Genomic DNA, 68956 nt, shown 5'->3' with positions numbered 1-68956 from the left:
GTACTGGTAAGTCACCGCCGGTATGTTAGTCGTTGGTCACCGCATATGATTTTCGGGGAATTGTTCTGCGTGTCCATATATTTGAGCATTGCTCTCTTGTTTATTTGTAGCATGTTATTTTTGAGGTGGGGCGCGAGACTTGACAGTTCCTGAAAAGGGTGCTCGCCTTAAAAAGTTAGAGAACCACTGCTTTTGAGCGATTCGGCTGGGAATATTATTAGAACAACAGGATTGTAGAAGTGACTTTCGTCTATGTGCGTCAGTGATTAATTGCCACAAAATAAATCTGCAACGAGACGAGCTTGATTCCGTTCAATAAGTTATATCGACGAAATATTTTTATTCATAGTATGATTTGATATCGGTTGCGTCTTCCTCTGCCAACCACGTTTGTAAACGCATTGCGCAACAGCTTGAAAGGACGTTTATGGGCAAGTCATTGATATTTGTGACGTTGAATAAGTGAATACCCACCTTGATGGATTAAAACAGCTCGGAAAAAATTTATCTTTTTCAATTGCTCGAATGCTTTTGTTCCTTGTTCGTTAATCTTTTCAGTTTGTTCATTTATAGCAAGTTCCAACTCATTTATTTCTTTTCCTAGAAAAAAAAAAAATTAAATTCAAGGGCACTGTTTCTCAAACTTTTGTTGCCCCGAAACACCTACGCTTTTTATCTCGCCCCGCGGAACATCAAGAAATTAGGAGGTAAAATTGATAACAAAAATTGCGTAATGAATTAACTTTTTGCATCAACTTGCACAACCGGCTTATCACGACATCTTTTGAGGCTTACAGTTTTAAGCTAACAATCTATTGGGAAGGAGTGTTTCCAAAAAATTTAGCTTATGGTAATATTAAAAAGTTTGATGTAAACTTGACAATTAAAAAATTACGCCGGCGGTTATCGATATTGCACGGTTCACAAAAACGCCATGTTATCCAGACTGACTCTAGGCCCGCCCGCCTGTTTGTCGCCTGTTGGGAGACAAATTTAAAACCCAGAAGCGCCGAAGTTCTGCCGAGATCGCCATGGCGACCAATCTAGTCGCAATTTCGATCCCCGTCCCGCAGAACACTCCGAACAAGCTCGCGGAACAGCAGTGTTCCGCGGAACACTCTTCAAAACACACTGCACTCTGGGTAGGGTGTAATAAATCGGGTAGGTAATGCCAGATCGCAAAGGTTCCGGTCGTTCCAAATATTAGTATCAGCTTGTTACATGTTGTAAGATATCAGTGGATGCTTTTATAGCGATCTTTTCCGGAGCGAAAGGAGGCAAGATATAAGAAAAACCGATAATCGACAATTGATGATATGAAACTTGACTTACTAAACTTGAAGACCAATCCCAAAGTCAATCCAACAAGAACCAAGAAAACCGCAAATGTTGCGAGTATGGGCTTCTTATGAGCAGTTACTGTTGAAGACAGGGAATAAGTAAAGAAAAACAAAATATTAGTCAAAACATTTCCATTTGAATTCCAATTGAATTTCAACTTGAAATATTATTTATTATCATCAATTATCGTTTAAACTATGAAATTACCACTCCGGGCAATGAAATGAAAATGTGACTCCTATCAAAAAAGTGAAACTCCGGCCCGGAACCGACAGCCCTGGTTGTAATTCAAAACGGAGCTCAAAGTATTAGAAATAAGAAAGTTTCCTTTTACCTTTTATCGAATTGCAACATTTTCCGTCTCCGTCTGAAGAACCTGCGCAAACAAAAATAGCGTTTAAAAGCGTCGAATCGTTCAAAGAGACAAAATATAAATAATGATTTTTAGCTACCAATTATGGTGATTTACTGAGCTAAAAAAATTAGGTACTCCCGTACTGTGTGTACCAGGTTAGGGTTAGGCCAGAATTTTATTCCGATTTTCCTTATTTTAGTTCTATTACGAGTTCGGGGACAGTCTGTGTTAGCTAAGTGAATACACCCCCTGTCCATATGATCCAGTCCCTTCACACAACTTGGTGTGAAGTAGACGAACAAAATTAGTTATATCCATATTGACACATACACTTCTGGAGCGCCATGAATTATTCCTATATATTCATTAACTAAGTGCCATAATTACACTATTTCATTAAAACGACGTGCTTTCGGTGCTCCCGTAGTATGTGAACCAAGATGGCGAACACCGGAACTTAGTATGTGTACCAGGTTAGGGTTAGGTCATAATTTTATTCCAATTTTCCTTATTTTAGTTCTATTACGAGTTCGGAGACTAGCCAAGTGACTTCCGTAGTATTTGTACCTGAAATTATGGCTTAACCCTAACCTGGTACACATACTACGTTCCGGTGTCCGCCATCTTGGTTCACATACTAGGGGAGTACCGAAATTTCTGTAGCATTTCCAACATGTCTGGAAATTGTTTGAAAAGAGAGGTCTGTAATCGGGTGGGTATGTTACTACAAATGATTGCTTTATATGTATTATGTTTTACCTTTCACTTTTTCATTTTTTTCCAATTTGATTTTCGATGGCCGACTGCCTATTTTATCGAAGGTCTTTACTCCAGGTTCTTTGTTTTTGTTATCTTTAAAAAATATACAAAAATCGTGACGAAGTGAGCTTAAATTGTATTGCAAATATTTATATTAATATAGGATTTGCTTGTCTATCTGATGGGAAAAGAAAACCGGTAAGACGACTCAATCATATGGAAGATCACTGCCTATAGTCCAATCGTCAGTCAGTGGCGTATCTACGTAAAATGGCACCCATAGAAAAATTTGAAATTGCGTCCCACTTTGATCGTTGGGTGACAATTTATAATGAATGTTATTGAAATGAGGTATTTGTACGTTATTATTGCTGTAAAAATGTGGGTTTAAGTTACTTCCAATTGGAAAATATTTTATTGAAACATTTTTGGATTAAAACTTTGCGCCCTTGTCCAAACAGCGCCCATGGCTTGAACCGCACCCTAGATGCGCCACTGCTGCCTGTTTACGCCGGGTATATGAATAATTAACCAGTTATTTGTTTCATGTGTACGAAGACTTGACACTTTTACTCACACACGTTTCCGTATTAGACTTGCAAAAATTGGTTGGAAGTGGCCACCAGTGTGTACAGAGCCGTCACACTTTTATGTATCACATTTTTATATATTTTAATCTGTAAAATTTCCTCTTACTCTACATCAAAAAACTGACTCAACTAGAAGCCTATCAAGTCTGATTGGAAAATGAATTTGGCAGTAATTTCAGACAAAAAGTTATATATATTCAACCACTAAACTTAATCGTTCAGTTTAGTGGTTCCGAACCGGGATCCTGGGAAATCTAGGGAATATAGAAAAGTCCTGGAGAGTTCATGATATTTGACTATTTGGTCTTGCGTATCTTATGTATATGCAAAGAGTTCTGGGCAGGCAAGATCTTGGATCACCCTCCAAAAGCAGTTTCGATGCGCAGCTGTCATGAACATTTGAATTAGAGACCCCTTCCTGGTACATCAGCGCACCGCGGCCAACAACAACATTTCTGAAAGTCATTTTAAAAAAGGGCGCATGGATATTTTAATACAAATGATTGCTATAAATGTATTACGTTTTACCTTTCACTTTTCAGATCTTTTCCAATTTAATTTTCGATGGCCGACTTCCTATTTTATCAAAGGTCTTTGTTCCGGGTTCTTCTTTTCTGTCATCTTTGAAATAAAAATATCGAGAGGAAGTGAGCTTATATTGTATTGAGATTTTTATAATGGGATTGGATTTTCTTGTTTATCTGGGAGGAAACGAAAGTCGGTGAGAAGTCTCAATCATAAGATCACTGTCTATTGTCCAATTTCCAGTCAGTGTTTTATCTACGTGAAATGGCATTCATGGAAAAATTTAAAAATATTACGTTTAAAATTCCCCGCCCGTTTGGCGCCCTAAATACTAAAACAATGAATGAGATAAATGGACACCGACGTAAATAAAGCTTCATTAAAACCTGTTTCACTTTTAACCTGTACCTCATTAACTCATGTAATGATTTGATGAAAGACATTTGAGGTAAATAGAAAAAAATTGTAATGTTATGGATACTGTACGACAAAGAAAAATTTGAGCAAATCGCGCGTAGTTTGTTCTTTAAATTCAGCGAAAGAATATTTGTTGTTTTCGATCGCCTTGCTTCTAACATCTAATACTTATCGCAAGTAGAATAGTTGCACAGGGAGCCCTTTAAATCATTCGATGCATTCCATGTTCAACAACAATTCAACTTTCCTTCATATGACGCATACGAAGTATGATTTCGCTCCAAAAAACGCGCTATTGAAACAAAACCGACCGCAATATTTCGAGTTAGACATAAGCTACACAATTCATACAACCCCGAGTGGGGCGCTGGACACTCCAGAAGTATATATGTGTACCAATATGGATGTAACTAATTTTGTTCGCCTACTTTACATTGAGTTGTGTAAAGGGACTGAAACCTATGGGAAGGGGGTATATTCACTTGGCTAAAACAGACAGTCCCGAACTCATAATAAAACTAGAATAAGGAAAATCGAAATAAAAATTATGGCCTAATTCTAACCTGGTACACACACTGCGGGAATACCCACGTCACGGCTATAAATATGTTTAAAAAATAATACTTTACCAAATGCTATTTTGTGATATATATATATATACAAAGACTTAACTCCAATACAAACTATGTGAAATGTAAAAAATGGAATAAAATATTTTTTCAAATATGGTCCATATCACTCAAAAGTTCAACTACTTTATTGTTCGTTGTATGGATTTCTCGGAATGAGAAAAATTGGGTGCTCTCGAAGTATGTGAACCAAGATGGCGGACACCGGAACGTGTAGGTGTACCAGGTTAGGGTTAGGTCATAATTTTATTCCAATTTTCCTTATTTTAGTTCTATTACGAGTTCGGGGACTAGCCAAGTGACTCCCGTAGTATTTGTACCTAAAATTATGGCCCAACCCTGACCTGGTACACATACTACGTTCCGGTTTCCGCCATATTGGTTCATATACTTCGGGAGTACCAAAGAATGGTATAAAATTAAACACAGCAATCTGATCTGAAAATGACGGAGTCAAATATTTGGGCAAACAAAGATAGGTATTACTTTTATTTATGCTCGAATCTCCAGCTTCTGTGTTGACATCGGATTTATCTGCTAAAATACAGAATATAATTTAATATTTCCAATGAATGAAATAATAGGACGGGCATGGAGCTGTAAATACCATTGGCGGTTTGTTATTCAAAATCGTAGCCAGTTCATTTTTTTAGGGGCAATTTTTTTTTTTGTAAATTGATGAATACGACGCAAACTCGCGCCTTTGCTCCGAACAAGGCTAGATAAAAGCAGTCAGTTGTTGTAGTATTACTAGTATTTTTTAGGTTTGCATTATTATTACTATAAAACTTATTATAAACTATACACATTATAAACTACTTAAACAAAAACGGGAGTGCGACTAACAAAGGATGTATTAAAGATTGAATAAACAAGGTAGTTTTTGTGCATAGTGGGGGAAGAATGTAGGGTTAAAGAGGAATTAATGAGATAGGTTGGGATTAATGGATTACGGTTATTTCAAACAAGCGATGACATGGGCGAACTACGGCCCGCGGACTAAATCCGGCCCGCTGGGTACCCCGCCTGATGCTGCCACAACTAAAAGCAAATTTTGATGTTTTAGCTAAAAAAAATGCTCAAGGAATTTGCTGAGATTGCGATTAAATTTAGTTTTGGCACAAGGCTTATTGCTTTCCGCATTTACTTTTGTAACACTGTAAATATTTTTCATAAAATGTAACTTTTTACGTCACACTTACGTGGCTCACCAGGTTATATTTTTGGCCCCTGGTAAACAACCTTGCCCATCCCTGTTAACTAACGTATAGTTAAATATTGGTGACTGATTGTACAGGGCCTTGATAGGATTGTGAATAAGTATCGTAGTTTGTTTTGAACCTTACTTAGAACCTTGTAATAATGCCTTACTTAAATCAGATACATTGTAACATTCCACCATATTTTAACATTTTATTTAAAAAAAGCATCTAATATTACTTTTATTTGTTTCAAAATCTTCTTCTTTATTTGATGATGCTGATAAGTGACTCATTGTTTTATGTTAGTTTCTACAAAACAATACATAGAGAATAAAATTATGGATCAGTAATAGTTTACTGCAAAGTATATATATAATACAGAAAAATGATTGAGAAATACATTGAACTGATTTTAACTATTATTTTACTTGTTTAGTTTGCTTGTGAAGGGGAAATGTATATTCAGTTTTGCGCCTAGCATTGTGGCCACCTCCAACTGCTCTGAGACCCCTTGTCTTACAATGATGACTTAAACTGCGATTATCAATTTATCAACTGTCATAATAATTAACTCGAGACGTTGTAACTAGTGCTTCTAATAGATGATTCGTAAACTCAAATGTTTTTCGTTTTTACATTTTTTCCGTGTCATCTACTGTTTTTTATATGGAGCTTTTTCACACCCTTCGCAGTTCCGCATAAATAGATATTTATAATTCTCAATTGAGAGTCACATAAGATTATTACGCAGCAGAATGAATCGTCGAATTTTACATTTTAAAAAAATAAAAATAGCATCCAAGAGACGATTTGAAAAACACGAAATATTAGACTTATACATAAAAGACACTTTCCTTTCCAACTACTGAACTGAATTGTTATAGTTATGGATATATAATGTATTTTTTTTACAATGAAAACAAAATTTCAAGCAGAACTATAGTTCCGCTTGAGTCTTTTAAAAGACTCCTTTCTTTCTAACTACTAAAGTAGATTGTTACAGTATATGAATATAGAATAAGACAAATATGTTTTGTTGCAATAATAACAAAATTTCAAACAGATCAAGAGTTGTACTTGTGTCTAATATATTTTAAAGAAACAAACCAGATCGCAACTCCACTATATACACGGCCAACCAACTCTGCTGATTGAATAATATTTTTGTCCAAGATTTTTGTCCCATAAAAAAACAAGCACGCCCTCTGACATAAATATTATGGAAGTTTCTCAAATCTTTCAATTCGCTTGTTTATAAATTCCAGTGAAACGAATGCAATGCGCATTGAAATGCTCGTTAATTGAGGTAATATTGTCCAGGTCACAGATTACCGACATTTTGAGCCAGTGAACTGGAATAATTGTCGGAAATATTCGTAAACTGGCGATCTGGAACGAATGTTTTTGTTGACATGGATTTTTGCAAGTCACGTTGTGCCAATCGCTATCCATGACGTATTCGTCGGAATGATAATATGAGCACAGTTGAGCGCTGCAGAGATTGTAGTAGCTTTTTGGACACGTAGTGGACATAACGATCGTTTCAATATTATGTTGTTCTTGTTCTTGTTGTTTGACACAGAATAACACACCTAGTGGAAATATTAAAAAAACGCTTTTCTCTTCGAATACTGGACCAATTGCTTTAAAATTTTCAGTGGTTGGAGATAAAAAATTTTCCCAGAAGGCTATCACTTTTATTCATTTTAAATATTTCTGTTAGCTCTGTGAGATTTGTTTTTGTTTGCTATGACGTCATTAAACGTTCTGCGGACATCGGACGCCATTTTGTGTCCTACTGTACTGCTTCGCTTGGTGTGAATATATTTGTAGACTGTGATCTGACGGTAAACCGTAATGTACTGCGAACAGACGTGTCCATATATTTGGGCGTAGCTCTCTTGTCCGACGGTACGGTAAACCGTAATGTACTGCGAACAGACGTGTCCGTATATTTGGGCGTAGCTCTCTTGTCCTTTAATATACTTTGAAAATACAGTCGATGGCTGGTTAAATTACTTACTTACTTACTTACGGAATTTGATAAAAATTGTAACACCACAATATATTGTTCGAAAAATCAGTTACTCATTTGAATTAACTTTCGTGATTGATAAATCTGTGTTGTGGTTTCGTGCTAACTCAAGTGTTGGGTGTAATCTTTAAACCCCGCGTCTCGACTCAATTCGAGTCACGATCCATTCAAGTCAGGTCCCAGCAAATTTCAAATTCGAGTCTTAAGTCCCCGAGTCCCACGTCAGGCACAATACAATGAGGTGGTCGCATATTCTGTGATTTCCATATACAGCGTTGAAACTGGCGCATCTGAAAGCGGTGAGAAGTGTTTAAAATGCCTGAATATGTGGATCGTCGTGTAAGATGACCAGGCAATTAAAGCGTAAGACTCAGCCGTGTTGTCACCGTATACGTTACACATATCGGATGCAATTCCCATGTCCAGCACACGGTACTCATGTAGTATGTGTACCAGGTTGGGGTAAGGCCGTATTTTTATTTCGATTTTCCTTATTTTAGTTCTATTACGAGTTCGAGGATTGTCTGTGTTAGCCAACTAAATAGTGCCCATAGGTTTCAGTCCCTTTACACAACTTGATGTAAAGTAGGCGAACAAAATTAGTTACATCCATATTGGTACACATACTTCTGGAGCGTCCAGCACCCCACTCGGGGTTGTATGAATTGTGTAGCTTATGTCAAACTCGAAATATTGCGTTCGGTTTTGTTTCAATAGCGCCTTTTTCGGAGCGAAATCATACTTCGTATGCGTCATATGAAGGAAAGTTGAATTGTTGTTGAACATGGAATGCATCAAATAATTTAAAGGGCTCTCTGTGCAACTATCCTACTTGCGATAAGTATCAGATGTTAGAAGCAAGGCGATCGAAAACAACAAATATTTTTTCGCTGAATTTAAAGAACAATCTACGGGTGATTTGCTCAAATTGTTCTTTGTCGTACAGTGTCCATAAAATTACAATTTTTTTCTATTTACCTCAAATGTCTTTCATCAAATCATTACATGAGGTAATGAGGTACAGGTTAAAAGTGAAACAGGTTTTAATGGAGCTTTATTTACGTCGGTGTCCATTTATCTCATTCGTTGTTTTAGAGGAACAAGCTCGCAGATGTTTTTACTATAAATTTTCGATCTATTTTGGGATGTTTTGTACAAAGTCTCCGCCTAATGCAAAAATGTGCGATTTGAGAAAAACACCCGCCACGTTTTTGAATAATATTCTTAATTATCCAGTTGGGGTTAAAGTTGGAGTTGGAGATGATTTAAAAATATAAATATCCAGTGCAATCTACATTCATACCCCAAATCCAATCTGAATAAATACTAATTTTCTTGTTTTGCGCGTTGGCCGGAGTTGTTGTTTGGCGGGGGCTTGTAAAAATGATTCCTATTTTGAAGTTCGTTTAGTAGAGAGAACGGTGGAGGAATTACTTCCTTTTCATTGTTCTCGGGGGGAAATACAGAAATATTATTTTGTAGTTGGTGTAGTTTTAACTATCATTGTTGAGTTGTTTTGTATTATCGCAATCAGGGACAGATTTTCCATTATGCAAGGTAGGCTGAAGCTTTGGGGCTTCATTATCTTGTGGCGGTTGGTGGTTAGTCGTGACGCGACGAAAGACTAGGCTTACGTACCGGTAGTGTGAAAGATTAGATACTCGTACTGCTTCGTTTTGGTTTTCGTGTCCATATATTTGAACATTACTCTCTTGTATTTCAGACCAAATAACTTCTGCAGAAATATATATGTTTTAAAGTGATAAACAACGAACGAAAGACGGAAACCATGACCCCGGAGAGAATTGGCAGTAAATCACCGAAAGTCAAATTAGAGAAAATTAAAAAAATAAAAAGTAAGCTAAGCGAATGTATTTATTTATATTATAATAGTTAGGCCGAGTATAGAATCTGAATTTCTTCCCCTTTGGGAATAAAGTTTTGAATTTTCATCATATTCCCTCATAACGGCTTCCTCCACCATCAAGTCCATGCATCTGAAAACGAATCACTGGCTGAATAATCCCACACCCGACGTGGACAGGTAAACGGACGAGAGGCCGTGGTTCGACATATGATTTGTCCGCCTTATCGTCTTCCCCTTCCCTCCGAGATAAATATTAGCACTGTCCTATCCCAACCGCGTGACATGCAATTTTAAAGTGTTTCACAACCTTTTCAGCGCAATGAACCCTTTCGTCCACTCGCCTGAAAATTGTAGCCCAGTCAACAAAACTAGTCCATACTGGATATCGTTTGAACAAGGGCGCCAAAAAAGCGGGGATTTTCAAAATTTCCATGAACGCCATTTTACGTAGATAAACCACTGACTGGAAATTGGACAATAGACAGTGATCTTATGATTGAGTCGTCTCACCGACTTTTGTTTCCTTCCAGATAAACAAGAAAATCCAATCCCATTATAAAAATCTCAATACAATATAAGCTCACTTCCTCTCGATATTTTTATTTCAAAGATGACAGGAAAGAAGAATCCGAAACAAAGACTTTTGATAAAATAGGAAGTCGGCCATCGAAAATTGAATTGGAAAAGATCGGAAAAGTGAAAGGTAGAACGTAATACATTTATAGCAACCATTTGTATTAAAATAGCCATGCGCCCCTTTTTAAGATGACTTTCAGAAATGTTGTTGTTGGCCGCGGTGCGCTGATGTACCAGGAAGGGGTCTCTAATTCAAATGTTCATGACAGCTGCGCATCGAAACTGCTTTTGGAGGGTGATCCAAGATCTTGCCTGCCCAGAACTCTTTGCATATATATAAGATACGCAAGGCCAAATAGTCAAATATCATGAACTCTCCAGGACTTTTCCTTATTCCCTAGATTTCCCAGGATCCCGGTTCGGAACCACTAAACTGAACGATTAAGTTTAGTGGTTGAATATATATAACTTTTTGTCTGAAATTACTGCCAAATTCATTTTCCAATCAGACTTGATAGTTGATTCAGTTTTTTGATGTAGAGTAAGACGAAATTTTACAGGATAAAATATTTTCAAATTGGAAATAACTTAAACTCATATTTTTGCAGCAATAATAACGTACAAATACCTCATTTCAACAATATTCATTATAAATTGTCACCCAACGATCATAGTGGGACGCATTTTCAAATTTTTCCATTGGTGCCATTCTACGTAGATACGCCACTGACTGACAATTGGACTATAGGCAGTGATCTTCGATATGATTGAGTCGTCTTACCGTTTTTTTTTCCATCAGATAGTCAAGCAAATCCTATATTAATATAAATATTGTCAATACAATTTAAGCTCACTTCGTCACGATTTTTGTATATTTTTTAAAGCTAACAAAAACAAAGAACCTGGAATAAAGACCTTCGATAAAATAGACAGTCGGCCATCGAAAATCAAATTGGAAAAAAATGAAAAAGTGAATGGTAAAAAAAATTAAATCATTAAATCCGGTGTCCGCCATCTTGGTTCACATACTTCGAGAGCACCCAATTTTTTTTTCATTCCGAGAAATCTATACAACGAACGATAAAGTAGTTGAACTTTTAAGTGATATGGACCATATTTGAGAAAATATTTTATTCCATTTTTTACATTTCACATAGTTTGTATTGGAGTTAAGTCTTTGTATATATATATATATATATATCACAAAATAAAATTTGGTAAAGTATTATTTTTTAAACATTTTTACAGCCGTGACGTGGGTATTCCCGCAGTGTGGCCATAATTTTATTCCGATTTTCCTTATTCTAGTTTTATTACGAGTTCGGGACTGTCTGTTTTATCCAAGTGAATATACCCCGTTCCCATAGGTTTCAGTCCCTTTACACAACTTGCTGTAAATAGGCGAACAAAATTAGTTACCTCCATATTGGTACACACACTTATGGAGCGTCGTAATGTGAGCGGTATGAAAGATAGTTATGAAAATATTTATTTTTTTTTACAAACTTCTTCATTGTTGTTAAGTCGCTATCTTATTGTGCATCCAAAATGTCACTTTTTATAAAAAAAACATTCAATTTAAAATGAATTAATATATTTTACCTTTTAACATGTTTCACTACCACCAGAGACTGAACACAAAAAACTATTCATCGCGATCATTGCTTCATTTCTGGTTCTCTTCGCAGTTGGATTGGTTTATGGATTACTTCTAAGTGAGTCGTGATTTGTATAATTTTAGCAGTCAACGAATCCTTGGTATATTCTTCTAATTAAAGATTTTTTTATCATGTTGCATTGAACGAATATTCGGTACTCCCGTGGTATATGTACCAGGCCAGGGTTGGGGAAAAATTGTATTCCAATTTTCTTTATTTTGTTCTATTACGAGTTCGGGGATTGTCTGTGTTAGCCAAATAAATATACCCCCTTCCCAAAGGTTTCAGTTCTTTTAAATGTAATGTTTCTAAATTTGTCACCCAAAATCAGTTTTGAGTTCATTCCTTTTCAATAAATTTTTTTACAAATTCACTTCCAACAGTGTCATGCACGAGCGGATATGACACGTTAGGACGATTTTAGAGTGTCGCCATTCGATAACCAGTATCACTTTGGGGATAAATTCGTTATTTCAGGTAAAATTCATTAAAAAGACTGGAAATTGCTAATTTCTCCAAATTCATGAATTGGATCGATATAGTTCCCGTTGTAATTAGACAAACAGATGACAACCAAAAATATAATTGAATCGATGACATATGGTAATTAGTATTCCAAACCCGAATCGATAACCCTAATGGAATCGATATCACCATACGCACATACGTATAAAAAGATTTCAATTGGATATTTGGGGGTAAGGTATTGAAGAAGGAATGTATTGAAAGGTCTTGTATTAGGACTAGGAGTCATGTCGTCTGGATCGGTGTCGTGTCGTCATGTCTTCATCTATTGTCTGCTGGGGGCAAGCGCATACATAACAGAAAATTCGTGCAAGTTAAAAGACAAGAGCCCGTACTCCGATTAAATAGCTACGAAAGATCTCGTACGTCGACTCAAGTTATATTTAGGACCACTATCTTAAATTAATTGGTGACCCCGACCAAAGAATAGCAAATCTTCTGATGTGGATTCGAAATCGCTAAAGGTGACCCAACAAAACAACGACAACAACGTTAAAGATGGTACAGCAATAAAGGTATCACAGCATGAGGGAACAAAGGCACGAAATCGGAAAAAAATCAGACGACGGATAAAGTCCGCACAATGAACGATATGAACTTCTGTTTGAATTCAAAAATAAAAGGTGAAAATTCAACGAACGATAATCTTTTATAAACGTACGAAAGAAGCGCACGCTTTTAGATATTCATAAAGATCACAGCGAAAAATGATCGAGCAAGACAATCGAATAAAAATATTATTCATCAATTTGTTTTACTTTGGTATATATACATAAGATTTTTCTCTTAACTGGGACATTTATCGTACTACTTCCTTTCTCAATGTATAGTTCTTCTTTGGCGATATTAATTCGGATCTTAATTTCTATGAATTGCTTGAAAACAGACTTAGAGTGTTTACTCAAATTGCAAATAATCTTATGGCCAATTGATTATGCAATGAAGGTGAATATTCGATTTCAAATTTCTTCAAATGTCTTCATCGTTTGTTCTCCGTGTCTATCTACATTAAATTACTTCAACAACATGTTCTTTTATGCTACAATTTTTTAATTTGCTAAATCACCCTGGAGTGTGATTTGTTTTATATTTGTGTATGTATAGTCCGTATTTTCAGTATGATGAAGAAATGAATTACTGGTTACCTGACTCCCGTATTTGTACCTGTAATTATGGCCTAACCCCAACCTGACACACATTCTACGTTCCGGGTTCCGCCATCTTGGTTTACATACTTCGGAAGTGGCCTCATTCGATGGGCAAGATCTTCAAACCTTATATATTCAACCTTCCACGACAGCATACTCAGCTCCAACAACTTCCTTAAAAATCTCGCATAAAATATCAATTTAGATAACATATATTAATCATTTCAGTGAATTTTTGTTTAGAAAATGAGAAACAACAGATAGTAGATAAACAAAAAGCAATTATTACCGAACAACAGAAAGAGATCGACGAGCGACATCAAGTGATTGACAAACTTCTTATAATCTCCACAACTGTAAACAGTATGTGCTTGATAGATTCTATTAAATACGTTCTAGGTAGCATCTTTTATTTTTCTTTATAAAGCTTATTTTTTTTATCCTATTAAATTACATATTTATCCCCGGGGAGAAGAAAGCTGACAAGACGGCTTAACCATATGGCGAACCACGGCCTCTCGCCCGGTCACCACCCCATGTCGGGTATGGAATTAGTTAGTTATATTGGGATATAGTTGGAATAATGGACTTGATGGTGGAGGAAGCCGTAACCGACCAGCGGTTACGTGAACCACCCTACGGCGGCGAGGAGTCCAGCAATCTTCTCGTCCATAACCATCCCAGCATGGGATTCGAACCTGCGAACCCACGCGGAGTAATCAGAAGTGCGGTGGCGAGCGTATTCCAAACGCTTAGCACGATGAGCCACACCTTTCGCTTTATACAATGCCATTTTCTATAGCTTCCACCGATGTGCTAATCTTTTTGTAATGAACAGATTCTTCAGGAATTGGCACTGATAAAACAAAACAACAAACCTGGTTAGGATATCGTCACGCTAATAACCGAATTGCGTAAGTCATTTTTAGCAGTTTTGAGAAAAACGTAAAAGACTTACTAATGATATTGTTTTGCCATTGAGAATCAATAATTTGCCATGGTTCAATTTTTTTTATCGTAGCCGGATTTAAGTTAATTTGTATGACGCAGTTAGGTGACGTCATAATGGCGCACTGTGACTTAGGCAGAAATGTGTCTATGCCTTGGGGACATTCGCAATTTTACTATATGCACCAGTCCTGAAAATTAAACATTCCAAAAACGAATGTAATTCTCAGTATCTACAATGTCTAATCCCCAAAATAGCTAATCAGTTTCAATTACATTATTTTTTATGTTTAAAAATATATATTTCATCAATATAACACGTTCTGCACACCCACCGAAATAAGACTAAGATTAAATATAAAGAATAAAACAGCAATGCACCCAATATAAAATCCAACCAAGTTGAATTGGACTCGGACAGTGAATATCACAAGTGCACGCTTTCCTATACTGTAGTTTAAACATAAATTAATACGCGCTAAGCTGGAATCCGAGATGCAAAAACTCGAAAATACTTCGCAGAGGTTATTTTGCTCTTGTGACGTCACAATAGTCCTTCGGTAACGATGATAATTCATTATGACGAAACAATTGCACAAATGTGCATGTCATACTAAATCTTCATTTTTATGGGTTTCGGAATTCTTAAAATAAAATCTGAGTTAACAGACAGGTGCTCAGCATTATATAAATACCTATTTTATAAAAAAAAAACTCAAAATCGCCAAAAATGACTTTCGCAATTCGGTTATTAGTGTGACGATATAATGATAACGATATAAGATCTTACTTGGCAATTACAAATTCCAATCCTGATTCCCACATCGATATATTTAAAACTCTATGTTTGTTTTTTAATATTCAATGAATTTTTATCTCATGATAAGTACGGCTCGCATTCTGGCTTTTGCACAGTTTGAATAGTAAATATGCGCATAAATATATAATACAATAATATAGCCATCAGTAGAGGTTACGCGAAACTAACTCCCAATCCTTCCTCTATGCCTTTGCGCTAGGGGATTCGTATGCGTACAATGCAAGGATACTGTAGCGGGAATAAACATGTGCGATAGTCAAGCGCAATTAAACGGTTAATAGTTACCGATATTATAACTGTTTTCTTACAATATTGTGGACCAGAGCGCCTTCGGAGCACCTGACATTTTCGTGAAACATGCGCGCCCGCACGGGTAATACTCCGTCTTCAAACGCACCGCCGATCACGCGCCACGGTTTTTCACAACTAATTCCTTTTTGTACAATTTAATATGGTTTTCTCATTATCAAAATCTTTCAATAGTGTTATTGTTGGCATTTGCGAGTAAAGTGAAAGAGGCAAACTGCATTTCATTACAACAATTAATTACTATCGATTAAAATTTAACTATAGATCTAAGGTTGTTATAAACAATTTTCACCGCTGGACGTATCTATTCACGTTATGGATTTCGAGCAAGGCCCAGCATAATTTGCGGGCAAAGATCAAAGCGTTTACTATGTCGAAACGCCTATTCGACTTTTCAGACCACAGAAACTATCTAAAAGGGATACCCCCCACCCCTTCTGAATTTTTTTGAAAACTGAAAAAGTCGCCAATAACGCGTGCAATTGCCCTTTGCTAAAATCGCTGATTGTTTTCATCATTGTGACTTATTATTTAGGTCGTAAACGCCTTTACGTTGGCGTTTATCCTCTCTAAATCATAAATTTGTGACACAATGACTATGATAATTGATTTATTTTCGTACAAGCACAGACTTATGAACCTGGCGAGAATTCTAATAAGTATCCATAAGTTGAAAAGCGGCAATGTAAAATACTAAAAATAAAACTGTGAAATTGTTGAGGCCCGCGACAGTCTGAAAACGCTTTTCTAGGCATCGAAAATCGCAAAATTTCGTGTGCCTACCGCACAAATTATGTTTGCTTGACCTTTAAAATTTTTGTCACTGAAATCGAAACATGGTCAATTGCGAGCGGGATTTGCCTTTTATCGATTACTTCCAAATTGACGTCGAAAAGTTTCGTGGTAACATTAAACAAAGCTGAGAACGCGAATTTTTCCCGGTTTGTGATGATATATAAGATAATTAAAGTATATTCGATCAACTTTTGTATTTATTTATGTATTTTTATTGTACTGAAATAACTTTTACTACGTAAGAATTGACAGAAAATTACGGATTTTTCAAAAGGTTTTATTTTCAAAAATAATCGGAGTGACAACATTGCGATTGAGCGGAGCCAGTGTTACAAGTACATCTCAAATTTATCGAATACGCAAAATAGCAAAAATACGGTTCAAAACAATATATAAACGGGCTGTTTACCACACATTTTTATGTCCGCGGATTGCCATGGTGTTTTAGAGTGGCTCTTGTTTTGTCGACTCAACCGCGGTTTAAATTGAAGACAATTAAATTAATAAATCAAGACATTTTGAATATGCCCGTATCGGTCTTTGATTGATTACTTTGCACAAGTGAAAAATCATTTTTTGTTGAAAAAGTGGGCTCTTTTAACAAGTGGCGTAATCGCGGCCACTGTTCCGCGAGGCTGTGAATTTGTATTTTTGATTTACTAGTATACTTTATAATTATTTTCATTGTATGAAGTAAAATTGTACTATATGGGATTTTATATCAGATATCGAGATTTTTGTAACGGCGATAACGAGTTCAGAAGATTGCAAAAATACGTATCAAAATTAAATACATCAGGCAGCTTATCTCATATTTTTATGTCCACATATCGCCGTGGTACTTTCGTTTAGTAACATTTTTATTTTGAGGTAAGAAGTCGCAGCCGCGAGTTACGTTGCACACAATTAAATTAATATATAAGGACATTTTAGAACCCTGCAAAGTCATTGCGTGAAACCTGAATGTTATTTCGAGTTCAAATGATGATTCAATAAATCGGCAATAATGGCCATTCTACTAATCAAATGATAATTCCTTGGTAAAATTTAGGAAAAAAATTCGCACAATAGCTTGTTACCTTGTTTTGCATTTCTAATTTTACGAAACGGCCGTTAGTGCGATTTATGCAGAACTAGGAATTGAAACAATAACCTAATAGGACTCCTCAAATTTGTGATTTTCTGTTTGTTAGCAAGAGCCGTGGGCTAATTCTCGCGGAATTCAAGAAATTGGTTCAGTGGCGCGCAAGTTCCGTTTCTAAGCGAAGCATCTTAGGTACTCGATATATGAGTAGCAAAATGACATTCTAATACTTAGAGAATGACATCGACAGGTTATGGTTACGTGACGATACACGACGCGGTGTTTTTTGGTAGGCGATCCAAGTTCGCCCCCCCCCCCCAAATTTGGAAAGTGTCCACCCCTGCTCCAGAAGTATGTGCACCAAGATGGCGGACACCGGAACGTCGTATGTGTACCGGCTTAGGATTAGGTCATAATTTTATTTTAATTTTCCCAGTTTTATTACGAGTTCGGTGACTAGCCAAGTGACTCCCGTAGTATTCGTACCTAAAACTATGGCCTAACCCTAACCTGGTACACATACGACGTTCCGGTGTTCGCCATTTTGGTGCACATACTTCTGGAGTACCAATATTTGTAATAATACAGAAAACATAGAGAAAGTAGTTCTCCCTACAACAATTGAATTCCCCACTTGTTGGGAGACCTTACAGGTTCAAATATTCATATATATATATATATATATATACCAGATTTACCAGATTTATTCCTCTCTATATATATATATATATACAGAGGAATAAATCCCACCCGTAATTCATTCAGATTTCTACATTTCTGAAAGCGGTGATGTATTCTGGTACGGGAGATATACCAATGGATTTTATATGGATTATTTGCATTCTGTTAAATTCTGTGAGATTAGCAATTCAACTATAGCACAGATAAAAAACAAGGAAGAGTACGACGGGATTGTAAACATGATAAGACCTACAACCGCCGAACTCGTGGCCGCTTGGACTGGAATTATTTTCGACCCGGTGGTAAGTTATACACATTCTGGACAACCCGCCAGCCCCAATTTGAAATGTAAAAAAACGCATTTCAGCAGAGCGCATTTCAAAAAGCGCTTCCTAGACCCTCAAGACCCCCAGCCTGACCCGATAGCTGATAGATCTAACTTGGCCAACAGAAATTTCAGAAATCAACCTTACCCCCTCCTCACCCTTTGAATCTTGCATAGATTCTGTAATCACGATTTTGTAATCGATTCCTCCACCCCTTCTAGCAACGCACTAGGTTTATAAATTTTGGCGTCGCAGGTTAGAGATAAAGGTTTGAAACCCCGTGTCACCGCCTTAAGGCTGATATAATAAGTATATTTGGCCGAACCGAAAATTCGAAATTGGAAACATAGGGTAGCTCCGTTGGTATTAGTGAGTGCCTTTACTAAATACCACGGAATAAACAGTATATATTCGTTTTCTGAACGGGTTGACTCGGCGCTCCCGTAGTATGTGCACCAAGATGGATGACGGACACTGGAACGTAGTATGTGTGCCAGGTTAGGGTTAGGCCATATTCATATACAGGGTCATACATGTGCATGAACTTGTCCGGGTTCATGAAAAAAATATTTAATTCATCACATTTCTTCAGAAAGGTGAAGTATCTACGGAAGATTCTTTCATTCAATGGGAAGATTCGTCCCAACTCCTTACAGGATATTGGCATCGGCGCTTTGTAAATGTTTATCTGACAGTGTTTGCCGATTCGAATGATATCGGAGGAATGTCAAACACGTATCCCAATGATCTACTCAGCTTTGCTATATGTCAATGGTAATGACAATTTCGACCATATTGTTTACAATTATATATCGGTGACCGTACATTTGAACCCATGCGTATATCCACGGGTTCAATCTATATGCGGGTGCTAAAACCCATGGGTTAGGGTTAGTATGGGTTTAACTATCCGTGAAACAAAAAAAATTCCATAGGTGCAATAGCATACAGGTGCAATTGTCATGGGTTCATGGGAACGTGGGTTCAAATGTAATGGAACCTAATATATCTTATGAGAATTATTTAATAGGCTGTAGGATGGATGGCTCAACTAGCCTTCTGAGATTTTGTTGTCAACAAGTTGCTTTTTGGACACAAATTGTAAATATGAATTGCTAAATTGTTTTTATTACGAACAATTCTTCTTTCTACTAATGGCCCAAATAATTTTAAATCTCATTTTTAAAAGATGATTGAAGCCTCGAAACAGATCTAACCATTCCTGCTGCCCAGGGCGAGTTTCTAATGATGTCCCTTATAGTATACCCAACTACAAAAATCATTCAAGGAATTTACAAATTAAATGTGTCGTTATACATGAGAATAAATAAATTGAAGGTCAAGTAAAGGTGAAAATATTTGTATTATTATTATTTAAAGTGACTTCAAACCATCAAACTAGACAACAAACTCATTTCTACAACTTGTTGCCCCCTCCAGACACGCCCCTGGCAATAACTCGAATTTGCTCCAAGTCTTATGTTACCCGATATTTATCCGAAAATTTTGTCGTTTTATTTTTCAATTCACGTAAACGCTTCTATGTCTTATGTTATAATTGTTCATTTACAAGAAATAAATATGATAAAAATTGCAAAAATTTGTTTTTCTTTGTGTTCGAAAATTGTTCGAGTTCGGAAGTATTGATATCTATAAACAGAAGGAACTCTACGCCGCTTGCTGAGGAGCCCTATAGTGAGGAGTCCAGCAATCCACCCGCACTTAATTATCCCTCATCGGATTCGAACCTGCGAATCCACGCAGGGTAATCAAAGGTGCGCCGAGATTTCGAATTTTGGCGACGGGAGGTCTCCCATTTAATTACCTCCGTAACATATTTGCCACCAATCAACAATTGAAAAAGATGTCTCACATACAAATCAACAAGAAAGGACGTTCGAAATTACATAATCCGCCATCGAATTGGGGAAACTGCCCCGCGAAGCCAAATAGTCGAGCAATCTTCTCTTACACAGAAAAGCTTGGATTTCAATTGTTGTGTTATTACTGATTGGTATAATGAATTCGTATTTTAGATAAACTGGGGAAGTTGATACTCCGTGGATACATATCATGCATTGGTGTTTTAAATTTCATTCGAACTTCTAAAAAGTTGCCTGAACTTTCGCCCTACGTTTTGCATTGTGTTTTGTAGGATCATAGGGTAGGATCATTTATATCGGGGTGGAGGCAGTGGTGGATTTCAAATTTTTTGTCAGCCGGTTCCATCACACAAATGTCATATTTTTCAGGCGGTTCTGTTACAAAATATCATGTAATGCTAACTGGTTCGCTGATCTCATAAAATTTCGTGAGACGGTTCTATTCCACGTATTCCTAATGCTGAGCACAGGGCGGTAACCGCCAAACCAGCGCTTCTCAACCGGTGGTCCGCGGCACACTGGTGGGCCGCCAAGCATCACATGGCGGGCCGCCAACTCGTTGCCATATTATTCGTATTTTCCTATAAATTTTGTGTTGGAATTGAAATTATTTCGACTTTTTAATAGGGTATCAATACCTTCTATTCAATACCCAATTTTCATTAAAAGGAAGACTACAGATACTCGCGACCCCACAACCAGAAACTTTCAGCAACCTTAAAAATTGTATTGTAATCAGAATTGTAAATCTGATTATCTCAATGGGAACAAGAGAGTTATGCTCAAATATATGGACACGTAAAGTCACATAATTTTGATGACGTCATAGCGAAAAAAAAAGTAATAGCCTTCTGGAGAAAATTTTTATCTTTAACCACTGAAAATTTCAAAGCAATTGGTCCAGTATTCGAAGAGAAAAGCGATTCCTCCAAAACGTGTTGAGGGAGTCAAATAATAACAATAACAACAAAATTTTGAAACGATCGCGGCAGATTATTATTTCGAAAGGAAAACAGCGGAGCATGAAAGTTAAATCGGGAATAAACATGTAGCCTACGGGATAACATCTTATTAGATGTCGTTTTTATGCCAGTATTTGTTGTAGTTTTGCGTTTGACTGCTTAGAACGCTTCAAAGTTATTTATGGAACGTTCAGCAAGGATAATATTGCAATACGGAAATGTTCACTTTCATGTGGAGGCAATGTGGATAAATACACTCGTATGTTTTAGAGGCGTGCGCGAACTAACAAAGCGCTTTCGTAAATGATCAAAACCTAAAGTGTGATTACTTGGCCAAAACACCTTCTGGCATGCTTGAAATCAATGCCTAAATAAGAAGCCTCGCAAGAGAATGGTGGCAATGGCCACCACGCAGCCGTGCAAAGGTGTCGCAACCATATGCGCGCACGCTCGCACAGAAGATAAGGAACAATCAAAGTGACGATTCTGTTTTATCGTCATTACAATACGTGAAAAAATGCAAAATATCGTTTGAAGATATATTTGGCTGACGGCGAATAGAAAATTTGCCGAAAATACATTCGATTACTTCGAATTTACTTTGATTTTGGAATATATTCAAAAATTCGATTGGTTTTGGACAACCCTGCCTCGACTTATTTTAGCCTCCGAAAAAAAAAACTTAATAAAGGTGGGCCGCGAAGTAAAACTCTTTGTGAAAGTGGGCCGCTATATGAAAAAGGTTGAGAAGCCCTACGCCAAACCGTTTTCTATCCTTTCCGCGCGACATTTCGATAAGCTCGAGTAATCGCTTGACGTCATAATGAGTTTCCTATAAACAGCTGTTTTCACGATTTCGCAAGATTAGTTTCGGCGTGCGTTCGTGTCGTGCTGTTAACTTCGTGTATGCTATAAACTTGGGCGGGATATGTATAGAAGATGGGTTATACTTTCAGAAAGGTCCAATTTGTTTCGAGTTTGTGTTAACAGAGAGTAGAATATGTTGTCTAAATGTTCAGTAACATGTATCGCCATACGTAATATCATATTATTGTTCAAAAGTCGGGAAGAGAACCCACAACCAAAAAACAGTCGTCGTACTTTCGTAATACTATTATAATATCAGATTATTAAAAAATATCGAGTAATAAAGTACCGTAATTTGGTATAGACAGAAGGGAGTGATACAGCCATATGGTGATCAAGTCAACTCCCATCTTATTCCTATTATGTTTAAGATACACGATTTCAGATGGCTATATATTAAAATCGGAAAATACAGAGATAAAACATTCTAAATGTTACAATTATTTTCACAAAATGTAAGATAATAATTGGAAAGGGGGTTACTACTCAAGTAATGTCATCTAATGTACCGGTATGTAGATGGTCAGAATTTAGGCATCAGAAGTACATTCTGCAGTCTGTCATACTTTTAAAAATGTCTTGTTACATAAAAAAAAGTCATGAATTACTTTATAAACTCAGACCCTTATCAAACAGTCAAAAGAATATAAAGATATTTGAAAAGTGAAAAATAATCGTCTAGAACTGTGAAATCATTCGATAAAAATGCCTTCTGAAGCCGCCAAACGCCGAGCTGCAAAAAAGAAAGAAGCTTCAAAGAAGAAGCCAGTCAAAAAAACTCAAAATGAAAATGGCAATGGAGATGTGAATGGTTTGTATCAAATTAATGTAATATTCATCTTATTCTAAATACTGAATATACAATAGTCTGAATGTTAACATTATTCCAGAGTAGTTTTAGAACAGCTTTATTTCAGTAATAATTTTCATTAATGAAACATTCATATATATTCCGACGAAGGCGACAAATTAGATGGCTTAATCTTGTAATCATAATGGTGAACAAGGGCCACCAGTTCATGTTGGTTATTGGAATAGTGAACAAGTTATTTGTTTCAGATGCCTGGACTTGATGTTGGACAGGTAGAGGAATCATTAACTTACCAGTTGTTAGTTACTTGAGCCACCTTGTGGTTAAGAGGTGTCCATCAGTCCCGCTTGAAATTTGAATCTTTGCAATCATGCAGGGTAATGAGGTAGGAACAGTCATCCAAGACGCGCAGACGATCATCCAAAATCGAGCAAGATATTTCTCTCGTCGCAACGACCCTGATGTGAGAGAGATCGCTGTCGATAGTCAGTTCTTTATCATTCGCACAGATGCCGTTGACAAGCTCTATGACGTAGTAGTAACGTATTTTTTGGATGGCAAAGTCAGGCGGGGGTTAGAATAGACATGTGACAACTTTATTTTTCTACACCCACTAATAGTGCGTTAGGTACGAAACAGCTACAAAACCCAATCAATCTTACGTCATGATTCATGCTTTTATTCTATTTTTTCTAGGATTAAACACAGAAGTTGAAAACCTGTCCTTGAGTTCACGTTCTTGTACTGGTGTTCTTGCCTCCCATCCTCTTGCTACTGATTTGCATATCCATAATTATTCCTGTACTTTCCATGGCCAGGTAATTTCAATTACTCTTCATTGAATCTTTATTTAACTTTGGTTAAATTGTGTGAAAATTCAGTTTGTAAAGCTGTGTGCGAAAGGATAGAATAGGTGTTCGATTAGTTTTTCTTTTTTACAAGGTACTTTGGGAAGACACAAATTTGGAATTGAATTCCGGGAACAGATATGGATTAATCGGCCTTAATGGATGTGGTAAGATATTTTTTTATGTAGTATGGACTTAACTTCTAGATCAGTCTGAAATTTTAAATAATATTTATTATGTTTGTTCATCTCAATTTAATTTAAATGTTTTGTTCTATTCATTTCTATATGGAATATCCTAATTGATTGTTTATTATATGATTTTTTAATCACTTTTTTTGATGTGAACAATGCTGTGTACAAACGCCAGTTAAGTAGAGTTCCTATACTGTACTACTATTTTTACAAGAGCTGGGATCTTTCCATTTTGGCGCTGACTATCCAATTCATTACATGTTTAAATATTGCATATTTTTAATGTTTGAGCTTATTTAAATATTAAAATTGCCCCTTTTTTCCAAAATTTCAAGGAAAAACCACTTTACTACGAAGTCTTGGACATAGAGATGTTCCCATTCCTGATCATATTGATGTTTTTATTCTTGATCGTGAGATGGAAGCGAGCGATAAAACTCCTCTCCAAACTGTCATGGAAGTTGATAAAGAAAGAACGCGGTTGGAAAAAGAAGCTGAAAGATTGAGTCATGAAGATCGTACGTTAAATTTTCCATTGAATTTTTAATTATGAGAATTTTTCCCCAAAGCAATTGTTGCGTTCGCTGCAGAAGTATGCGTACCAATATGGAGGTATATAATTTTGTTCGCCTACCTTACATCAAGTTGTGTGAAGTAACTGAAGCCTATGGGCAGGGGGATATTCACTTGGCTAATACAACATACTCCGAGCTCACAATAGAACTAAAATAAGGATAATCAGAATAAAATTATGGCCTAAACCTAACCTGGCACACACACTACGTACCCAGAGCTACTAAAACCATATTGCGATGCTTTATATGCCATTGAATGTCTCAGTCATGAAGATCATGAGTATGTGTTGTTGAATTTTTAATTATGATAATTTGCCTTCAAAGCGAAGTTTTGCACACTTACTTAGAAGTGAAAGAAACTCACCTCTGAGTTCTAAAACCTTGTGTGATGAATTGCACGCTATAAAACCATTATCTTAGTCATGAAGATCGTGAGTAAGGGAGGGTTTCATGTTTATATTCATAAGAAGTTTCTCTCAAAACTTAAATGTAAAAGTGACTCGCCTGTGAGCAAAGTCATTACTAGAGCTACTGAAACCCTATAGCATCCTTGTGATGCATTACCTGCTATTAAATATCTCAACTATAAAGATTCGGGAGTGTGTGTTGTGGAATTTTTATTTATGAGAATCTTCCGCTTGGAGCAAGGTGTTGCGCGATCAATCAGAAATATTTTAGACTCATCTCTTGAGTAAATTATTTGAGATTACTTACTTAAATTAACTTGAGTTTGTTGCTTTGTCCCACAGTCCACAATGTTATAAAATTCACTTAGAATGCAAATTCTTATCTGGTATATCAAGAATCCAGTTAATTTTCTGGGAAATTTATAGTCATCACAGACGGTAGAACTTTTCTAAATTTACGAGTACAAAAACATCTGTGACTGTGATATCCTCTCAATCTTTAACATTTTAAATCTTTCTAGTGAAAATAAGGTACTCACGTAGTATGTGTACCAGTTTAGGGTTTCGCCATAATAATCACATTTTCTTTATTTTAGTTCTAATATAAGTTCAGGGACTGTTTATGTTAGCCAAGTGAATTTAGCCTTATTTTAGTAAAATTATCAACACTAATGAATGTTAAAATTAATTCTCAGCGGAAAGTGATCATTTGTTTCAAATTTATGAACGTTTGGATGAACTGGGTGTCGATTTAGCTCAAGTTCGTGCAGCAAGAATTTTACACGGACTTGGATTCACCGCAGCTATGCAGCAAAAGAAATTGTCAGATTTTTCTGGTGGTTGGAGAATGAGAGTTGCTCTTGCTAGGTGAGAATTTTCTGAGCCTTGAATGAGGGTGTGATGACATAGTGCAGTGGGTGGTTCACTTAACCGCTGGTCGGTTGCGGCTTCCTTCACCTTGCAAGTCCATGCATCTAGAAACAGATGACTGGGTAACTAATCTCATATCGGACTGATAACCGGACGAGAAGCCGTGGTTCCCCATGTGATTAGGCCATCTTATCAGGTTTCCTCACCACCGGGATTAATGTGTTACATCATACACATTCGTGGTTCCCCATGTGATTAAGTCGTCTTATCTTATCGCCTTTTCTTCTCAGAATAAATATGTAATTTCTAGCCTGGTTTCCAATGTTTTTCGTTAAATTTGGCCCTTTCGCTTATTTGGAACTTTGCATAAAAACTACTTTATTCATTCACATTTAATGGATCGGATCCTAAGGTAGAGTTATGAGCAAGCAAACCCCTATTTTGTACAGTTCATGTTGTTTAGGATATTTGCATAAACAAGTATCATAGTATTAATAAAGAACTAAGAATATCAGTAATACTACAGCAAATACAGGGCAAAATTCCTTCCCGATGGCTAACACCAGTTTGGCAAGGTTTTAGATCAGGAACCCAAAATTTCCACTTACTGGCGGGCCATGTAAGTGTGATGTGAGTTACATTTCACGAACAATATGTAAAGTGTTATAAAAGCAGTAGTATAAAGCAAAAAGCTTTGGTCCAAAACTAAATTTAATCGCAATGTCAAATTCCTTGTGTTATTTTCCAGCTGAAACATTAAAATTTAGTTTTGGTTTGGTTGTGGCGGCGTCAGGCGGGCCAGATTGAATTACTTAATTTGGCCCACGGGCCGTAGTTTGCCCATGCCAGGCTTAGACTAAGGATGCTCCCGAAGTATGCGAACCAAGATGGCGGACATCGGAATGTAATATGTGTACTAGGTTAGGGTTAGGCCATAATTTTAGGTATAAATACTACGGGAGGCTCTTGGATAGTCTTCGAACTGATAATAGGACTAAAATAAGGAAAATTGGAAAAAAATTATCGCCTAACCCTAACCAGTTACCCATGTTACGTTCCGATGTCCGCCATCTTGGTTCGCATACTTCGGGAGCACCCAATTTAGATTGTCGGTAGAATCACTTATTATCAGTTCATATTTCTGTTCAGAGCATTGTTTGTGAAACCATATCTTCTACTTCTTGATGAACCGACAAATCATCTGGACTTGGACGCCTGTGTGTGGCTGGAAGAGGAATTAAAAACGTGAGAATTTTTTTATAATCCAATAGATTTAAGCTATTAAATCTTTGCAGGTATTTTTGCAAGGTACATAATATTTCTGCTCTGGAATTTCAGCCCGGGCAAGCAGGCGGTCAAGGGACCACTGTGCCCACATTTTGAATATTACAGAATATTCTAGTGATTACCAAATTGGCAACATTTTTGCTCCCGTTCAAACATGTAATTATGTGTTTATAACAGGCCAATTTCTTTACTTAGGTAGTATTTCCACTTCCGATTTTCAATGCTCACCTGACTCTGTTTCATTTGCTTAATTTAGCATGATAGAAGGCATGATATTGAATTATTTCCTAACTTCTGTTTTAATCATTTCCACTTGGTTACGGCCTTACGGGTAAATTTCTATTCTTCACAATTGAATGTCTTTTCCTTTTTTTATGCCATATATCAAAGACAAAATTACTTTTCTTTCAATTTCAAACCCCATGCCTACCTTCACATTAACCAAAATGTAATTCTTGCTTGCCTGTATGCTAAATCAAGGAAAATCTGGACTATGCTCGTTTTACCGCCCGATCTTGATTAAGGGCCCGTTGAATAGCCGCCCATGTGAACAGAACATAAAAATAAATAAGGGCCGGTGCTTGAATACTCACCCGATGTAAAAGCTGATTTTTCAGTGGTAGGGAACAATAGGAAATAATAAGCGTTTTTGTCACAACACTTTTGATTTTTAAGCGCTGGTAGATAACAGTCACGCTTTAGGCGTCCAATTACATAACAGATAGCATTGATTACGTAACACCGTGGTTCTTAAACTGGGTGTCGCGACACCCAAGTGCTTCGTTTCATTATTGATAGGGTGTCACAAAACTTTTCTTCTTTTGCAGATTTGTACCTGCGATGCGTAGAAAAAGTCAATATTTTCGTTAGTCTCATTTGAATCATACTTGAGAACTGGAAATAACAATATATATCAATTATTGTAACGATCGAAAATACCAAGCGCCCGTGCTTGAATAAGGGCCCGGTTAGTGAGTTGGTTGAAAAAATATGGGCCCGGGCTACAAAACAGGCAAATACGGTAGTCTTCTAAATAAAGAATTGAAAAGGTGGACTATCAGTAACAAAATTTGCCGTTTTCCAGGCCCTATTAGTTGGTGACGATATTACTGGCCCATGCTATTGAAGACTATGCTATTTTTTTATGCTACATGCTATTTTTTTTTTCAGATTCAAGCACATTCTTGTATTAATTTCACATTCTCAAGATTTTTTAAACGGAGTTTGCACAAATATGATACACATGACACAGAAGAAATTGTCTTATTTTTCGGTAAGTATCGCATTGATTACCTCCAATTTTACCAATGCATGAAAAACTTTCTTGGATTTTAAGAATTAGACTGAAATATGGAGTTAAGGTTCCAGCTTTGTTGTGTTTTCTATGATCACAGTTTTTAAAGAGGTCATTGTCTGGCGTTCCAGAAGTGTGTGTACCAATATAGGGGTAACTAGTTTTGTTCACCTACTTTACAGTTGTGTAAAGGGACTTAAACCTATGGGTAGCGAGCGGGATGTTCACTTGGGTAACACAGACAGTCCCCGAACTCGTAATAGAACTAAAATAAGAAAAATCGGAATAAAATTATGGCCTAACCCTAACCTGGTACACGCACTACGCGAGTACTGATAACTTATTCAACATCTTGTCAAGAATTTAGTTACCCATCTAAATAAATTTAGTTTTGGAGTAATTAAACATTATATTTTGCAAAAGAATAATTAATGAATAGAATTCCTCTCTCGCATAAACTATATATATTTATATTTCCTTTATTTCGAACCTCGAAATCAAATTCTTATATTTGTATATTCGATTTGTTTCAAATTTGATTTGCTTTTATTTTACTTGTAACTTTGTTTTCAGGGTAATTATGATGCATTCATTCGTACAAAACTTGAACTTGATGAAAATCAAATGAAGAGATATAAGTGGGAACAGGATCAGATTTCTCACATGAAGGTCGGTTATGAATTGTGATGTTTTGTTTTTTGAGTAAAACCTATTCAAGCAGTTAGTTACAATTATTTAAGCATTGTGGCAAACTAATACTTGAAGCATGATACTCCACAGAGTGTTTGGAATGATATAGAAACTCAAATCAATTCGAAATTGATTATATTTGATTTCAAATTCTTGCTTCAAGGAATGAATAGTTTCTTTTCGAACATCAGTAAATCAGTACTGGTATTTGTAGGTTATTTGTTCGATCTCTGTATACTGTGTTAGTAATTGTAATTATAGTTACATTTTTCATTAGTGCAAAGTTTGCAAACTGTTATTTCCTCACCTATCAATGGGTGCTGCTTCTTTAGAACCTTGTGTGAAACTCCCCTTCAAAAAAGCGTCATATCTCCAAATTAATACAGTTTATTTACACTGACCGGTGCGAGTCTTAGGGCGGGCTTGGTAACTTGTAAGCAACGTAGTTTGATATTTACTGGGGTGGAATTGGAGATTTTGCATTTATATTCCATTGCTATGATTAGAAATGAATTATGTTATCTATGGATCATTGCATCTTTGATCCATGTGATATGATGCGTAGCTGAATAATTTATCCCACAAATTTGTATTTTGCAAGTTCACTTCATTTTCTTAATAAATGTTCAACAAATTAAATTTTCATGTTTCCAGGACTACATCGCTAGGTTTGGTCACGGAAGTGCCAAGTTAGCAAAACAAGCACAAAGTAAAGAAAAGACTTTAGCTAAAATGGTTGAAAAAGGTTAAGTTTTTGCATTCCTCGTCATAGTTCAACTTCTATGCTAAAAACATGATAACCTTCGAGATGTATATTATATAAATACAAATTCTACAATCAAATAGCCATCATGATTGCCCCTAAGATTAAACTTCGCTACATTTAAAAAAAATTATTCTGTTTTGACAGTATTAGGTTTGCTATTATATGTATTCATAGCTTATACAATTCACACTATTGCACAAGGGTCTCAGGAATGTGCAATGTTTCATTTTGGTTTTACTCCACCGAAGAGGTTGAAAACCACCGACTTAGAGTGTTCAGATTAAAGTTTGGATGTGGAAACACCTGATTGATTCAAGCTTTTTTGGGGAATATCAACTCAAATTTATTTTGTTTCTTACAGGTTTGACACAGAGAGTTTCATCTGATAATGGAATTAGTTTTTTCTTTCCTGAATGCGGAAAACTAGCTCCACCTGTCATGATGGTTCAGAATGTCAGTTTCAGATACAATGATCAAACTGTAAGTTTTATTTTACCGACTCTGAACTGAGGTTGTTTTCTGCTTGTTTCCTGCTTTTAATTGAAAAACAGTTCTGTATCAGGGATATTTTTTGCAGAAAATGGTTTTTGCATCTACATCCTGGAAATATTTTTTTTCCTATTTTTTTATGTCGTTGATTAGCCTATTGAATCATTTTAAATTTAGTGTTGTACAACATGCCATTACTGGAAATCATTATATAGCTATGGAGATGATTTCAATATCACAGAGAAGTTGAATAATCGTTATTCTAATCCAAATTCCCAAATCTATTTGCCGGCTTTATACTCTAAAACAGTGGTTCTCAAACTTTTTAAGCCCCTCGGCCCTTTTTTAGAATTTGTTTGTCAAGTCTAGCGCCCCAGCTCATTGGAAACTAACTACCAATAGGCAACAAATAACAGATAGTAAGGCGAAAGTATGTTTTATTCAAAAAACATGTTGAAAATACGTGGATGGAAAGTAAATAATGAAATGAATCAAAATTTTTGAAAAGTAAATATCCCAAATAAGGCGGGCAAGATCAAATCTAACAAATATTTTTGTTATCAATTAGCTCCACGCCCTCTCAGAAAATTGTCTAAATTGTCAGTTTTTCTATGTCAAATTCTAAATGCATGTGGATGCGAAAGTGTTGATTTATACTATCTACTATCTACTGGCTGATTTATACTATCTACTGGCTGATTTATACTATCTACTGGCTGATTTATACTATCTACTGGCTGATTTATACTATCTACTGGCTGATTTATACTATCTACTGGCTGATTTATACTATCTACTGGCTGATTTAAACTATCTACTGGCTGATTTATACTATCTACATGGGAAAACATTTGAATGAGTCTTAAAGGGTGTTTTAAGTGCTAGTTCTTGCTGTTATGACACAGCGAAACTAGTTTTTAACTGATTTGGTTACATACAAATAACGTTTTACTGATTCAGCATTTTTATTCTTATCTCAGCCTTTAATCTACGAAAATCTTGAATTTGGAATTGATCTTGATACAAGGCTTGCTCTTGTTGGCCCCAACGGAGCTGGAAAATCAACTTTATTAAAGCTGATTGCAGGAGAGGTATGATTCAATGATTAATTTTCTTTTTTTCTGATTTATTTTATTATATTGAGAAAACGTCTTTTTGATTGATTTGGGTAATTTATCAGTCAGAATTTAAACTGGTGACTTGAAAAAATTGTAAAGTACAAGGCGTTTCAATTTTATTCTGTTTTATTCTTTGGAAAGGGACAAGGGCAGCGCAAAAATAATATGATTTTGAGAATATTTGATTTTAAATTATCAAAACTGGAATAAAATGTTTTTTTGCATGTTTTCTGTTGATATTAAAATCAAATATCAGCTGTATTTTTAGGCTTCAGAAATTAGTTTGTGTTTTCCGCATCTTCAATCTTAGAAATAATAAAAAAAAATTGTATTCATTTAGCTCGTGCCCAGTGATGGATTAATACGAAGACACAGTCATCTTAAGATAGCAAGATATCATCAGGTGCGACATTTGCTTATATATCATTTCTGTATTTAGCATCAAACATTCTCTTCCTAAATTCTTCTGTCCTGTGTTCTTTATACTTGCTTATATACTATTAGCTGGAGTGAAAATCTTATTTCACATTATATCAAACTTTTTACAGCATTTAACTGATCAACTCGATCTTGACCTTTCACCCCTTGACTATATGATGAAATGTTATCCTGAAATCAAAGAAATTGAACAGATGAGAAGAATCATTGGAAGATACGGACTAAGTGGAAAACAACAGGTTTGTAATGAACTGGGGAAGGTGACAGATGGTCAGCCATTTAGCAATAACTGCCAACCATTTCGCTGATCTAATCTAACCTAAGCATGGTGGGAAAATGTCAATATTAATTAATAGTATTCAAGGTCATAAGCGATAGGGTACTTGGTGAGTGTCAAGAGGAGACTTTAAATATGGATTTTGATTCAAAATTTGGGGCTAAAACTGCTACTGAAATTTTTCAGAAGAGCCATAGTTGCCTGCAGGTTGTTTCTTTTTTTTTGAAATTTTAGTTCCAACAAGTTTTGTGGCATCTGAAGCTTATTAAAGTCTGCCAAGAGTTCATAATTTCAACCCCATAAATCTCTGGTTATTGAGTTTGTTGGAGTCACTCCAACAATGCTAAAAAATGCTGGACACCATGGTTTTATCATATATTTAAACTTGTTTTGGTTGAAACCTGTTCTGTGTTTTTTTTTTCTGTTTTACAGTTTCGTTTTCAAATTTTTAGATCTGTCCTATTCGAAAGTTATCAGATGGCCAAAAGTGTCGAGTTGTATTCGCGTGGTTGGCTTCGCAGAATCCTCATCTCTTACTACTTGACGAACCCACTAATCACTTGGATATCGAAACTATCGATGCACTTGCGGAAGCCATCCTGGATTTTAACGGTGGAATGATACTGGTGTCTCACGATTTTAGGCTCATTAGTCAGGTATGTTTCTGTAATTCGAGTTTTGGGTTTCATTTAATGACTTGATATCTGGTTTGAACAGTGGGGTAAGTTTCACAAATGTACTGTTTTCTGGGTTTTCGGGTGCAAATACGACAGGAGTCACCTGGCTAGTCTCCGAACTCTTAATAGAACTAAAATAAGGAAAATTGGAATAAAATTATGGCCTAACCCCAACTTGGTACACATACTGCGTTCCGGTGTCCTCCATCTTGGTTCACATACTATGGGAGTACTCATGAGTGCTATATATGAAGATAGCTACTGGTCTTGCTTCACTCAGCACCAATGTGCCCAAATATCTGAAATATTCAACAGATTAGGTCTTATCTGACGAAATAGTTGAGCAATATCTTCAGTCTTCTTCTACATTTTTTTCTTGAATCACAGTAAATCTGGATTATTGAAATTGTTTTGAAAGGGCATTTAAATTCTTTTCTAACTATCTATGTTTTTATTGTTCAATTACGCTATATATATATATATATATATAAAATGGCTATGTCTCTACTAAAGTTGCTAAGTCCGTCATGTCCCTACTAGAATGGCTATGTCCACCATATGCCGCTACTAAAATGGCTATGTCCGTCATGTCCTTACTATAATGGCTATGTCCGCTATACTCATAGTAAGAAGACTATGTCCGCTATGCGCATACTAAGAAGGTTATATAGGAATCTTTTCAAACTTTCAACTTATCTCGCATTTTGACAATGGTTTCAGGTGGCAAAAGATATCTGGATTTGTGAAAAGCGAACCGTGACACCATGGACGAAAGGAATTATTGCTTACAAGGATTCATTAAAGAAGAGAGTGATGAAGGAGGATAAAGATTTGTCTAAGTAAGTGTGATGTCAATTATGAAAAAAGCTCGTTAATTCTAAATGGGAAATTCAGTTTCGTCTGTGGCTTACCAAAGGGTACAGATCGATCAATGTATCATTGAATTACAAATAAACAGTCATGGTAAAAAAAATTCACCAGCTTTTTATGGTACTGCTGTAGTATGTGAACCAAGGTGGCGAACACCGGAACGTAGCATGTGTACCAGGTTAGGGTTAGGCCATAATTTCAGGTACACATACTGCGGGAATCATTCGGCTAGTCCCCAACTCGTAATAGAACTAAAATAAGGAAAATTGGAATAAAATTATGGCCTAACCCTAACCTGGTACACATACTACGGGAGCGCCGTTAATTCTAAATGGGAAATTGTTTTTTGTCTGCGGCTTACTAAAGTATTCAGATCAATTAATGAACTATTGAATTACAAATAAATAGTCATGATACACAAAAATATTCACCAGCTTTTAATTAGTGACTTGTGGACATATTAAAAAATAAATTTCTATGGAATTTGTATGATTTGTTAAAGGTATTGCAAATGAGGTGAAAACTTTCGACCGGTATCTGTTGTCGATTTTTAATGGGCCATTCTCACACATCTCTCCATGGATACATATGGTTTAAACTACTATTGTTTGAAGCAGGGGTTCTCAACTTTTTCTCTGTTAAGTACCCCCCAGGTCACGAAACAATCAACGCGAACCCCCAAAGTCACGAAACAGTCAACGCGAACCCCCAGTAATCATACACCAAACTAAATTGTGATATATTGACTTACAATTTGCTGCAACGACTGCCAAGCATTTCACATTTTTGCGTCACAATCACAACAAAGCAAGATCAGGGAAAATGTACGCTGAGTTTCAATTGGCACATATTTTCCTCTTGTAGTTACTTTCATTTTTAAATGTATCATAATATTTGCATCAATTAATATCTTTCTTCTTCTTCCAGGGGACGAAGTGCTGATCATCACAGGTAAGAGTTATTTGTATTTTTAAACTCAGAAATTGTTGGTTCACAGTATGCGTGAAATTTCTTAATTTTCAAATGTTCCAAGCTTTCTTCATTAGCCGAATCTAACACCGAAAACTATCGAATAATCTGTTTCCTTCCAAGTCAAAGCTCTTGGCAGCAATTCCAATGACTGCTTAATTTCTGCAAAGCGCATATTTTACCATTTAGAATTCAGTGTTATTGTCATGGCCATGCGATAATTTGAAGATAAGAATGTCAAATTTATTCGGAAATCATGTTTTTTACAGTGATGATGATGACGAAAAGAAACCTGCAGTTGTACAGAAGAAAGCAGTTCCAAAAAAGAACATGATTGTCGGGATTGTCGCAGCTAAGAAGTCGTCACCAAAAACTGAAAAAAAGACTGCACAGTCTAATGGACATAAAGAAGAAGTTGACCATTGGGATCAAGATTAATGAGAAACTCCCTAAACTTTGGAAACAATTTGAGCTGGTATACACATATTAGGAAATTTCGAAGTCGTTTTTGTGTAAATATTTATAGGTGATTTTGGAAGCCAAATTTATTTTGGTGTCATTATTCACGATACACTTATTGGTGATATTTAATGAAATATACAAAGTTATGAATTATTTTTCCAAATTGTACGAACTATTGGTCCAACTTCTCATTCCTTTTGAACTTTTCACGACCCGCACGTGGATTCAGTGGCTTTAACTTCCCCAAATTTGCTATTTTTGTGAAGAATAAGTAAATTCAATCTATATTTTTCGTGTAGTTCAAAATCAGGTTTCCAAGACTTGTTCCGATTTAGGAATTCACACGAGGGTTAAATTGATCATGAGACCATTGTATATACACATCATTAAATACTTATTTAGTCTCAAAACTTTTTTGCTAGCTAATATTAAAACTCTAATAATATTTAGCTATGACTATGTAATGAATGAGTGTTGGGTCTTTAGGTTAATTTGTTCTTTGTGTGAATCCTTGACTTTGAGATGTTGTACATTTTTTTCCCTTTTGTACATTTGAGTTCAGTTTTGTATGAGTAACTTATTTGTTTTTTGATATTTATTTCTTAGGAAATTTTGTCAATGAAATATTGCTCTGTCTGCTGATATGTTTTCCTTTCTCTTCGCTTTCCACTTGAAACTAAATGCAGCCTATTTTCTGTAACATGTTCGCCAGAGTCCATTGTTGTTTATGGCCTTCGGTAAACTTGCATAGAACCTAGACATATAGTTTATGAGATATAATAAGATTGAGAATTCCCAACAGTGAACAAAACCTCCCTTGTATATTAAGCAGGGTGTTATCTCATTTTAGGGTGAGACTAATGAACTTTAAATGGGTGTCCTATCATTTTATTAATAATATTTGATTCTGTTACATAGAAACGAACGATTTGAACGATAAAATGAATAAAACAACGATTCTGTTTTAAATAACTATTAGAATATTAAATGAATGATAACAGAAAGAATTATCTATTTTAAACAATTGATTAATTTTTAGGTCCCGGAGAAAATATTCATGATTGGCTGAACTGTGAAGCTGGTTGTGTTATAGTTGAAGTTTGGAATTTGCTCTATTTTATTATGTCTATCACCTGTTTTTTAAGTTGTACAATGCTTCTTGTTCACTGACTGAACATGGGGTGCCTGATATTTGCTAAAGTAATGATTTCCATAAGCTACAAATCTTGTTTCTGTGAAACATGGTTCTTACAAAATATTGTGAATGTAAATTACAATCTGTTGCTGCAGCCTCTACATCTGAATTTTTATTATTGTTTGATCCAGAAAACTGACTTTGTAGAGAAAAGCTGGTATTTTTGTAATTATCTGTCAAATGGTCATCAATCAGTGCAGTCCTGTCCCGGTTTCTTCAATCAATGGCTCAAAGCGTTTTATGTGACTCCAGTTCCCACGACCTCGTTTTGAGTGCAATGAATTATGTGGGCAATTCTGTTAGGTTCCAAAATATAGCAACTTTCTAAATATTGCATACTATGTTACGGCCTCGTTCAGAAAGAAGGTAATAAAACGACGTATAAAAGTAGTTTCCAGTAAATAATACTAATGACAAGAAAATTTAGTTATTTTGAGAAAATCTAGATGTCACACTCTAAAGTTCAGAGCTAGGTTTGCCAAAAAATACATTTTTGACGAAAGACCTTTTTTGAGACGCAAAGTTGTAAGCCTAATCGCTTTGCGGTTATTCACATGCTATCTGGGTTGTTACTGTCTTATCGTAAATACTCTTTCCCGGATTTCTTGGAAGAGAGGGTTATGCTGGGCTCCTAGTCATCGTAGACTAGACTAAATACAATATGAAAGAAATATAATAATAGAAGTCGGTAAGACGTTTTATTCATTTTCGCCCAAAAATTGTCCGTGATCGCATGGAGGTTTACTCCAAGTCCTTAAAACTAAAAACTATTCCGTTATCTTATAGCCGTCTTATCATTCCGCGGATTGATGCGAGAGGAATTCTAACCTTTGTAGTCAAACATGGCCATGGTGTCTGAAATCCTCTGAGTCGATCATGTTTGCTGATGACACTAACTTGATTCTTCATGGGGAAAACCTTGAAGATCTATTCACAGTTGCAAACCAAGAACTAACCAACATTCATAGCTGGATGTTAGTTAATAAATTATCTCTGAATGCTAACAAAACTAAATTTGTATTATTCCATCCAAGCAAGCATAAAAGTGTGAGTTGTTCAAAAAAACTACTGCTCAATGGCAATGAAATTGAAAGAGTGAAAGAAATAAAATTTCTAGGAGTTATCTTTGATGAAAATCTGTCATGGAAATCACAAATAATGCATGTTATTGCTAAAACAAAAAGAAACCTAGCAGTTTCTGCCAAAGTATCCCAGTGTGTTGACCAATCAGCTCTACTAGCAATGTTTCAATCATTACTACTTAGCCATATTCGATATTGTTGTTCAGTCTGGCTTCATGGTAATAAAACACTTGTCTCAAAACTGCAGAGTATTTGTAATAATTTTTTAAGAATAGTTTTTGGTAAAAGAAAACGTGAAAGTGTAGACTCTTACTTCAAATCACTAAATATACTTAAGGTTGAAGATATGATGAAATTTGAAATATTATCTCTAGCTCACGACTTCATAATAATGCGCTGCCCAATTGCTTTAATGACATACTTGTCAAAAATACCTCCAACCGAAGAAGTAGTTCTGATTTATTCGTACCTTTCATGAGTAAATCCGTGAGTCAGCATTCCTTGTCTTTTACTGGACCCAAACTTTGGAATTCTCTTCCCTTAAATTTGAAGACGTTAAAGTCCAAAAAATCTTTTCAAAAACAAGTCAAGTCTCATTTAGTTTCCAAATATTAAATATTAAAAATTACTACTGGTGGTATTCGATGACAAAAACTTGGGACACTCCACACTTGCACATTATTGTTTTAATGAAAATGTTGAACAGCTATAATAATACTGTGCCACGACTATAATAATATCTTGCCACGACTTGGCCAGAACTAGTCCAGCACCAAAGAAATGGTATTGTGACATGCATGAGTATATATATATTTTTTTAAATATACAGGTAGCTAACGTACTCAGATGATATTTTCTTTAAATAACTGCACGCATTCTATCACTTCACGCTCGTGTTTTTATCTTTTTCTAGCTGTGATGTCCCTATCATACACGCTTGGTCTTATGTTTGAGTGGTGGTATAAGGGTTGTAGATAGTACAATATTGTTCCTGCAAGGTTACTAATTATTGCAACTAGGCGAGCAGTAGAGCTATGTTGGATTCTCCCCTTCAGATTTTAATTTGCTGTGGGTCATTGTAATTGGATGTGGTTTTTATATCATTTATGTATGCATGCGTTTTATGTTAAGGCATGGTGTTTGAGTTGACTTGTTGGCCAAGGTATAGATAGTAAAATTTTGTGTGTTTTTTGCATGGTGTGATAAATTTTTCTCTGTCCCAAGCAGAATGTCATCATAGATCATCTATCCATCGCTATATAATGACAATACATCCCATTTAATTAAACAATTATTTTTTGCCTGTAATAAATAGTTCAGAGCGTTCCCCTTCACCCAATCATTGAAACATCTACTCGCAGTTTTATTTTTTGTTTTTCAGGTTACTTCAAAGTGATTAAATGAAGTAAAACACATAAGGAAAAAAACAAAAAAGACTCCCGATATCCTGTGAAATAACAACCTCATTCCCATATCCTTGTCTGAAATCAATACCCAAGAATGAAAAACCTCACTTACACCCTTTGTAACCAATTTATTTCCACATCCTACTTTACTTAATTATAGTAATTTTACTGTTACCGGTAACTTAATTACTTATTACAATCTGGACTATAATTTGGCAATAATAGGCTCTAATTTGGGGAATGAAATGGTCTCGCCCACCTCTTCATGCACCCAATTCTGGCAACTTTGGTTGGGCAACTTGGCATTTGACTCCAACTATAATCAGCTTGGCAATATGTTTTCAATAGAATCTTCCTTTTATATACCTAATTAACGATTAGAAGATCGATCAATTTGGCAATGGCAACCATTACAAAAATATCAATATGGTGTGGCAGATAATTTTCTTTTCTAGTATTTATTTATTTATTTTTTTGCTTACTGTATAGTATACCCTAAATTTATCGCGTTTCATTCTTACTTAAATAACTTCTCAGTGGTTGTGTGTGTGTGTGGCTGGTGGGTGCATGTGAGCGTGTGTGAAATAACTTGATAATTTTAGGTGAGTAAACACGTACCACTTCCTCTTGGCAAAACCTTTCATCTTATATTTTGTACGTTATAAACCTTATCTAAGGTTTTGTTTGCTCCCCTGATTTCATAATCAGATTTTATTTATTTGTTTTATCTGTCAAATGTATTGTTATGCTGATTATGGAGTCGAAATAAACTTATACTTATACTTATATACTTATACATCTTAAATCAAATAACGATATTACGATCGAGAGAATGTCGGGCGTTTTTTTAATTCTCTCCTTATTTATATAAAATATTTCGATTCACCTACCTCGTCGCGTCGATGGTGTAACGGTTAGCATTGTTGCCTTCCAAGCAATAGTTCCGGGTTCGACTCCCGGTCGACGCACTTTTCTCTATCTGTCCCATTTTTGAATAAGTTTTAAGCATTCGGTTACCGAAGCAAAAATGCTTTTATTATTGAACAAGATATTGAACTCGAACTAATTGACCTATGGGTGGCAGTTGGAGGTATTTGACGCACACAAACTTTTGTAAAGTCTTGTTTTTCTGACGTTATTTTTACGTGTATATTTCAATTTTGTTTTCAATTCCGTTAGATGATAGATAATGATTTATTTTCCGAATATATCAAAAAATGTAAAATTACAATAAATGGAAAAGAACAATTATAGAATATAATCGGGAGGGGACGGGCGAGACTGCAAGGTCAACTATGGCCACCGACCCCTAAAAAAAGAGAAATTCCTATTATGACAAGACATTCGGGAGTCATGAGAAAACAAAGGCTGTGTATAGATTATTACCTCGATTAATCACAATGATTATTTATTTGATGGGTTACACGTAACATTTCCAAAGATATAATAATATAAGAAGGGGGTACGGCGTTACGTTATACACTTTTGTGTTGTGTTTGCATTGATTCTTGCATGATAAAAATAATTTATCTGAATCTTTCGCATGTAGTTATTTTTCAACTTGCATTTCATATCATATTTGCTTTTTTAGTCAATATATTGCATTTTATGAGAAATTGACCGTCGTGAGATATTTTAATTTGTTTTTATTTATGTTAGTTAACTTATAAATTTATTGAATATCGTAACGAGGGTTCGTCTTTTAGTGATATTTTTGTTTTCAGACAATATTTAACAATTATTTTATATTATGAGGGAAGAAATGATCCCAAATTGATTTTATGAAAAAGCGAGCACGCCAGGATTCGAACCTGGAATCTTCTGATCCGTAGTCAGACGCGTTATCCATTGCGCCACGCGCCCGCACGGCTCCGAGTCACAGAAATTGTATATACATTTTACGGCTCGCTGACCTTTTTTTTGAACTTGTTTGTTCACATTAGTTTTTTTGTATTAGATTGCACTCTTATATTACGTAAAACATTTTTTATAACATGTATTACATGTCTATTTAATTCCAATCCTTGTAATTTTATTTTTTAAAACTCATTTTCGTTCATTGTTGAGAGATATCATGCGTGAAATATCACTCACGTAAATACGAAAATTACCATAGTAACACCGAGAGAAAATTTGATTTCCGTGCTTGTTCGCCTTGCTTTACTTTTTTGGTGTTGCCTTCCAAGTTTTCCCGTCTGGTTGCATTTCGAACGGCAAATCTTCATAATGGTAAGTGTCATATAAGTTTTAGTGTTATATAACTTTATTTCAAAATCTTGGTTATGAATAACCGACTATTTTCAACTCTGGAGCTTAGGAAGCCATTGATTTGGCGGCTCTAGCACCGGGACAATGGGGGAGTTTTTTAATTATCCCTGTTTTAATCTTATCATTTCTTAGAAATTCTACTTTTTTTGTCTAAATGACTAGGGTTGGAATTTGTTTAAAATAATAAATCTGTAAATACTCCCCAGATAAAAATACTACTTGATGCCTCTTTTTTCGGGATCTTCGGCGTGGCGGTGTGGCTCATCGTGCTAATCGTTAGGAATACGCTCGCCACCGCACCTCTAATTACTCTGCGAATCCCAGGCGGGGGGAGGGCTATGTGCGAGAGGATTGCTGGACTCTCGCCGCTGTAGGGTGGTTCACGTAACCGCTGGTCTGTTACGACTTCCTCCACCATCAAGTCCATGCTTCCGAAAACAAATAACTAACTAATCCCATACCCGACATGGAATGGTAATCGGACGAGAGGCCGTGGTTTGCCATATGGTTAAGCTGTATTATCGGCTTTCCTCTCCCCCGGGATAAATATGTAAATCCTATCCTATCTTATTCTGTCTCATTGAAGTCAAAGATGAAGCCACATTCTTGATTTTTCATAGTGTGATGGTCCAACCCAAAATTTCTGGAGTAAGGAGTTTGAAATGAAAAGTAAATTAAATTACTAGAATTAAAAATCAAGCAATCTCTACCCATAAAATCATTGAATAAAGCCTAGTATTAAATTTATGTACTGTAGTTGGCTATTTTCTAATTGTTTCATGCTTTTGCAGCCTCCCAAAAAAGGGAAGAAGGGAAAAAAGGGCAAAAAATCTGCGAAAAAGCCCAAAACCCCGACCGTCGTAGATGGAATGTCAACTGAAGAAATGTCAAAGGAGCAGGTATGTTCTATAAAGTAATGTTTAAACCAGTTTCAAATCTAAATTTTGAAACATAGTTGTATCGCTATGAACTAGGGGTGTGCAAACTTTAAAGAGGAGTGCCAGATATTATTAATACCCCAGTATAACCGGGGGTCGCACCTTTATTTAACATAGGCTTTCTAGTAGTTTTGGTAATTGATCTTATGACATGTGTTGTTTGCTTCTCATGAGCTAGCTGTTAGGGTATTATAACCTCATAGGCATAGATCAGCCGTTCCCAAAAGGTGCAGCGAGTGGCTAAATTCGCCGCGAAAATTAACGGAATTGTGTTAAACATTACTAAAATATGTTTGCATTTTTTAAATGTTCTATAAATGTCCTATTGTTTCTTATTTTAAATGCTGTGTGTATCAATCAATGAATTCATTTTACCCTTCTATGTCGCTTACTTTCTGTTACGTATTTGCCTCAAATGTCACGTAACACTTCAACAACAAGACGTGGCTGACCAGTCATCAGAATGTGCGAAATTACGATGGCGATATCAAAATAAATGGTTCCTTAATTTCCAAGCCCATTGGCTTCTTAAACTTGGGTGGGTGCATTTGCAAAGCTTTGTTTTGAGTGACTGTATGAGACATGAATCACTTAAAACTAATCGGTTAGGCAGTAATTGAAAGTTATACACAAGCAGATGCTATATACTAATCCATGATACTGAACTACCCGTATATATTTGCTGAATGTTCTTTCCCATTGTTTAAATTTTATACTTCTCAATAGTTTTTTTATTTTTTATTTATTAATAAAAACATCACTTTTTATCCACACGATCCACTTCTCAATAGTTGGAGGAGCACATTGGTCGACTTCGTGAAGAATTGGAAAGAGAGAGAGAGGAAAGGAATTATTTTCAACTTGAGAGAGATAAGGTTTGTTTTGATTGTTATTGCGCAATAATTACTAATTATGAGTCAATAACAATGGATTTCCTTGTGTTAAATCTTTATTTTAAAAGAAAATGTGAAAAATTAAAATTAAAAGTGAAATCACTTAGATGTAAATGAGACTCAATTTGGACCAAATTCATGGGCGACCTCTGAAATACAAAAGATATTGTGATAGATATCATAAAATTTTCTTGACTTCATTTTTTAGACGATTGAATTTTTTGATAAATGGTGACTCGTGACTCCACAACACTGGTAATTAATGTTGCAAATTTTTCTTCTTAAAAACAAAGTATATAATAAAGTAAGGGTTATAATAATTAATCAAATTTTTCAAAAATTTTCTTTCAGGTCAACACATTCTGGGAAATCACAAAGCGACAATTGGAAGAGAAGAAAGCTGAATTGAGAAATAAAGATCGAGAAATGGAAGATTCAGAAGAAAGACATCAAATTGAAATTAAAGTTTGTCTCATTTGTATATACTGGGATATAATTCTATATTCATCATTATAAAGGACGACCTATCTATATGGTGAACCAGTCCTTCATCTATTTGTATGTCTGCCTGTTGTATTTTTTGCCGTAATATGCCATGCAAAATTGAGCCACTTGTGAAAATAGTCGAATTGAGAGTAAATGTAAAGTTTGTTTTTAACCTACATAATCAGCATAACAGACAAAAAATAGTTACAAAAAAATATACAAACTGGTTACAAAATCAGAAGAGCAAACAAAACCTTAGGCAAGGTGAAAACAGGTTTAAAACGAAATTCAAATAAAAAGATGTTGTCATAAAGTTATAATATTAAGTCCTACACACATATGACCACAGAGATATAAGGAATTTAGAGATGATGGGCTCTGCATATTTTATTGAAATCATAAAACGGTTGAACATTAATAAAATAAGTTTTAGGGATTCCTGATATGGCAAATATTATTGTCATAAAAGTCTATAAAATTCTAAATTAGTTTTTATTCATGCATTTGTCATTGTCGTGTGGGCTTTGCTCCAAATTTTAATACCAGACTAATCCATCTATGTTGTCTTATTTGATCTTGTGTATCCCAGGTATACAAGCAAAAAGTCAAACATCTTCTGTACGAGCATCAGAACAACATTTCAGAATTGAAAGCAGAGAGTTCGGTGGCTTTGAAGTTATCGCAGGAAGATCACAGGTTACAGGAGACAGACCTCAGAAAAGATAAAAGGTCATTGAAGGTCAATTTGAAAGAACAGGAATTATCTCATGAGGAATCTGTGAAGAATCTTGTGAAGGTATGAGACTAACTTTTCATTATTTTGTTCAATGAAAACTATTCATTTTACATGGTAATTTTAAATATATTTTGATTGTGGACTTTTCTCAGATTCATTACAAGCTCAATTTTAATTACTTATTGACAAATTTGAATATATGAAAGGTAAATTACCTAGAAATACCTAACACAAGTAATAATACCGCACTAGCAAAGGACAGTAATTTGGTGGGGGGTTGGCAATATTATTCCCTGTGTAGGTACAGATCTAAGCTATATTGATTTTGCCATCAAAAATAGGTCTTTTGTCAAATAGCTGTAAATTTTGAGTTGCTTTTTAAAAACATTGCTGTGCAACATTTTTTACCCAACATTTTTCACTTCCCTATGCATCATTATTTTTATACTATTTTCATGATATCAGTTATGTTTTTGACCTTTGATGTGTAACGATATGTCAATTAATAGGAGTTTGCAATGTGTTGCAACTGTAGGATTGTGGGTACTAGGTACCTGGGTAGTCTGTTTTAATTTAATTTTCTAAGCCGATCTCCTCTAGTATTGTTATGAATGTTATATATTTTCATAGTATCCAAATATCTCAATTTCTTTTCCCGTCCTCAACCTAGAAACAAGACGAACACATCACTCAGTTGAGAGAAGATTTCGAAAGACAAGCAAGAGGTATGCGGTGTCAACTTTTGGCTTGATACTGTGTTTCCCCGAAAATAAGACCTAACCCGGTCTTTTTTAAATGGAAACATGTTATTTATAAGTAAATTGACACCAGTTTTCCAATTTTGTATACCGAATTTCTCGTTTTGTAGCCCGGGCCCAGTTTGAGAACCATGGTGTTACGTAATCAATGCTATCTGTTCTGTAGGCCTACTTGGACGCCCAAGGTGTTAGTGTTATCTACCGGCGCTTAAAATTCAACAGCGTTGTGACAAAAGCGCTTCTTATTTCCTATTGTTCTCTACCACTGAAAAAAACATCACCCAAAAATAAGCCCTAGTGTCAATTTTCGAAAGAAAATCGAAATATGACTTATTTTTAGGAAACATGGTAGTTGCCGCATTGTACCATTAAATTAGAAACACACAAACCATAATTTTACATTGTGACAATACACAGGTGAAAAAGCTTTTTTTTCCGTAATTATAAGTAAATAGTGCTGGAAAAATAGCTATTCAATTGAAACAATGGTCTTCTTTCTTTACAAATTCAGAAATTGAATCAAAATATGAGCGCAAGATGCGTGTACTTCGGGACGAACTTGAACTTCGACGAAAGACAGAAATTCATGAAATTGAAGAGCGAAAGAATGGCCAGATAAATGCACTCATGCGAAACCACGAGAAAGCATTCTCCGATATCAAAAATTATTACAACGACATCACACTCAACAATCTGGCTCTCATCAATTCATTAAAGGTAAGAAGCTTTGGTTATGATTCCTAGAAATGTCAATTCAAGCGATTTAACCCCAAAATGCAAGACTTGAAACTGCTTTTAGAAAATGAGGAGAACGGATTTTGAAACTCCTGAAATTTTTATTAAAATACTTCTGTGTATATTGAGGGATAACGAATCATAATTATAGTCGAATACATTCAAAATTTGGATACTCCAGTATTGTGTGTGTACCAGCTTAGGATTAGGCCATAATTTTATTTCGATTTATCATATTTTAGTTTTATTACGAGTTCGGGACTATCTGTGTTAGCCAAGTGAATACACCTATTGCTAATCATTGCCTGATGTTGGTCATCCGACCTACCACCGGTTGCCATTATTGAGAACCCGAATTAATGTTTGAAACCCTTTGGTTGAAAACTTGAGAATTTTGGTATTAACGTTAATATCATTGAAAACTTCACAAATTATGTTTGGAGACTTGAAATCGTTTGAATTTTGAAGCACGTTTGAAAACTTTTATGTCGCGTCTTTTGATAGCCCGGAATCTATATCGACGAGACACAATGAAAACGTATCGAACGCGCCACTCTCAGCCCCTTTGTCCACAAACAAGACACGTGCATAAATCACTTCTTTATATTCTTGGCAAAGAACAGCACGATGCACTGCATACAGTGGCAAAATATACGACAAACGTACGTTTACAACGTAACACCCTGCCCATAAGCTTCAGTCCCTTTACACAACTCGATGTGAAGTAGGTGAACAAAATTAATTACCTCCATACTGGTACACACACCTCTGGAGCGCTCGAAATTGTATAATAAATCCCTCAAATATCTAATTTTCCTGTTTCCAATTCCAGGAGCAAATTGAAGAAATGAAAAAGAAAGAAGAAAGACTGGAGAAAGAAATGGCAGAAATACAACTCCAGAACAAACGTTTGACTGAGCCTTTACAAAAAGCTCGTGAAGAAGTCGATGATCTGAGAAAACAACTTGCTAATTATAAGAAGGATAAAGCTTCATTGGCAGTAAGTATTAGGAGAGGCTCTGGGTCAATATGACTCATACTCAGCTAACTGCCTGTAAGAATCAGCTCAGTGATTGACAGGACTCTAATAACTCATGAAATGCCTCAACAATGTTCTAGGGAACAAGTCATCGGCTTGTTTTGAGCAGGACATGAGCGGCACGGACACAATATGGCGCATCATGCTAAGCATTAGGAATACCACTGTACCTCTGATTACTTTGCGTGGGTTCGCAGGTTCTAATATTCCCATGTGGGGATAATTATATATGAGAGGATAGCTGGGCCTATCGCCTCTGCAGGGTGGTTCAGATAACTTCTGGTCGGTTACGGTTTCTTCCACCATCAAGTTCATTCATCTGAAAAAAAATAACTAGACAACTAATCCAATACCCGACAGGGACTGGTCACCGAACTCGACGCTGTGGTTCGCCATATGATTTATTCTCTTTCCTCAGGATAAATATCTAAATGTCCATTGCTTGCATGCGGATCCACCTAGAAACATATATAAGTATAGTATAATTAGTTGTTCCTAAAAATATTAAATTGGCAGTAAGTTATCGCTTTTTGCTGATTTATGATTGTCGTCTGATGATTGGCATATCTTGCTAAGTGATTGGCATATCTTGCTAAGTTTCCTATAAGCTTCAATCTTTTATGAATTCTGTATAATATTCTTCATTCGGTCCATCAAATTGTTTATTTTTTACAGAGTGCTAAAGCCAGACTCCGTTTGATGGAGAAAGAAATGAAATCTCTACAATGGGAACATGAAGTTCTGGAGCAAAGATTTGAGAAGGTAGAATTTTATTGCAGCCACAACCACAAGGAGGCGCTATGGGGCTGTCTATCAGTTGCAAACTTATTGTATGTCAAAGGTTGCTGTGGTGATTTAGCGTGTACCGATATATGCTTAGACGCTTCGATTCCGACTAAGTATCTCTTTGTTATTGCTATTGGTGTAATGCTTCAATTATTAACTTTACAATGAAATGTGTTATCCATTAAAGATCTTCCAGCATTAATTTTCGAAAAAAAAAACTACCCATGTCACTTGTGGATATTACATGAACCATAACATTGTAGAAGGCAAAAAGCCAATGTTTTCAGTCATCCAACTTGTATAATGTTTTCAGTCATTCAACTTGTATGTCCCATTCGTTTGTTAATTTCCTGAATAATAATGACTGTGTTATTGATGCCTATATATCCTGTCTACCATCAGCTACTCTGCCATTACAGAAAGCTTAAGAAGCTGACCAATATTTTTCACAAATAATCACTCCCATCACTTGAGTCTGGTTCTCACAGATCGAGAAGATTTCTCACGTAGTATCCCTCGCATGATTTAAACTCGCATCTGCAAGATTTGAATATCCCAATTCTTTCATATTTTTTCCAGTAGCTGCACAATTTCAGAAAGGAAATAAGCGATAATACCATGATAAACAAGATTTACCATTTATACCACTTCAATTGTATCACTTGTATCACCAACCAAGTGATGATGTTTCCAACTATCCTCACTTCGGACGATAGTAGTAGTATCAGCTCACTTTGATAGAAATTTAAAAAAAACAATTAGAAGGCCTCGAACCTCATTCTCTTATATTTTCACAGACTCAAGCAGAGAGAGATGAATTATACAACAAGTTTGTAAAAGCAATTCATGAAGTTCAGCAGAAGAGTGGTTTCAAGAATTTACTTCTAGAAAAGAAGTTATCAGCGCTCGCTGACACTTTGGAAAAGAAGGAAGCTCAATTGAACGAAGTGTTATCGGCTTCCAATCTCGATCCCACTGCTCTTACTGTGGTTACAAGAAAGTTAGAGGTAAGTGTTTTAACTTATATAATGATAGGTAGCCCCCTTCCAAAAAATCTCAACACTTGTGTGGCCATTAGTAGAGGTTACGAGAGACTAACTCCCAATCCTTCCTAAATGCCTTTACGCTAGTGATTGTTATGCTGCTTGTCTGAGGAAGTCTGACGAAATGTTACAGAAATGAATTTGTAGTTGCCTTACAGTGTTGATTAGTACTCGAAATGTAGGTCATATTGATAATTGTAAATCAGGGAGATCCTTCTGTGCCTAGCCTAGCAGCTTCCGAGGTATAAGTCGTTTTTGACAGATCCTTGTAAAAAACTTCGACCAGTGACTATGGTATATGTGAGTTGTTTCGGGTAATTTTACTTTGGACTTGATGCTCAATTATTTTCAATTGAAGTCCTAAAATGTTGGCAACTTTCACTGCAAGTTCCCCTGCAAAGCATTGCAATTCCACAGACTTCCTGATATTGGTAACGCACTTTGTCCAATCATGTATATGACGTCACTTCCACTCAAAGAATCATTGTGTTTTGATTAGAATTGTCAAGTCACGTTGTATGAGTGTTTTACAACTCACAACATTTGTTGTTATTGCAAAGTTGGAAAAGGAAAAGTGCAGCTGTTTCAATAGCATTTCAGAGTAATTTAACCACGTATTAGTTTGAAATCACTGATAAGGCGTTTTCTTTTTCCTGAGGATGTGAAAGGCTCATAAGTCTCCTTTACCACAAGGTAGTTTCTCATTCGGTTACAATCTGGTTGTTCCACATATATGGACTTGGCGGAAGTGACAATAATTTACTGACAGTTATTTCATTACTCCATGATAAAATAAGGGACCGAAAGTTGAAATTTGAATAATAATAATAATGATTTCTTGAATAATTGCCATTTTTATATTATTGAATTACGCATAACGTGATAAAACTTTTACTACAAATTAAATCAACAATATCCATCATATTGGTATATTATATTCTAACAATCGGAAACGTCCTATTGTAAAAAACTGATTATACCGCTGATCAAAGCGAGCGATTTATAATAAATCACCGGTAAAAGTACAATCACACTTTTTGGCCACTATTTTCTTTAAGCGTTATTGAAACCCAATATTATATAGACAGTCTGGGAATTTACATGCACTCTTGAAAAATTGACATCGGTGTACAGTAGGCTACGACATGCGCGGGATCAAAATATCAATAAGTAATAGTTGTCTATGTCGATCAGGACGGCTCGGATGCAACTGATAAATACGCGATGTCGGCGTTATACTGCTATGTCCCACAGCGTGTCCGGAAAATTCGCCGTATGAAATTTCGCCGCATAGTAAAATCGCAAGCGCATTTTGCTGTGAAACAAGTATTTGTGAGTAAAACAGTTAGGATATGCTCTTAAATAACAAATCTTTTTTAAATAATGCGATCTTTCCTATGTGGCGAGATTTTCTACTGCGAAATTTCCCGCGTCGAATTTTCCTAGAACCGTCCCAGGGCCCTTTCATCTATTTATTGCCACTTAAACGTATGTCCGTGGGCAGAACTATCGTATTACAGCGACATCTTCTCCTTTGGGCGCTGCTTATATAAAAATCGCCTGTTCTTTCAATTTGATATCCACCATCCCATTGAAACACATGTTATATAAGAACAATTTTGCGTTTTCTCGCGGATGACAACTTTTGCGTGGGCAGTACGAAACAATGGTAATTGTTTTGTAATAATTCCCGGAATTAAAAATAATACATTTTTGTCAGCGCTCTGCGTAACATAGCATTGTTCTGAATATAAAACGTTTGTATAATACATGTTCGGATCTTTTGTACAAAGCCCCGCCAACGCTCGCTTTGGGGCTAGGAATGCAGATTGCGCTTAAATTTCGAATTTTTAAATCCTTCTGACCCGAACCCTGACTGGATAATTACTATTTTTGGGGCTCCCGAAGTATGCGAACCAAGATGGCGGACATCGTAATGTAATATGTGTACTAGGTTAGGGTTAGGCCATAATTTTAGGTATAAATACTACGGGAGGCTCTTGGCTAGTCTTCGAACTGATAATAGGACTAAAATAAGGAAAATTGGAAAAAAATTATCGCCTAACCCTAACCTGTTACCCATGTTACGTTCCGATGTCCGCCATCTTGGTTCGCATACTTCGGGAGCACCCTATTTTTTTATTTTAAAACGAGGCGGCGCTTTTTTTTTTCAAATCCTACATTTTTTTCATCAGATGCGGGTCTTTCTATAAAAGATCTTACATGTTTCAATGAAATGTTTTTGCAAAGAAATAATTCCCGTTTCTTTTATTTGTGCGCAATAACTGGGGCTACAGGAGTGTGTGTGCCAGTACGAGGTTAACTTAACTAATTTTGTTCGCCTACTTACATCAAGTTGTGTAAAGCGACTGAAACTTATGGACAGGGAGTATATTCACTTGGCTAACACAGACAGTACCCCAACTCATAATGGGACTAAAATAAGGTAAATCGGAACAAAATTATGGCCCAACCCTAACCTGGTACACACACGTCACTACTGGAGTACCCGATTACCACGTTAGGGGGGACGAATGTGGCGTTTTTTCCTTGTTTTGACCTTGTTATTTAATACAAACAGACGAACTACGAATAATGTATCTTGCGTTACAATTCATAATTGTCTTGTTACACTGTATTATTTTGGCAGGCAATTAAACACACTTTTTCAAAGCTAATTCTATGTAATATTCTGTCTTCAATCAATTTCATTGTCAAGGACAGTGCTAAATTCTGTTTGTTACCGGAACCCTGTATTATTTTGTCATACAAAGCCCAATTCTAAATCCTACGGAATATTCCGCCACCAATTCATTTCCCTATTTTATTTTATCTCAGCGAGAAATGAATGCCCTCCATTTTTTTCTCTCGAATTCAATATGCCGCTGTTTTTCAATACGTTATTTCTCGGAAACGTTTAATCGTTTCGTCTCAATTTCCGCTGACAAGGGGACCGGAAAAATGTGGCTACTTCAACTATAGAGGATACTTATTAAAATCATAATCGACCAAACATAAATCTAGATGTGTGTTCTACATAAGTACGGCTCAAGATTGGCCACATTGCCTATTGAAACACAAATAGAAACGACTCCTCAAGCGAACTTTGGACCCGGCTTTTGCGCACGCTGGCAATAATGTGAGTGTGCGAGCTCGCGCTTGGCAACGTAGGTTACTCTCGGTCAATGACTGAATGTAACACGAGAAATAATTTTATCTCGGCGATTCGTAATGGAATATCCGTAACATGTAATTTATGAAATTGGTCTTCGCTTTTATATTTTAAGCAATTCGTATTTATGTACAAATAAGCGATTAATAAAGTAATATCGCATCGGATAACATAGAAATTGGTTTTCATATTTTGATTTGTTCTGCTAGCGTCATTTCAGGAGACGTGGCGCCCATGCTTGGGATTTGAAAACTAGAGATGACAAAATCGGACACAACATAATAATGTAGCTTTGCTATTCCAGGATGTTTTGTGTGAAGCCTTCGACACTAATGCAAAATGTGATATTCGATGAGAAAAAAAGTCCCCGCCCCGGTTTGAATTGAAAAAAGAAATAGTTATTATCCAGTTAGGGATGATTTCAAGATTTTAATATACATTGCAATCTGTATTCCTTACCCTAACCCCAAGGTTCCATTACATTTGAACTCGCGTACAATTGAACCCGTAATTTGGAACCACGACAATTGCACCTGCATGCTATTGCACCTATGTAAATATTTTTACGGATACTTAAACCCATACTAACCATAACCCTGGGATTTTAGCACCCTCATATAGATTGAACCCGCGGATGTATGGGTTCAAATGTACGGTCACCAACCCCAAACCTAAGTTGGCAATTATTATTTTTTTTGTGGAGTCTTTTTACAAAAGACCCCCCCCCCCTTTTTTTTTTATCCGCATCCTAGTCTCGTAAAGAGCCTTTGTTGACACAATTTGTTCGTCTCCCGCAGTGAATTTATCGGGATTTCGCGCCACCCCAGGGTTCCGCTAATACATGAGTTCCGCAAGTTTCCATTCAAAAAAGTTTATCTCGTTTCGCCAATATTAGGTTTTCTTCTATATATAATTATAGTTTGTACTAGTCGGATAATAAAACTATTGCACATGGGGTTTCTTGAAACTTGAAATGTTTTATTTTCACTCCACTAAAAAGGTTGATAACCGCTGTTCTACAGATGGTCGTTGATTTCGAAATTACCTTAAAAATTAATTCAACGTCTTACGTCGTATGAAACTGGGTTCCGTTACCGAAATAGAATTTACACTGTACACAACACGATATGCCAAGGTTACCTCCGTTTCAGTTCATTGGAATACAGTATGGGAAATTTAAAGAAGTGCTAGGATTGGGATTTTCCCTAGGAGAGACAGGTTTCGATGAAGCATCCTAATTATATGGCTAACCGCCGCCTCCTCGCGTTCGAGTCGGATATGGGAATGACGACCGAACCAGTCGTCTCGGCTCGAATATTGTTCATAGATTTTATAGAAATTGGATGGATTAAAATCTCTTGTCCGTTGATTTAAATCTTGTTTTCCGCGTCATTATTACTTTATTTACATTCCGCCCGTATAAAATCAGTTTTCCTGTATAACTTGATTTGGGTTTTATTTGCGTCTGTTGTCCGCCAGTCTAACATTGTATATGTGACGGATAAAGCGGTTTGTGTATATCATAATGTATTTTAAAATACCGTGTAATTTACGAGAGACAAGTATCAATTTTCAACTTGCATCTTGGGGGCATCTGGCTGCCACGTGTATTTGAAATTCCTTTTAAATTATTCATGATAAATCAGCTTTGTAGATAAAGTACCGGTAGATGGTCGCTTGAATATGAAATATTATCATTCTGCTTTTAGTCCTGGGGCATATTGAAACATTTGACAGAATGGTGAGGAAGAATTAAATAAGATTAAAAAATATCATTTTCTTTTTTTTCGCATTTTCTTTGCATACCGTCGCATTGTTGGTCTTTTCGCCGCTTTAGGTTGATTTGCGCAATTGTTAGTAGATTGCGGCAACACTGAAAATACCGTTTTCCTATCTCTCATTTGTCCTGTATGGTGACCATACATTTGAACCCATGTACATTTGAACCCATGCGTATATCCACGGGTTCAATCTATATTCGGGTGCTAAAACCCATGGGTTAGGGTTAGTATGGGTTTAACTATCCGTGAAACAAAAAAAATTCCATAGGTGCAATAGCATACAGGTGAAATTGTCATGGGTTCAAATGTACGTGGGTTCAAATGTAATGGAACCGTCCTGTATATTGACACATTCAGGTTCACGTCACCGCAGACCGGTTGCTGCTTATTTCACCATCAAGTCCATGCATCTGAAACAAATAACCGTTTAAACGCCATATGATTAAGCCGTCTTATATGTTTCCTCTCTCATTGATAAATATGAAAATCATATTCTACCAAGTGTGTCACGCCCATTTGCATTGCGTTTTAATCCTAGTTCGTGGCAGTTGAAGCGCTGACTGCAGTTTCCATATTCAAATTGTATGATTCATTTCTGCCAGAATTCGTACTAATGGGTTGCACATGACCAAATATTACTTTATTCTCACACATACACAAACTTGTATTTTGAGACTAAGTAATTCAAGAGTCCTATATATATATATATTTGTGTTAGTGTGCAGCAAGACTCTTGAATCACTTAGGATTGTTATCTCTACTCCTGCTACAGCATCCTTGCAATATATGCATACGGAACCGCCGGCACAAAAGCATAGAAGAAGGATAAATAGTTGGTCTGCGCCACTGTTAAAAATTTTCGTGGCTTTAACAAGGAAATGGCAGTTAAAAATACATTTCACTTCCCTGTTTTTGTGACGACTTAAAATATACTGGAAATTTCTAAATGACGATGGAATTTCACTGTACGTCATCTCCTTTTTTCTATTGGGAACTTACCGGGAATTCCTGCAATTTGGGCTGTGAAAACGGGATTGTCCTGTAGTTTTTGCAAGGCAAATTGAATAATTTTAAGCGGAAAATATCGTAAAAATTGCTGCCATGGAATTCCATGTAAAATTTTTTAATAGTATGGCAGAAACCAAATCATTAGCGAAACTTGTATCGTTTGAATTTTTCATCATATAAGGAAGTAACTTACAAACACTTCAGAGTGTGTCGCAACTGTATAATTGAGGTCGTTTCTATCAAACTCAATAACTATACAATAGCATATCCTGCATTCCCTACTGACATAAATAGTTGCCATTGTTAATTCCCAGGCCTCTTTGAATATTCATGCATAACTTAATGCACTCAGTGCCAAGGTCACTTAACATTAGTTCACCGACGGTGTTACTTTGATACAACGACCGTTAGTAACCTAAACAATCGACCTCTCGTCGGCGGTTTTGCCTCGTTGAAAATAATATTTCGTCAAAGACCTCCGAGTAGGTGTATTGCTATTGCTCTTTCACGGCCAAATATAAAGTATGATGTGTTTTCCTCTGGGGTTTGAAAAATCGATATACAGGGCTTTTACTTTGTCAATAATTTCCGTCTGAGCGATTTTGGAAAATTTAAGTACACCTACATCAATAAGTGAAGCGAAAATTTGCAAGTTATACATAATCGAAATATAAAGTGTCCATAATTTCTTAAACTTTTATAAAATTACGAACGGAATTTATCAATATTGTTTTGGCCCTCACAGATGTATTGAATGAAGGAAAAATACTTAAACGATTACTGATTAAAAAACAACAAACCTGGTTAAGATATATTGAGAACTGACTTGATAACAAAAGTGAAATTGTAAATAGACTTCATGGACACCGTGTATATTTATTTACCTCTGGTTGAAGATAAAAATATATGTTATATTGTATTTGTATCCGAAAGTAATGTTGTCGAGCAAATTCAATACCTTTTGATTTGGATTTCTTCCAGTCAAAACTGGGTACTCCCGAAGTATGTGTACCAGGTTAGGGTTAGGCCATAATTTTATTCCAATTTTCCTTATTTTAGTTTTATCACGAGTTCGGGGACTGTCTGTGTTAGCAAAGTGAATACCCCCCTGTTCATAGGTTTCAGTCCTTTTACACAACTTGATGTAAAATGAGCGAACAAAATTAGTTATCTCCATATTGGAACACATACTTCTGGAGCGCCCAAAACTGTTGATGTTAGGTCTTTTGAAGGTCATTGTTTACCGTTTTACGGAAGTCACCTATAGATAAGCGGAATCGATCAATAATTTTAATTCCCACTGGTATTATACCGATTTCTTTGCGAAAACAAATATAAGTATTACGAAAAATTGCCAAACATGGCCCTTGGATAAACAGAAAAAATGTTCCCCGGCCCATGTAAGGTAGATGATACATTTGCAATGACCTTGAATATCTGTTTGTGAGATAACAGTTTCGTTATATGTAAATTGTCATTTATTGGAATTAGACCGACCTGACCTCCTAAATTTACCGCAATTAATCCTCGATTAAATCTACGATACATTGACCTAAGTTGAAATTCTACGAAAGGTCTAACAGGATATGTTCTTCGTTTAGACTTGTTCGCGCATGGTCCTTGTCGCTTTATCATGGGGTAATATATTTTAGAATCGCCAAACGTCTAGGAATTTTAAATCGTTTGCGGTAACCCGGTGCCTGCGAAACGAGATAAAAATTGATAACAACCTTTGACTAAGGCTTGTGATAATTTTATTTAATTATTAGCTCTGTAATAATCTTAGTTTCAAAATCGGGATAGTCTGTAACTGCCGCGCTATTTTTGTAACCAAATCAAACACAACTGACAAGCTATTGTACAAGTACTCGTTCGCAAAAAAAAAATGTTTTCGAATATAAACCTTGTACATAAGCAGAATTCGTTGTAGTGTTCTATAAGTTGGGTGCAACCAATCTAAGCCAATTTGCAGTTTTGTTACGTCGACAATTTTTGAGAAATGTGCATATTTATATCGTGCAGTGGTCGCAAAGAGGAAACATTTTTCACGAAAACAAAACAACAATTTAGCAAACGTTCATTATGTGTCCGATTAACGGACGCTGAATTTTTATAGCGCCAGTTCCATGGTCTCAACTTCCTGTGTTTTTAACAAATGTTTTATATTCGAGAGAATTGTAAAGACGAGAGATAATATTGTTTTGTCATCGATCGGGTTTATATCATCGAAATTGCCACGCAGTTTGTTGGGGCCGGCTTAGCCTAATGGTTACTTCGATTACTGAAAGCAAACAATGATCTCTGACGTGGGGTTCGAAACTCACTCATCATACCATGGGCGCCGTCCGGCGCTTTTGTTGTATATTCGGTAGACCACATCGGCAAATTATAATTGTTGATCAGGCTTCCGGCCAGCCTGATAATGGTAACTGGTTGTTGTGACTGAGCATAATTTATTTAAGGTGGAAGGGTTTTGGGGAGAGGGGGGCATGGGCGTATAATGATTTTTCTGTTGCGCAAAGTATTTGATTCATACCTGATATGAGCATTCAATATGTCATCCCTAGGTGTATATATTCTGATTGCCCGTGGCGCGTGGTGACTTTGAAACAATCTTTCTAGAACTATTGCGAAACGTTGACGAACGCGAATCTTATTACTTGTATATCTAATAGTAATAACACGAGAACAAAGCGCCTTTGTGTAGTCTGACAATGATTAACAAAGGATGAATGATTCAGGCTTTATATTTAAACTTAGCCCTCGACAAACTGGCGCTGGCATAGCTCAGTGGTTACTTCGATCACTGGAAATCAAACAACCTGAATGTTGCTTCATATGGGTTCGAATCCCATCCACAACACCACGGGCGCAGCCCGGCGCCTTTTCCATTAGGCCGCTCAAAAAACATTACTATCTGTAAAAGAAATAAAGCGCGCTTCGTTAATAAAATACGCCATTGTTAGCGTGGAACAGTGCGGTTTTTCTGTATGAAAGAAAATATAGATATTATACAGCGTAATATATCAATATGGAGATGGGATTTTTGAATGAATAGTACTTTTATTTTACAATAATATGGAAATGCATTCATATACGTATAATACGACGTTTACACGTTTTTCATGACAAACAAGACATCAACTATATGTACTGATATCAAGATATCGTATCGGAATCTTGCTTTGTTGACCATTAACATCGTATCATATACGTAGCAGTTGTGGGCTGAAGAGCCATGCCCCGAATTTCGTCGTTTTTCCCAATACAATTGCTGTGGGGAATAAATTATTGGATCAAATCGTCGTATTACGTCATTACACAAATAAAAATTTGATCGCTTTAACCAATTTTTAAAGTTGTTGGCATGAGATGTTGGGCCCGACAGTTTTGACTTAACCCGCCATGTTTATATAGTAAAGTCAAATGCTTTAACCATTTATCCATCGCGCCTATACTTAAGCAAAATTGGGTTTTTCGCCATAAAAAGATTTACCGCTTAATACTAAGATGGCAGATGTCAACGAAGACAGCAGCCTTTTCGATTTGTAAATAATAAATTATTAAATGAATTATACGGAAAATATGACCAAATATACAAAAGTAATGTGGAATATTTAAATCTTTAAAATGGACTATTTTCAAAGTAACCATCATTTTGCTGCAAAACGAAAAATTTCAGAAAAAAAGAGGTATTCGTAACATCCGAATACTTGAAATATATTCCAATAAAATTATTTTCAAATTTCAATATCATTACCGGATACCTATATTATTGAATATTTCTTATGCTTCTTGGCCAGGTATTGTTTAGATCAGAATAAAATGACAAGAGAGAGAATTCTTTTAAAGAAATTCCATTGACAAAACAATTGGGATTCAATAGCCCGAGCAAAGGCTTGTTTAAGCGGCTCTGGCTTAGCCAAGTGTTACGATTGCAAATCGTCCATTGTGGGATCATTTTACTGACAAAATATCGAGGGCATTAATTTTCCGATGAATTTTTTTACATTTGCACTTAAGTGAGAAGTGAGCCAATAAGAAGCTTTAATGGTGTTGCCAGGTTTTAACCATCGGGAGGTTAACATCAAATAATAAGATATTAGCTTTATCCGCCTTAGATTATTTATCTCCCAAATTAATATAAATACACCTTTACGTGAGCAAATATCATAAAAGCTAATAAAAACTTTATTCGCATATAACAAGCGCCAGTCATGGGATTTCCATAAATATTTGACGTGGCATTATTAAACGTTACTAGCGGTTATGATCGATTGTAACCCCATATGATTGTAAAATATGAAAACACTTCCTGTTCCGGTAAACGAGGTCATGCTATTACTCCAATTCGTCATTTCTATATCCGTTGTCTATTGGAATGTTTTTCGCAATATTCCGGGTTTTTTGAAAATTTGAATTGTTTAGTTGTTTGTGGCGAAACAATGCTCACGAGTTGTAAAATTTGAGCATTGTGATTGGCTAAAAACAATGACGTGTAGTGGACTTTGTCACGTAACAAACAACAACTTATTGAGATTTTGCCTGTTCAGGTATACAAACAAGTTACTTACTCCACTCAGTGACTGGTGGAGCCGGTGGTCATACTCACTCACTATTTATTATTTATTAATGAATACACCAATTAGCAAATATTTTGAAGCAATATATAAAGGTTATTATGATTTATGTCTCCATCTAACCCCCGCATGTAAATCACATTGTCGTAAATATTTGTTTATGCCAGGAGTGGGCAATTACTATTCCTACTATGAATAAAAAACAGTTTGTTTTCAACAGCTAGGCTAACGTTTATATGTTAATAAAAAGCACAAAGTAACACTCGGGGTCATTATGACGTGATTTTCATCGATATTTCCAACATAAATTTATATCCATAAAAACTATAGTCGTAATTATGCAGACACAAGTGGGCAGGATGAAATACTTCGGTGGACCGTATTCGGCCCGCGGGCCGTAAATTGCCCATCTCTGGTTTATACCGTACCGTGTCTGTGTTGTATTGTGTCTGGTGGTGATCAGTGTTTTACGGCCCCGAATTAAGTTTACTCCTGTGATCTACTTTTTAATATTATCTACCACAAAAAGAGTCAAAATTCATTTTTGGGCGGGGGGGGGAATTATTTTCTTTATTTTTTTATTAAAAAAAATCGTAATCTCATGAAGTAAAATTTATTTTTATACCAGTGATCTTTTGACAAAGTTAAAATTAAATAAAAAATCATTATTTTTCCAAATAATCTCAAAACGAGGTACCCAATTCAAAGTGAAAGAAGTACTGATATATATAAGGGTTACATGCGACCGTTGCAACTCTAAGAACTTATCTTCTAAAATTTAAAAAATTATAATGAATATAGTATGGATGAATATTTAAATATGATAGCAAGTCGCAATTCCCGCGCGTCGATCTTTGATCAGTTAATCGGGTTTAAATGTCACCTAGGTGTATTCATACGTCATGATTCATTTTGTCATTGTCGAATCAATTTTAATTTTCTTCAGATTAATTAATTTTCATACAAAGTAACCCTAGCAATCCCCGTTACATACAATATGTCTCTGATATTGAATGTTGAACACGTTTTTTGAGGTTAATGGTAATATTTTAAGTAACCTCTGCAATCCTCGTTGAATTCTGATTTAAATTAAATGTTTAAATTCAAATTTTCAACTATTTTTTAATTTTCAATTTTTTCATACTCTGTCTAATTAAGGTTATAATTCTTGGTTATTCATGCAGATCTGTACTTTACTTTGTCTCTTTTATTTAATGTTGACCACGATTTTTGAGGTTAATGGTAATCTTATATTTAAATTGTTGCAGAAATAACCTGCTTGAGATAGTATGTAAATATTCTGCCATTAGTGAAATTTTGATTTATGTTCATTGTCGTGCAAGTGGTCTCCCGCAACTCTTCTATTGTTTTTTACTACTTTCAGTCGATAATTTGGGACTTAGATTTGACCAATCTCGAATAAATCGACTCGTTAGTGTGATTATTTGGCGTTTTCTCACGTATTTGTACGTTGTCATAAATTTTAAATTTCAGAATATTGTTGGAGTTATTCCACTCTTTTGGTTCATTTCATCGATTCTTAAAATTGTAACTAGCGAATTAGATAACTAAAACGTCCAGATTTCATTCTATATTTATTTAAAAGCAGTGATAAATACATTTCAATAGGGGTTTTGTTAATGGACGATTACATTTTTTGTTTCGAGAGATTAGCATGTTACCTATTGTGACGAGATGATTTGTTGTTAAAATGTAATTATATAATTTGAAAACTAATTTTCAGTTTTGCATGTAATTTTGTTCACACCCCTTTCATTTCGTATCACATACTCCAAATCTATCACAAGAACTTGCTTTACCTCATTTCTAATTAGTTCCTGCACCATCTACGTGAAACTATAAAGGTCATAAATGGCGCATTGTTACGTCACATACCAATAAAAATTATTGCTGTCATGTGATCAAAGCTATCTAGTCTGGTCTTATCGCTTCTATATGGCAAATAAATGTCAAATTAATTAAAGTACAAATTTGTATCATACTCCAGATCCGAGAAACCCTGTGCAATTAAACGAAAGCAAAAAGTAATAAATTCATGAAGCAGACATACAATATTTTAACTGCAATTGACGAGTGGCAACGAAAGACTAAGCTATAGTCGTTTATGAAAAATATATACATACATTCGCTCTGTCCAAGGCTCTGGACAATTCAATACCAATAATATTGCGTCATCTATTCTTGTTGACCAGACAGTATTTGGACAAATATAGAGTTTCAACAGCTAAGGTATTCGGTACAGAAATCTCGATATCGTTGCGATTCGATATCTTTATTGTTGATCTGTTTTATCGGCTATGGCTTAGCGAAGTGAATTCTTAAAAAATTATTTGTTCAAACCTTTGGACATTTCTGTATTAAAATTGCACAAGTCAAAGCAACAAAACAAAACAAGCGGTTATGAACATCAAGAGGCCCTTCATTTATTACCCATATTCTTAAATCCGAAATAAAATCGACAGTCGGCATTAACTTAATAATTTACATACTATAATCTGAGTTTGAAATTTTTTGTAATTTTGCATTCAAAGTCTGAAAAACGTAGACGCGATAAATGTCGCAACATTGCATCAATCTCTTTAAGGGGTATATGAGGTAATAATTGCACATATTAAAAACCAGCATGTGATGTGTACAATACACGTGGATTACTGTAATATTTGTCGCTTTAATTACTGTTAAAAAGTAAGTAAGTTTAAGCTGTATATTACTGTTATTAGATTAAGTAACGGGTGCCGAGCTGGACACGAATGTATATGCTTTTCGTGTAAATTAACTCGTGAATTGTTATCATTCAACTGTTTCAGTTTTGTCGTTATGTTTGCTAATCGTTGAAAACAAAGGTGCCAACCTGTACCTATGCTATAGTTTACTCGATTAGGTTACATGAGGTTGGAGTGATTTCAAGATTGGGTTATTCGGGGTTGTTTCAACTCCAACATTCATTAAAAAATGAAGGTACCAGCCGTTTGCCAGCAATGATCATTTGTCCTTGATTGCGGTGTGAAATGAACTGAGGTTAATTCAAGGTTGTTACGCCTTATTTCTTTGTTCGACCTTTGAACTTAAAATGACTTTTGACCTTTTATAAGTCATTAAAAAGACTGTTAATACCTCCAAAGTAATGCTATTGTACCTATCTAGAATTCTTCCATCGGTAAAAATAGAAAGTAAATTGACTGGAAAATGCGAATAAAAATTATTATGTATTTGAAGCACTTCGTCAGTCGCTCCAATCAAAATCTCGTGGTCTCAACTCTCTCTTGGTCTATTTTAATCCCATTCCATAGCAATTATGCCTGTTTCATCCCATGGGATTCCCATTGGAATACAATTCAATAAAAATTGTTACGTTTAGGTTTAGCGTCTACTAAATAGGACTACATGTACGAAGAGACATGCAAAACAACAAAATTTACGGACTTCGTTAACTCTAACTATATTCATAACTATTATAAATGTGTCCATCAGCCTCTTCACGAAGTATACTGTTAATGCTGAGTGTTTTTTGCTCTTTATAGCTAAGAAGAGAGATATGCTCAAATATATGGATAAGAAGTTCATAACGAAATGTTATGAACCACCATTTTCCCGAAAATCATACGGTTTTCGTGTCCCACGTGTCCCATGGGAAATACAAATTTGTGCTGTCCCGTCCCAACCCATCCCATCCCCATGGACAATCCTGGTTGGTAATTACATATTGTGTGGGACTAGCCTTGATTTTATACGGACACCAACCACCGATATACCTACAGCATTCTGCAACCAGTCCCCATTTTTCAAAGTTGATCAGAGTGTGAATTAACTTCAGATGAGAATGAATTAAAGCACAGGCGTTGTCGTTCCTACTCGTGCACGGACAAATTTCTTTCTTTCTAACTTTTGCGAGCATTGACGGATTTGTTGCAGACATACAAGATGTATATATTGGATGAACATAACACAAAATATAGAGCAAATAATATACAATTTTTATATAAAAGATAGATAAAAGATATCTTTTTTTTTTCAGGACGTGTTGGATTCGAAGAACAGCGCTATCAAGGATCTTCAATACGAATTGGCAAGAGTATGCAAGGTATGACGTACTTTCGAATGTTCTTATTTACAACGTCGGCCGAATTCGAGTTTAACCTTGTGTATTGGTGACAAGAGGTTTTAATCCCCAGCAATGATTTTTATTTTCTTGCGTTTCCATTTGTCATTCTTGGAAATAGATCAACCGAAAGGCGAAAATCAAGCCTCTGTTCAAATATTTCATGATCTTTTCTGGTGCTCCCGTAGTATGTGCACCAAGATGGCGCACATCCTGAACATAGTATGTACCAGGTTAAGGTTGGGAATCAGGTTGTGCGCCATCTTGGTGCACATACTACGGTTGTGTCTCTTTTCTTAGGGCTTGTTGTCTGAATTGTCCTCGAACTGTTATATTTAATTAACTTATTTTCTTTTCAGGCTCACAACGACCTTCTTCGTACCTACGAATCGAAACTCATCTCATTCGGTGTTCCCATTGACGAACTTGGCTTCAAACCACTAGAGAGCACTATCGGGGGCCAAGAACTTGGCAAAGGACCTGCTGGACTTGTCGCTGCCCCAACGTAACACACTTATAAAATATCTCAGTCAATTTTTTTTAAAAACTCCACGTTTTTACGTCACTGACACTTTTTATTTGAATTTTGCAACATTGTTTACATGTAAGCATATAGATAAGGAATTTTTGCAAAACTAATATATTTTTATTGTGCTCTATAAAGTTTTGTAATATATGTGATAAAATACACTGTTTTTATGATATTATATGAGATGTAAGCCAAATTTTAGGGCAAATTTATGAATCAGTAAATTTGCATTTCACATGTAATCGTTCCAGGAATTTCGTTGAATATGTGGCATTTTCATCCCAGCATATCACTGTATTTATAATTCAATAGCCTATTTCATCTAGTATTTTTAGCGATATTGTCGAGAAAATTGTACTGAAATAAAAGGATTTTATAACTATGATTTGGTGTATTGCACACGTATATATGAAAATTTATTAAAGTGGTGACTTTGGGACCAAGCCTACTCTTCGAAATAAACACACCTACTCTTCGAAATAAACACACCCTACCCGTGGTGTAGTAGATAGTAGAAGTATTCGATTTGAACGCCTAACTGATTTCTATGTGTTCAAAAATACTATTGAACAGTCGATTAAAATAAGATTTTCAACCAGCTGGGGAATATCGTACAAGCTGTGGTCTTATCGTTGGTAAGAATTTTCAGTTTCGAACATTGGCTTCCACCCTACTTGTGTTGTAGGTAGTAGACAAGGTGATATAGGTCAGGGCTACCCAAACTTCCAAGCTCGCGGCCGCCTTTAAATTTTCACGTCCCCTGTTAATCGTTACGCAAGCGCGCCGATTCTCTGGTCTCAGGCATTCTCACGAAATCGTGAGATTTAAGATTTGCACTAGTTTTAAGAATTGTGTTCAGGAGTGCAATAGAAATAGTACTTCGTGTGAAATTGGTGCACGCTTTACGATCCCTAAAATTTGTTACGCGCCCACTACACGGTCGTTCCCCCCAGTTTGTGAATCACTGGTATAGGTTACGTTTGCCGTGTTCGGGTGCTAATGTTAATACAAATAAAACGACTCTGGGTTAGGAAAAAAGTTTGTCTCCCCGGAAATCAAATTTCGACAACAAGCATATTGACTATGCAAGCCTTTCGTAATAAGTTGTTGAGAATGCTCAAGTGCGAGACTTCTGCCGGATTTTTGATTAATGAGCAACCAGTTTATTACCCCGTGAATAAATTATAAAGTTTGCAACAATCAGGAAGCATTGAAATTAATTCTTCTTCGTGGAACGGGGCATCTCAATTAAGAAGTACGTTATATACACAACACATTCGACTCAAAAGTTAAATCCCAGTAGCTAACGTTTAGTGCTGTATGTACGAAAAATTGTGAGATGTTTTACAGGCTTTCAACTATCCTTTCACGTTGCGAAGCATGTTGAACAAAGAATCACCGTAGTTGGTTTTATAAATCCGAAAAACAACGAAATCGTCCACGAGCGCAATATTTCTACCGGACACGCGTTCCTGGTTTTGAATGTGTAAGCCGAGAGTGGACAAAGAAAGTACCTCAGCTTTAATCGAAAGAAGCGATGCCCATTCATTACCGGCTTTTGTTGTGGATTTAGCAGCTATAAATAAATATATTATGCCCATACGAACGTATAGAAAATATGTTCAAAAATCGTAAAGCCAGCGCTAGTCGCTTAGACTTTGCTGTTTTATATCAATCGACAAAATTTGGACAAAATCCAGACAGTCCCCGAACTCGTAATATAACTAAAATATGGAAAATCGGAATAAAATTATGGCTCAACGCTAACCTGGTACACACACGACGAGAGTAGCCTACCCAAAATTCTTTACTTACTTTAATCCTTTGCTGCCCGAGGTGCTAATGCTTTTATAAAATTCAAATTATTGCTTTTCAAATTAAATGTGATCTTTGTCGATGCTTATTAAAGATAATGCACCTTGTAATAAATTATAATCACCGGTGGATAGAGAAAGCGTCATTTCTGCATTTATACTCGGATAATTTGTGTTTGTCGCGAAATGTCAATGAATTTCCTACAATTTTATTACTTATCTGTCCGCGTTGACATAAAATGTTAATTCAAGGCTGAGAAATATGTACAATTGTCGATATCGACTATCCAGTCGATTATTTGCACAAAAACAAGCTCGCGTATTGCTCTGACTAAATGTCCTTATATTACAAAATTCCCCCTTGTCGTTATTTCAATGTCAATAAAATTCATTTCCATTGCGCGGCGATTTAGATTACAAAAAAGTAAAAAAGCATGTAAGCTTTAAAAGTGTGCGATTATAACAGGTTTTGATCCTCACCTTCGTTGCCGTAGTATTGAACCCGCGAAGTTCATTAGGGGCAAATTAATTAATATGTCGCGGTGGTTTATAATTGGATTTCAAAGTCAGACTACGTTGGTACCAGCAGACATTGACGGCAGCTGCGGTAAGTTACGGGAACTTCAACGAAATTAACTGTCAAGTGCTATTTAGATCTCGCTTTGTTGTATTGAAGGTAACGTTATGTCGCTTGTTTGAAGCTGACGATGCGTATGAAACTAACGAGCAATGAATTGTCTCTTACCTATAACAGCTGAGCTCAAGGCTACAATATCAATCGATTACCAACCAGTAATGGTGTCTCGCGCCTGCCTTCACCTGAAGTACCATTTTTTTCTTTCATTTTGGCATTGTTTATTCATAAAGTGTACTTTAGTATGGTGAAAAAATAAATTACGCATTAGGCCTACATAATATGCACTTGGAGTTCAGGTAAGGGGCACTTAGGGTATATATTATTTTCAAGCACAATTTAAGTTTATTTTTTCCAATCAGCAAAAAATAATCTCATACAACATTCAGAAAAAGAGGGATAATCATACAATTTTACTGCGGAAAGGAAGTCGCGAGGAACCAAAGCTGGTTATCGAGCAGCGACACAGGTATATTTAATACTCAGAAAGACTGATTCGTTGCCGCAGTGAACCCGCGAAGTTCATTAGTGGCAAATTAATTATTATGTCGCGGTGGGTTATAATTGGATTTCAAAGTCAGACTACGTTGGTAGCGGCAGACATTGAAAGCAGCTGGGGTAAGTTACGGGAACTTCAACGAAGTCGACTGTCAAGTCTTATTTAGATCTCGCTTTTTTGTATCGAAGGTAACGTTATGTGCATATTTCGAAGCTAATGATGCGTATGAATTTAGGATAGGATTCACATATTCATTCCGGGGGAGAGAGAAGCCGATAATACGACTTAGTCATTTGGTGAACCAAGGCCTCTCGCCCGGTTACCTGTCCATGTCGGGTATGGGATTAGTTAGCCAGTAATTTGTTCTCAGATGTGTGTACTTGATGGAGGAGGAGGCCGCGGTGGCGAGTATAGATGCTTAGCACGATGCTCTACATCGCTACATCCCGCTTTTCAGCGTTTTGTCCCACCGTCCCGATAAGTCAGCCAAATGCCCCGCTTTCCCAGCATAATACACAAACATGTTTTCGTTACTGTTGTTTCTGTGTAGCGCAGCGCTAGCCCGCTCACTGAAGGTAAATGCGTTCGTTTCCCGCTGATTCCCATTGACGGCAGACGTATCGCATGTAAAACCAATACTAACTAGAGCTGCGTGCAGCTTTAACAGGCTTCCCGAGTAAAAAAAAATGAAGACGCGTTTTGCTCACTGGAGCGTGAAAGCGTGGTCAGTCATGCATACAATTTGCAATTTAAGATGGGGGACTTATTATCTGCATGTGATGTAAATTTCAAGTCTCTAAGTAGTGTCGTTCTCGAGAAGAAGAGGAAAATGTAAAATCCTATATTGCTCACTGGAGCGTATCGCCGAGGTCACTCATGCGTATCCTTGACATATTGTATCCGGAACATGTCCATTAATAATTGTTATGAATTTCAACCCAATACCATGTATAAATTTTGAGAAATCGCAAAAAAACTGAAGACGCGTTTTGCTCACTGGTGCGTGAAACCCTGGTCAGTCATGCATAAAATTTGCATTTTATTGCTAACTGAGATTTTCTGCACATTTGAGGTGAATTTCAAGTTTGTAGGACCAATTTGAAAAAAAAAAAAATAATAATAATAAATAATAATAATAAATAAATAATAATAATAAAACACAGGAATACAATAGGTTCCCTGCTGACAAGCAGCGGGAAGCCTAATTAGTCTAAATTCGAATTATTTGTACCGGTATCGTTAACGTCAATTCCTTCCTATTTTTCAAACTGAACCTGATATTTGGACAGAGAATATGCGCATGAAATTTCGATAACAATATGGTCAATAAAGACAGCCGGGACAGCTTATTAGGAGTGTAGGCCTATGTGGTAAAATCGGAAAATGCGAAGTTACAAAATCACAGCTAAGGGGTCGTTGTCTTTTGAGGCGTCCCGATTTGAAGTCACAAAAATATGGTAACCCTACCTATAGTCAAAATAACCACCGAACTTACGAGCAATAAATTGTCTCTTATAGCAACAATATTAGGCTAGAGATAAAATATCAATTGTTTATCAGCATAATATATAATAGCACAAAAAACACTTGAGTTTCAGGTAAGGGGAAATTCACAAAGTCCCAAATAGGAGGAATATATTATTTTCGAGCGCAAATATATATATTACTTAGAAAGACTGATTTGTCATTCTTATATTTTCATAAGAACTGTCATTTCCACAGCCTGATAACCTTGGGTTTAAGTATTTATTTGTCTTCGATCGTTGTACGTGTTCACAGTAAATGATTAGTGAATGTGAATTTATACTGGAATGACACGAACTCCAGCAAACTGCAAAAATCAATCAAAATTCATCGATGGATTTGTTTACTACACTCTATGCCTGGAGGCGTGTACTATCGAAAACTTTGACATAAAGAGTTTGATTTTAAAGTAATGGAAACTTTAACTTGTGTCTCGGAAGTAGCATACATCAATATGTGACATGTGGGTGATATTGTTGAGCATTTCTAACAGTAATTTGAGTTATTACACGTAAGGAAACGTGTTTTCTAATTGTTTGTGTTTCATGTGTAACGCTATACTACAGATTTGACAACGTGAAGACCT

At 35.9% G+C, this 68956-nt stretch overlaps 3 protein-coding genes and 2 non-coding genes across 6 annotated transcripts; 4 read left to right on the top strand and 1 right to left on the bottom strand.

The window, feature by feature from the left end:
* Positions 1-12706: 12706 nt before the first annotated feature.
* On the top strand, positions 12707-20184 carry LOC120333248 (uncharacterized). 2 transcript variants are annotated; one of them, XM_039400617.2, is made up of 4 exons: positions 12707-13102; positions 13871-14026; positions 18349-18566; positions 19183-20184. In XM_039400617.2, the coding sequence occupies exons 1-4, from the start codon at positions 13063-13065 to the stop codon at positions 19366-19368; spliced, it is 600 nt and encodes a 199-aa protein (XP_039256551.2). In that variant the 5' UTR covers positions 12707-13062; the 3' UTR covers positions 19369-20184. The 2 variants fall into 2 exon arrangements, with proteins under 2 accessions (XP_039256551.2, XP_039256552.2); XM_039400618.2 differs by having other exon boundaries at positions 12711-13102; positions 13871-13990.
* A 2719-nt stretch (positions 20185-22903) lies between these two features.
* On the top strand, positions 22904-36692 carry LOC120332493 (ATP-binding cassette sub-family F member 2-like). The gene is made up of 17 exons (XM_039399744.2): positions 22904-23113; positions 23810-23931; positions 24056-24128; positions 24491-24673; positions 25833-26004; positions 27157-27252; positions 28465-28567; positions 29162-29257; positions 29933-30023; positions 30406-30524; positions 31514-31624; positions 31992-32054; positions 32200-32328; positions 32819-33022; positions 33764-33882; positions 34841-34864; positions 35152-36692. Exons 1-17 carry the CDS (start codon positions 23008-23010, stop codon positions 35318-35320), a joined length of 1980 nt encoding a protein of 659 aa, XP_039255678.2. The 5' UTR covers positions 22904-23007; the 3' UTR covers positions 35321-36692.
* A 3231-nt stretch (positions 36693-39923) lies between these two features.
* On the top strand, positions 39924-39995 carry Trnag-ucc (transfer RNA glycine (anticodon UCC)). The gene has a single exon. It is a non-coding gene; the product is annotated as a tRNA-Gly (tRNA).
* An 822-nt stretch (positions 39996-40817) lies between these two features.
* Trnar-acg (transfer RNA arginine (anticodon ACG)) lies at positions 40818-40890 on the bottom strand. Its single transcript has one exon. It is a non-coding gene; the product is annotated as a tRNA-Arg (tRNA).
* Positions 40891-41099: 209 nt separating this feature from the next.
* Positions 41100-64284, top strand: LOC120332365 (dynein regulatory complex subunit 4-like). The gene is made up of 12 exons (XM_078119161.1): positions 41100-41256; positions 42087-42194; positions 43025-43108; positions 43478-43591; positions 44202-44408; positions 45019-45073; positions 45618-45823; positions 46674-46841; positions 47556-47642; positions 48464-48673; positions 63287-63352; positions 63730-64284. The coding sequence occupies exons 1-12, from the start codon at positions 41254-41256 to the stop codon at positions 63877-63879; spliced, it is 1458 nt and encodes a 485-aa protein (XP_077975287.1). The 5' UTR covers positions 41100-41253; the 3' UTR covers positions 63880-64284.
* Positions 64285-68956: the final 4672 nt, after the last annotated feature.

The sequence above is a fragment of the Styela clava genome, chromosome 13, assembly GCF_964204865.1.
Source record: "Styela clava chromosome 13, kaStyClav1.hap1.2, whole genome shotgun sequence".
Classification (NCBI taxonomy): domain Eukaryota; kingdom Metazoa; phylum Chordata; class Ascidiacea; order Stolidobranchia; family Styelidae; genus Styela; species Styela clava.
This window is presented reverse-complemented; position numbering and strand designations above follow the sequence as displayed.

Excerpts from the sequence above, each read along its gene's own strand:
- LOC120332365 (XM_078119161.1), top strand. Across the intron at positions 43,109-43,477 it reads TTCAACTTGAGAGAGATAAG|GTCAACACATTCTGGGAAAT; the intron begins GTTTGTTTTGAT and ends ATTTTCTTTCAG. Across the intron at positions 46,842-47,555 it reads AGGATAAAGCTTCATTGGCA|AGTGCTAAAGCCAGACTCCG; the intron begins GTAAGTATTAGG and ends TATTTTTTACAG.
- LOC120333248 (XM_039400617.2), top strand. The coding sequence starts at position 13,063 with ATGAACGATATGAACTTCTGTTTGAATTCAAAAATAAAAG. Across the intron at positions 14,027-18,348 it reads TTCTATTAAATACGTTCTAG|ATTTCTACATTTCTGAAAGC; the intron begins GTAGCATCTTTT and ends TAATTCATTCAG. Across the intron at positions 18,567-19,182 it reads GAATTATTTTCGACCCGGTG|AAAGGTGAAGTATCTACGGA; the intron begins GTAAGTTATACA and ends ACATTTCTTCAG.
- LOC120332493 (XM_039399744.2), top strand. The coding sequence starts at position 23,008 with ATGCCTTCTGAAGCCGCCAAACGCCGAGCTGCAAAAAAGAAAGAAGCT. Across the intron at positions 24,674-25,832 it reads AAGATTGAGTCATGAAGATC|CGGAAAGTGATCATTTGTTT; the intron begins GTACGTTAAATT and ends ATTAATTCTCAG. Across the intron at positions 29,258-29,932 it reads ATCAGATTTCTCACATGAAG|GACTACATCGCTAGGTTTGG; the intron begins GTCGGTTATGAA and ends TCATGTTTCCAG.